The sequence below is a fragment of the Crocodylus siamensis genome, chromosome 1, assembly GCF_052110815.1.
Source record: "Crocodylus siamensis isolate JL-2025a chromosome 1, ASM5211081v1, whole genome shotgun sequence".
Classification (NCBI taxonomy): Eukaryota; Metazoa; Chordata; order Crocodylia; family Crocodylidae; genus Crocodylus; species Crocodylus siamensis.
Genome location: NC_143395.1, coordinates 224,985,224 through 225,057,312, shown reverse-complemented (window position 1 = coordinate 225,057,312; position 72,089 = coordinate 224,985,224). Strand labels below are relative to the sequence as shown.

Sequence of the window (72,089 nt, the reverse complement as noted above, 5' to 3'; positions counted from 1 at the left end):
ATGTACGGCCAAATCCAAATCAAGTTTGTGGGCACTTATGGCCATTTAAACTGGCTCTGGGCCCTACCAGTGGGCAAAAAACGAAACTAAAAACAACTTCCCCAAAAAATCCAAATCCAAATCCAAATCATACCCTAAAACCATGCCTAGCATTAATAGTTAGGGACACCTAGGGTAGTTGGTCAAGGCTGAGGAAAGGGCTCACCCATAATCTCACAGGTGTCTAGTACTGGGCTAGAGAGCTGGTGGAGAGAGATTGCCACAGTGGAGTAGGTGAGGCAGGTGGCAGGAGAGACGATCATCTTGTAGTAGCACCAGTGCTGAACCATAGAGGGAAACCTGGGTCCAGAGCCACAATGGCATCCTCACCCACATGTGTAACTCTCACCCAGGTCCCAGCATAGAGAGTCCTACATTTTATCAGGATTAGAAGGGTGTTTCTGGGAGGCCATGGAAACCAAAACCCTGGTAGACCAAGCAAGGCCAAATAACTGAAGTCACAATGAGCAGTTCACATATTCTGGAAAAGAGGTTCAGGTGATGTGAATTGGTGAGGCAGGGTAGAGATGCACCTTTATAGACTAAAAAGATAAGATGCATAGAGAGAGAGCACAAGGTTTCATGGGCTGAAGCTCATTTCTTCAGATACTGATGAATGGGTGATGTCTTATTTGTTGTGTGCATCAGGGAAAGCTCCCCAAAGAAAGCATTTAACAGTCTTGCTATTTCAGCACTCCCCCAGCTCTGCTGTGCTATATGCTACAGATACTGTGTCTGGCATAGATGCAACATACATCATTTCAAAAGGCAATAAAACTCTTGCACCGTGACTAATGAAGCTTATTTGACTATTCCGAATGTGAAAGGACTAATAGTCAGTTTGCTATTGTTTAAATGTTAACACTGTACAATTTTCAAGCCTACAACTCCTTTGAGCTGCCAGCCATTCTCTCCCATTTTAATCATGATTTTCTTATTTATTAGAAGGTTTTTCCCTCTCTGTCGCTATATAAAACCACTTATATGAGCAGGGGACGCTAGATGATTTCACAAGGTAAAGAAGAAAATTGACTGCATTCAGCATGCTGTCAAATATGCCAAGTGAGCAGACTGGAAAATGTAGGGGAAAAATCTTTCTTTCCTAATAATTAGTGATTGTAAGCTTGAGCATTAATTGTTATGCTCAGGGATTTTAAAAAAATCAAAGTAACCTTAAGCATTAATTGTTACATGTGTGGGTAAGAACATCAAAGTTCTGGTAAGAAATTAAGCTGTCTTTCTTCCTGTTCAGATTCTTACTGGTGTTGCTCTGATGGTTGATGGCAACACTGAAAGCTTCTTCCATCTATTTTCCTCTCAATTGGATAAATACTACACCAAGTACATGTCTGTCAGGCACTTCACAGCTGTCCCTGTGCTACACACAATGGCTGATTGGAATGTCATGAGAACAGCAGGGAAAAAAATTCCTATCTTGAGTGATCAGTATGGCAGCACTTGATCTAGATAACATCTTATATAAATCAATCAAGCATGTGACCTGCTGTTGAGCAGCTTTGATTCCATCTAGCAGAGAATAATAGTGCTCTGTTCTATATTATTCACAGGGTTTTCCAAGCTGTTTCATAGTGTGGACCACATCACCATACAGAGATTGTTTAATGGGTACTTTTCACGGTTGTGCATAAAACCTTCCCTCTCTTTTTGCAATCCTATGACATATTTGTGGCAAAATAGTAATGTCTTACATGAAGAGCAAGCGATTCATGCTTGGTAAAGCTAGTACTTAAACTGCAAATAGACATTGCACCTGTTCCAGGAGAAACCATTTTATCCTGCAACAAAGTGCAGTCATTCAGACATCCATGTCCGTTGTCCTGGGACAAACCATTAAACAGTTCACAGGATAAGAAGTGCTAACAGTTTATTTTGGGGCATCACAAAATGTGTCTGAATGACACATTTGTCTGAATCTGTCCCAAGATTGCATCATTGAATCAATGGCAGAAAAGCAGCACTTTTAGCCACTCACTAGACCCTGATTAGAAGGGCAAAGTGTGTACCTGCCAATCCCAGGACAAACAGAGTCACAACTTGTCCAGGGAAAAATGCAACATCTGTTCCAAGCCTTAGTGTAATTTTAACTACTCTTAATGAAATACGGTACCTGGAAATTAGGAGGAGAGGTAGCACTCTTTGCCCAGCCAGGTCTCTACAATTTAGGAAGCTTATTGCAATTCAGAAATGTTAAATTTCAAACAATTTAATATCAACACACATGCACAGTATCTATAAGTATGGGCAAATAGATATTGCATGTGTGTGCAAACAGTCACATTAAATGAAAACTTTATAATGACAATGAGAATCTGCAATGTGAGAATCTTGCATCTGAATATTTCAGAACTAATTATTATGATGGAGTCTAACCTCCGACTTAGGCAGAAGGGAATTAAACCATTCCCTGTCATGCCCTATGGCTTAAAACAGTTTCTCACTCCCCGCGGTAGAACTGGCCTTATTATACTGCTATGCTGTGGCCAGAGATGGAAGGAAGGAAGAGCAGCTTGCTCTGAGAATGAACCAGATAACCAGGTAGTCTTTGCCCCTCTGCTCTGTGAGCTTTCACAGCCCAGCTTTCTACTTGGGTGGGAGAGCTGGGCCATGATCAAAAATACTATAATATGCCCCTTGATGTGCTTGGGGTTGCATTGTCAACCATATCTCTAACAACTACAAGAATAATGAAAGATATTTAACTGGAGGCAACCCAGTTTCTAATGTATACAGATGCTATTCTACTCCTATAACAGCATCTGTCCCAGAAGCATTAGAAGTAATATCCAAATTTGGAGTCATCTCATGCTACAGAGTCAACTGGCTGAGATAACAGTTGCCTTGCCAATCAATTTTATTTGTCCTGTGGAAATGGAAAACCGAAAGTGTAATTTATTTGGGGAATCTAAGCAAGCATGTGCTAAAACTGCAGAGTGGAAAGGTAGCCCAGGCCAGATAATCAAACACACAGCAGAAACATTCTTGGACACTGGCTTAATAAAATCTTGGCATGTTCACAAATCCCCATGTTGTGTGAGTTGCATTAAGTGGCAACATCCAATTTGTGAAGGAGCTACTCTGAGTTATGCAGCAATATTAAGTGAATGCCAAATCCTTCACTCTTTCCTAGTATGACTACTAGGATCTGCCCTCTGGATGCCAGAGTCTGTCCAGCCAGTTGCCATTCTTGCAGCCTCCTCTTAGTGGGCTCCTGGGGTTGGTGCCCCAGTCACAATGGTGATGCGTAGGGAGTGCATGTGGGTGCATGTGCACCTGGTGAGATTGGCTGCCACTGTGGCTGCTGGCAGTGTCTGCAGGCGGTTGCCACTTGCCACCCTTCCCCACCACCGCGACTGCTGCCTGCCCTCACCACCTACGTCACTGTTGGCCGCCTGCAGGCGGTCCCTTCCCGCTGCTCCCAGGCCCCTGCTGCCAACACTGCCACTGCCACCGCCACCTGCGGGCAGTCGCCATGCCCGTCCAGCCTTTGGAGGCACAAGGCATTTATGCCCAGTCACCTACCCTTGGCTATGCTACTATTTCTTCAAAGTGTTGTGTAGGGGGCTTTAAAGTAATTCTAAATACACCCCACAAAGCAAATATCCAACAAGTACTGAAATTACTTATTTGCATTGTAGTAGGCACTACTGGTTCTGGGAGATGTAGGAGTTGAAAAAGAAATTTATTTGGGTTTCTGGATGGTTGGAAGTTTGGAGCACATGTAGTAGCATGAGGGACAGATGGAAGAGAAGCAAACTGGTTTCAAGGCAGCAGTGGAAGACCTGCAGATAGATGGCTACCAAACTGCGTATAACTTCTGCAAAGTATCTTCACCTTCTTCTTCTCCAGACAGTGCTTTAGCCCTCACTGCAACATACCCTCTGTGAATTGTTAAGGACATCCCTGACTAATTCTGAACTCTTCTTTCGAGGGTAGTAGACCAGAAAGAGAGACTGCACATTGGCTAGATTCTTATAGGAAGAAGGAACATGGACTGGAAGCTAGTGGCAGAGAAATGGCCATTTCACAGTGCTATGCTATTCTTCTTCTATGCTATTCTATAGCATATGCTATCTGCATATGCATATGATATTCTATAGCATATAGCTATGCTGTTCTTCTCATGTCCTGTCATCATGTTTACATTTGGGCACATGCTACTAACCTTAGTGAGGTCCTCCTTGCTGCATAGTTCCTGTATCTGTGGGCAGGCCAGCAGTTGTTCTCTAGTTTGAAAGTCTTCTACGCATTCACATATGGTGTTTGCATTGTTGGAGTATCCCCTGATATATTGGGAGTTCAGCAACAACACTCTGGACACCCCTGTGCTGAACTGCAGGTTTATAATTCTCTAGAATCATATCCAGGGTGGATCTTAACAATTGCCCTCAGTAGATGCAAGCAGAACTTACACTTGCTTTGCCTTTGACTTGACTCAGTCCAGTCCTGTGGAGGGAGAGGAACCAAGAATGCCCCTGGCTCCTCATGGCAGTGAAAATGGAGTCCCCAGCGCTGCAGAACTGCCACAAGCAACTGAACCCTGCAATGCTAAACATGAGGGTTTTGGCCTTCAAGGGACAGTACAAGGAAAACACAGTAAGACACACCATACCCACAGCTGCATGTTAACTACAGTCTTACTAACTTCTGTTCAGAGGCAGTTCAAGCTTCTCCGTGTTAGCCAATCAAGCTCTGTGCCTGGAGGGAGATGTTTGGCAGTCATCCTAACTTATTCCTGGGTCATCTCTAATTGTGATGGCCACATTTTCATTTGTGTGGTTGTTGCTATTTCATCCAGTGGCTGAACTGTAAAGAGAAAATTTTCCAAGATGTTTAACTACTGGAAGCTGCAATGTGGCCATGTAGTGGCTGCATGGGCAACTGGTACCTCCTGAGTCGGGGGGGGGGCACTTACCCCCCCAGCGGCCAGTCAGTGACCAGGGGGTGTCCCTCCGTGGCTGATCACACACCGCTAGCACTTCAGAGCCAGTGCAATCAGACGTAGCGGAATGCCCCTCCCCTCCACCCCCAGTCAGTGCAATCAGTCGTGGGGGGGAGCATGGGAATCACTTCTCCTGGTGCCCTTGCTCCCCTGCTGGTGCTCTGGGGGGAGGCGGGAGAGGGGCACCAGCACTCTCACCTGCCCATCACCTAAGTGGGGAATGCTGCTGTCAGGCAGTGCACCAGCGCTCTCAGGGGGTGCACATGCACCCCATGCACCACTATGCATAGCCACTGAGTGGGTGCCTCTTGTCTTCTATCTTCTAGGTGTATTCTATTTTGTTTGCTACTGCTCTCCTGATTTCTGATGGGCTGATTCTGGCAAGTAGATGGAGACTATTGATATCCGTTGATTTAAGGCATCCAGTAATGCACCCCAACTTTCATTCAGCACTGTCTAGCTTCTTTGCATGTGCTAGTGTTTCCCAGACTGGGCACATGTATCCAGCTGCCTAATTTGGAAGTGCAAGCACTGTAGTTTGTAAGGTTGCTGTGTTGGCCTCCCATTTGGAGTTCATAAGGTGTTTAAATATGTTTTTTCCAGGAACTAACCTTGCACTTCATTTTTTCTGCAGGCACTTTATACCTGCTGCTATTTCTGTATCTGTTTAGTAAACCAATCAATATTTGTGTGGCTGCATGTGGTAAACATAACACATCCTGGGCCCTGCATCTGGAAAATGGGCAATCCTCTTCTACCCTCTTTTTTAAAAAATGTAAAAAATAGGGAATTTACATTTTATATTTTATATCACATTATACTTCTTTTTTGGCAATCCCTTGCAGTCAAGGATGATTGTCTTCTCTGTGGTCCAAAAAGGCCTATCGGGGATCAACAGACTCTTGTTGCAGCTTGGGCACATTGTATTTATTGTATAAACATATTTTATAGAGACCAATAAGAAATCATGTAAGAAGCTGGCAGAAATCATATGGAAGTTCTATATAAAGGCACCTTTAATGCTTGCCAGTTCTGTAACTTTATAGATTGGCATATGGCATAGCTTAATTAAATATACTGTGGCTTGTAAAAAAACAGATCACAATGGAAAACACATTGCACATACACATTACCATTACTATATTTTCTTGCATATTGCACACCCCTGAATAAAATATATACCTTGTGTTTGAAAGCCAGATGAAGGGAAAAAAAGGACCTTTCTTTGAAAATACTGATAAGTAGCAATATTGTGTGGCAGAAGCCCCTGGGCGTGGTGTGAAGGGGTGGGGGGTTGGGGTGCAGTTGTCCACAGCCAGCAGCTAGAAAGCCCCACATGCGGCCCTGCAATGTTACTTCTCCCTGCAGAGGCAGAAAATGCTATTATTGTATTTCCTCACATATAGTTTCAGCAACTGAATTTTGGAAGGAAAGGTGCCTATTGTATTTGAAAACATACAGTAAATTCAACTAAGGAATAAAAATATTTCTCATTTTCTTGGTAAGATTTGGAATGAGAAAGAGAACGATGTTGAAAGATGCAGAAAGTAGCAAATATAGTTAAGACAGAAGTGGTACATTAAAAAAATGAAAGTATTACAAGTGTGTGCTGGGAAGAGGTACAGCTTGGTCCCAAATGAGCACATAGATTTCAGATCCTGTCCCTAAGGGCTTTTGGAAACTCCAGCAGAGTCACAACTGTGGAAGGACTATTTTAGGCAGGGGTGGGCAAAATGCAGCCCGGGGCCCAGATGTGACCCGCCAGCCCATTCTATCCGGCCCACGGGGCCCTAAAAAATTTGAAAATTAATATTAATCTGCCCTGTGCTGCCTGTCATGCAGCCCTCAATGGCTTGCCAAAACTCAGTAAGCAACCCTCTGCCCAAAATAATTGCCCGCCCCTGATTTTAGGTCTATTAATACCTGGGTTTGACAATAATGATAGGATCACTTCCTCCTGGGTAATGCTAACGCTTGTATCTTTGCTAGGTGTGACGGAGCTATAGTTTTGTTTGAACCGTCTTAGGACAAAGCTTAGGAATGACTGCATGAAGGGTGGAGGTAGAGAAAGAATAATATCTTGGGGAAGAAGGCAGGACATGATGGCACCTTAGAGACTAACTATTTCAGAGAGGCATAAGCTGTTGTGGGCAACAGCCTGCTTCATTAGATGAGGTTGTGTTCTACAGCTGGGATAATGTTGGTTTGGTATCCAAGGCTGGGGTGGAGGGTTCACTTATTTTGCTGCCTTAATACAAATACCTTCTGAGGAAAAGATGTGGCATTTGGAAACTGTGTGGGTTTCTGTTTGCTGATTAATCCCTTCCATTTACAAAGAATCTTAATCAGTTTGTAAAATAAAACACCATTAATATCTGCTTCCAAAAAAAAATGGCTAGCTATACTTTGGGATGAGACTCTGACTGACTACTTCAATTTACAGATAAGGAATATAGTGTGGTACTGTGGGAAGTATACTGGCGGTTTTTGAAAGCTGTGGACTGAACGTCAGGCTGTAAACAGCAGTGTTGGCCTCCTCATAGCAAGAACTTGGTGGCCTCCAGCCACCACACAGAAATGCAGGTAAATGTAAGCTAACAGTGTCATCAGTTGGTTTGGTGCTTGTCTTATCTTAGCCATATTGTCAATATGACCGTAATACACAATTTTTGACTGGAGATAATTTAGTTAAAGAGATATCTTAACAGTGGTGAAAGCACTGTCAAAAAGTGCTCTCAGCAGATGGTCTTCCTGGCTGCCTTTGAGGGGGCCTGGTGGACCTGGCAGATTTCTCCCCCCCTCAAAGCAGAATGCAATGTCTCACACAGGCAGAGGCCGGCATCCAAGTCTTCCCATGTCCTTATTTAAAAAATCATTGTAGGCTGTAAATAAAATGATGTCCTTCTTCAGTAAAACATCATAATCGGGGATCTTGATTTTCTCTATTTAAAAATCGCAAATTCTCTGATACAAATCATGAATTCTCTGATTAAAATGAAATGCCACTAGGCATATGCACATGACACCCCCTCCTTGACTGTCCTTCCCTCACTCCCCTGAGCCCTTTGGAGGCTGGGACTCTGCCAGCCTGCAGAGAGCTCTTTGCAAAAGGGGAAAATCCACATTTCTCCATTACAATGAAAACTCTACTTTTTTTTGGTTAAAAGGGAAAATCTGTGTTTTTTTCCATTTTCCACAGGAAACGGAAAACCCAGATCCCTGGTTATACCACCTTCATGGATGACTAGCTATGAAGCTACTTTTGAAAAGACAAGGGGCTGGGTGCTGGATTGGAAAGCAAGTATATATGTGTCTGCACAATTCTCTGAAAAAGTGCCATCCCCTACTGTTGCATTTAAGGTGATCACTTACATGTTTTCTCATCATTTTTGCACACATAATAGTTACCTTCACTGTCAGGTAATCATTAGCCGGTAGATATCCCCAACTAATCCAAGTATCATTGTGAAGCAGCACTCTGGGCTCAACAATATGCTGCAGATCCATGAGGCTAAGAACATGGGCACTGACAGCCTCTGTTACTAGAGGATCTTGAACATAGGAGTAACAAGTAATTTTTGTGCCCTGGGCAGCGGTGGGCAGATTGGCAGCAGTGGCCACCACCAATCTTGCACCCCCTCAAAACTGGTGCCTGCGTCTGGTGCCTGACCCTCCCACCCTTCACTATATTATTGGTTTTGAGTAGCTTTAAAGCACTTGTCCCCTGTGGATAAACCACTAAAAGACAATGTAGTCCATACCTGAGAAAGACAGACACCCCATTCACTAATGGGTGATACTATGCAAGCAATTTTTTTCTCTCTTACAGACTGTTAGAATGCTTTTTATATGTACAAGATGCATATAGTGGAAAACTTAGAAAAAGTGGTGGTTCACTTTTTCTGGGCACAATATTCATTGGTATGGCCCTATGCCTAGGGACCTACCAAATTCATGATTTTGCAGTTTTTGTGAAAACCATGAGTTTCCTCAGTCTGCCCACCTATCAGGGCACCCACGTGTTTTGGTGGGGCTGTGCGAGGAGCTGCCTGGTGTATGATCAAACCCACAAAAGCTATTAACCGCACCCTAGGCTGCTTGCCAATGTATCAGTTAATACTCCTATGGGCTTAATTCCCTGATCAAGCCCATGAAAGCTATTAACTGACACATTATTAAGCTATCTAGGATGTAGTTAATGGCTTCTGGGGGCCTGAGCAAAGGCTTAAGCCTGTGGAAGCCATTAATTGGCACATTAGCAAGCTCTGGTCATCTGTCAATCTCTAGGGAGGGGTGGGACTTCCAGGGGTCCTTGGCCAATCAGAGGCATGGGGGGGGACACCATGCTCCATTGCAAAAATGGTGTTGAGCGCTATGCTTGGACTGTGAAATCAAATGGCAGCTGCCCTGATTTCAGTAGGTCCCCATACTTCAAAAAACCTGGACAAACCCAGGACAGTTAGCATAGACAAGCCATGGGAGGCTTATTTACATGCTGTGCCTGAGTCACTCCCTTAGGGCACTGAGAGAGGTGGATGGGCTGTGCCTGCATCTCAGCCACTTTTTATACTGTGCTTGTGTAATATTTATATGCCAACATCTCTGTCAATGATCGGGCTGAATCTCAGTAGATCAACTTAGTCTGATCCTCTCTTTGTCTCAAGCTACCTATTCTACCACTTGCGAAAAAGCTACTGAGAGATGCGTCTTGGTTTCATGAGAGCTGGAGGATGAGATGGCTTTCAACTAATATGGCAGCAGGCCTTAGTACTGATGTAAAAATCATGGTTCGTTTCTTTGGAGGCTCATTGAATAATAATCCTTAGGCACACATTGTTGGTGAGACAAAAGGTATATATTTGCAAATAGGGTCAGAGAGAGAAGACAAAAGATCAAAACCCTCTGCCTCCGGGCACAATCATTAGCAGGCTTTTATCCCCTCTCTTCTGGCACGTGTACAGAAGCAGGAACTCTTACAACTCATTTCCGGTTCATACAAACATGCATGTGAATACGTCAGATCATGCATCCCATGTGTATTATAATTAACTACTTAAGTATGCGGGGCGGATAGGCTTAATATGTATTAGGTTATTGCGCTTGCCCAGAAAGCACTCGAGGTTATGAAGGGTTTAACTTCAAGGCTAAGATTGCAATTATTCTTATCTTAGCCTAAGAATGTGGGAGCCATGAAAGAAAGTGTGATTTAGTGTAACAAAGAGATAGTAAATTTGCAGAACAAAGAGAGAGTGATACCTTAGTACAAAGAGCTCTTGGAGTTTTTCCTTCAGTTTCCAACCCCCCCTTCCCTCTCTCATTAAGGAGACAAGGAGGGCTGGCAGCCGTGCTTATTCAGAGGACAACACTATTGATGGGAGCTAACAGCTATGGTTAATGCATTTTTAATAATATTTCTAACAGTACAATACAAATGGAACAACAGGGCAAAGCACTCCTCCCAAACAGGTTTCATGCATGCAGATGAAATTCTCATAGTGTAGTTTCCTCTGTACATACATTTAGCAGGGAAAAAATGTATACTTTGGTTGTACTGTATGATAATATATGTTACTTTTACTTTCTTTAATTTGTTAACATATTTGGAGATGAGCTAAGTCAAAGAGCGATGCTTTTGGTCTGTGGGCTCTACAGCCTTTATGAGCATGTTGTAATTTCTCAGAAACAGGAGTGGTTGGGGGGAAATGGTGCAGTAATAAGTTAAGGGCTATGCAACCCAGTGAAGCATAGAAGGCACAATGTATTTGGGATATGGGAGTGGCCTATAACCCATTTTGTACACATAAATTGTGCATTTCCTACATGTAACAAAGTCCAGGTGTAAAGGTTTGTGTGCCCATCTCACTAGCTTAAGTGCCAGGTTTTGAGCCATCATTCACAATCCTATACTGGCTCAAACCACAGCTCCAAGGGGTGTCAACAGGTCAGTTTTGTAACCGTCATTTGATTTTGATCCAGATGAGGAAGTGGCGTTGCAGACAAGTAACAGCTGCGTGTGTGTGTGGTGGGGATTCTCCCCGAAGCAGAAATCCCGTCTGTGCTGATTCATCAACCTCAAACTCTAACTACCTGTAATGGACTTCTAAAAAAAAAAAAGCTCATCTTTCTTAAAAGATAGTGTACCTTGCACCAGTTTAAGGTTTGTTAGCCCTTCAAGAAAGGTTCGAGCCTGCGTTTTACTCTGAGCACACTGGCTTATTATACTGATGACCCTGGATCATGTCCTGTCTCTGTGGGACGGGAAGCCAGCCTTCTGCCAGGCTACTGCCTGGGTCTTTTGTTAAACTATTACTTTGCATGGCATGAGGGGACACAAGTGTGTGTTTTGTTGCTTGTTTGTAAAGAGTATCCTCTTAACCTCATAGTTAAGACTCAGCTAAGAATGGCAGCCCCCAAGCCCTCAAGGGCCCTCCTCGAAAAGGGAACAAGGAAGGTGGTGGCTGCTGCTGCTGCTGCTGATGTCCCCTCTGGGGATGAAAGCAGTTACTTCTGCCAGAGTCTGTGGGGAAACCTGACACTCCCCCATCCTGTATTGGCAGTTAAAACAATCACAGAGCATCACAATTTGCTCTTCACTTTGAAGGGAGGCTAACAGGTATGTCCCTGGATGGAAAGAGAGAGACAGTGATCAAGCACATGCATCTATTCCTTCACAGATGATGGAAGGCATCAGGACCTACATTTGTCTAAAGCAGCGGTGTTGAACGTAAGGCCTGCAGGCCAGACCTGGCCTATGGGTTAGGACTAGAGCCCTGACCCTCTGAGCTGGCCCCACGTGGTGGTCCCAGGCTGTCCATGGCATGGGACACCCACTGTCCGTGGCACCTGGTCTGGACTCCACACTGGCTGGCATGTGCTATGCATAGCGCACAGCTTGGGCCTGGCTCCAGGAGCTCTGCACAAAGGGTCAGTCCCAGTCCACCTCGCAGACCACCTCAGCAACACATGTAGCCCTCTGCGCTGGATGAGTTTGACATCCGGGTCTACGGAGACTCTTTCCTGCGGGATGCTTCTCTTTAGAAAGGACTCTGAAGATGGTCAGAGATATCATTTTCTTTCTTTCTTTTGCTCTCTCCCTAGAACTCATTATTTAAAGGCTGCCTGAGGCAAGCACCACATCTTTCCTTTCCCTTCCCAGAGAGGATTTGAACTCCTTTCACTCCTTCAGAGATAACTGTAACCATGATGCCACAGTGCATTTTGGAAGAAACAATACCTCCATTCCTTCCCTTGAAACTGTTCTTCTTGGCACAGCCTAATTAAAAAGTCCCCCCTCCACCGCTACACACATACGCGCGTGCATACCCCCACCTTCCTTCTGGTGAGAGCATTCAGGAAAGATTAAACATCCTTCTGCTTCTGAGCAATTTTAAAACACCTTTCCGTTACTTCCTAAGGATGCTGCTTAACTAACCACAAGGCATTTTACCTGTATCAACTGACAGGCCTTCCCGTTGAAGCCGTTATGCTCTGGATAGCCAAGTAGTTATCAAGAGTTAAAACTTCTATTAGCTTCATGTTTTCCCCCTTTGAGTAACTGTCCCCACTTTCACTGTGGGTGACCTCCTCCATACATCTGGAGGCATGACACTACTTGGCCTTAAGGCAAATAGGCCTAGCCCTCCAACTGTGTCTGCTATGGGATAGCGTTCATTAATGGTATGTGTTGAGCTCCAGGGGGAGCAGGCACTACAGCTGCCACATGGAGGCATTGATGGGATGACTCCCAGTCACAGCAGATGGTTCTTCCTTGGCAGTCTTAAACTACAGTTCTACCATGGCAGTATACATAGCTCCAGCTCAGCAAGCTCCTAGTAGGCTTACGTAGCCTGACATTCATTTAGACAATCTGAACGTACTTACTGAACGTACGACAATCTGTGCCTTTGTCTCCCTTAGTTGTGACAACAGCCACAGAGACTTTTGGAAGAGCCGGTTCTAGTCAGATGGCAGGTCAAAGTACTCTCACCATCAATTAACTGTAGAGATTTAGCTCAAATGAAATGAAGCTTAGGAAAATGCACAGGAAAATTAACTTTCTGACTCTGGTGAAGGTTAGAGAGCTCCTGGGCAGTAATTTTGGATGAAGAATTCAGGCAATTTTTCTGGCTAAGTAATATAGAAAAGATCCACCGTGAGTGCTTGGATCTTGCCCACTATTCCATGGACAGAAAAATAACAAACATCACCAACAGCTTCACTGGACATCCCTTTTAGGCTGAGAGTAAGTTCAGATCTCACTGAGGGACCTTCACCAAGCCCTTCAGGACCCAGAGGGCATCTCAGCTTCATGCTCCGAAGGTGTCTCCCTCATCTACAGCCAGGCTTGAAAGGCACTAAGGTTAAGTCTGGCATGTGGGTCAACCTGTGCTACATGCACAGCCTCTCTGTGCCTGCCACTGATGATTGCATTACCATTTTAGTCTCAGCCTCAGTGACCCAGAATGGAGGGAAAAATTCATGAGCCTGGTCTGCCTTCATCCCATGATCAGCATGCAAGACAGCACTCACAGATCAACCAAGAAAGTTTCATTCAGAACAGAGATATTCTTGTACAGTAGGAAAACTTCTACCAGACATGCCAACTTGGCAAACTGGACCAGATTCTTTGACTAGTATGGTTGAGGAATATTTCCCTAACTGGTCTTCTCTTCTGGTGCACTGGGTTACTTACTAGAACTCAGGTATGTTGATGTTAGAATCCAGTTTGCCCAACATCCACTAGACGAGAGCTGAGCTGTGTTTTCCAGCTGAAGTGTAGACCTCTTGGGAGCCAAATTTGAACCAGGAAGCTAACTTTTGCATTCCATCCTTGGAAGTAGGGCTAGTCTGGGTTCCCACTTCTGCTGCTCAGATTTGTTATGCATTTTACAATAGCAATTCATTAAAAATATGTAATGTATCCTGGGGCAAAATCCAGAACTTGTCATCACATGCAGAAGCAGGTGCCATCATTGCTAGGCTACGAAGTCATACGCCTCCTTTCTTGCTGTCCTGAATTGCTAACTCTTAGATATCCAGTGAGCTGCTTTTAACAGGCATGGAGGGGAATGGGACAGTTTACATATGGATAACTTCAAGGAAGATGTATTGATGCCACTGGGAAAATCTTCCTCTTTCTCAGAGACTTGCTTAACTAACATAGTTTAAAAGTTTCCTTTCCAAATAATTAGCACTCATTTAAATAATTAAAAGATTTAGTTTTAACGGACACCAGACTGCAGGAACACATGCTCAGTGTTACAACCCAGGTGAGGGCTGCCAGCCCCTTTGTCAGGTGATTAATGTCTCTTACCAGATGGCCCATTGCTGTGATGTTCAGACTTAAAACTTGTTTGTTGCATCTTTGTGCAGAATCATAAAGATTGAACTACCCTCCCACTATTAACTCTGTGGTGTGTGTAAGGCTTTTCTAATCACCTCCCTTGGCTGTTATCTCAGTATGGAGGCAAGGCAGCAGCTGAACAAGCTCCATGTTCAGAGCTCAGGAGCAAGTTACCTCCTCCCTGTCAAGTGGAATTTATAAGCTGTTTTGAGACATGTCCCAGGTCATACTCAAGAGTAATACAATCTAAGCTACTTCTCTTGTTGTAGTGATTTTACATTTGCAATAGAAATGTTTGTGGCAACTTACATTGTTTAAAGCACTTTTGCAATTTACACAGCTATTATGATAAAAGAAAAAAAAATAGATCAACACTCCTTGAAACAACTCCTTTCTGATGCTGTTAAAACAGTTGATGTCTGTGGCAAGAAAACTCACAAAAACAACTTAAAATGGTTTTATTTTAAGTATTATATTAGCACAATATTTACAAAAATTATGTTTCATAAATAAAAATGTCTTTTTGGGTAAAGATTGCAAAGACTCAAAGTGTCAAATAGAGAGGATTTGGTTTAATATATACAGAAAAATTGGAATCACACAGTCATAAACAACTTTGGTTTTTAAATTACTGGTGGGGAAATGTTAATTAATTGACTTTCTGAAAATAACACACTTTTTAACTGGTACCTAACAGAAACCCAAAGCAGAGCCCTTACACACAGCAGCATGGTGGGTTTTTCACTTCCTAAAACAATTAGTACACATGAACATAATGAGGAACAGTCAGTTAAATAATCTGTTAAAAGAATTTGGCCTCACCACAACAGAGGCTACAAAACTTGTGATTCTGCTGCAGTCTGCCCTTCCACATACAAATAGCTTTACAATAACTAAGCATACCAGTTTGCTAAGACAAAACGATCACAACAGCATTCCGCTTTTCAAAGCTTACTAAAGCAGTGAACTGCAGAACTTGCAGCCTATAAATCACAAGAGGGAAATCCATAACTGAAGATGAGCTGGAAATGGCAGTGAAATCCCTGTACTGACTCCCATTAATGATCAAGTGTCTCCCAGATGTATATGGATTGCTACAATGATGGAGGCCAAACCAAAGCATTTGCATATGGATGTAAAACAAATGTATACGAATTCTTCAATGACAAATGCTGCCCAGTCCTTAAACATGTACTCACATAAATAACTGTGACACATATGATTAATCTCACTGATATCCCAGGAGGGCTGCAGCTTGGGTTTCCTTACAGCCTGTGCACTGGGATTATTTGTGTACGAAGGCTATAGGATCAGACTCCCCCAACCTGCTCAAGTTAATCCTATCTAAAGGAAGGTCCCTGGATCTATTTGCCACATGCCCCCTGAGCCCTTGGAATGGATTTATATAAAAGGCTCTACCATGTAAATATGCCACCTGAATGTGACGCATCAACCAAACATTCTGGCTTTTAACCTTGTCAAACCACTGGAAACCTACAGAAATATGCATCTCAAAATTCTATTAAATGATGACATTTCATCAAACTGTTGAAATGGGTTAAAAAAGAGAAGGTCCCTTGAAATGCACAAATCATAAAGACCTGACTCTACATTACTTATTACTGATTCTTTATCTGTGACACTTGCATACATACACAAACTGAGTTTCCTCATATTTCATCAGCTGCTGCTACTTTTTTACTTGAAACAGACTGTTTGTGAAAGACCAGTGGAATCACAAGCTTATGAACTGTAATTTAGTTTCTGCTTCTACATGTGTATTCTTGGCAAAAAAAAATCCAACTCTCTCTTTTGAAATGTGGCATTACTGCTAGAGAATGATTCTTATTCTTCTGAAGAAGCATCAGTCAGTTTTAAAATTTCAGCTTGTTAAGAAAAAGCCTAAGATTTGTCCCAGTACCACACACTGTACAGTATGAACATTAAGGGCCACATTCAGCATGGGAATCAATAATCTGTAACTCCTGGGCTGAATCTGGCTCTAAGAATTTAGTACTACTGAATCAAACAATACAAAAAGAGGCACAGAAAACTCTCATTGGACTAAGAAATATTGCTCACCAAAGCACACGTAACTACTGTCTATACAGAGGAGTTACTAGTATGTGGGAGAAGGATGACTTGGGTAGTCTTTTTTAAAAAAAGCTTGGGAATAAAGCTCTTGTTGATGTCATTGTGTGTGTGTAATTACAAGAACAATTTTTTCCTAATGTTTTGCTGAAAGTGGGAGGAGCAATATTTATACGATAACCACCATCCCATTTATACTATAAAAGCATGAACTTACCTTGCCCATGCACACAAATAAAAATACTAATAGTTTAAATGCTATTACTGCCTTTGGGCCTGGTCTGGTGATGGGTTTTTTGACAAGGATACCACTAACACTGGCACTGGCACTATTGGGAGCATCTTGTGGTAGGCAAAAAGTACTTTTTGTATGCTCACACTTGCCCACCCCATACAAACCAAAAACAGAAAAGAATAAACTCATGTGGGTATACAACACATGTTTCTCTCTAAGCTGCTGTGACTATAAAATTACATCATGGAAATCATTTCAGCACTTTTTCCACACATGCAAAACAACTAGTTTCCTGATTTTCTTCTCTTTGAGCAGTGCATCGTCAAGGCCACGGTGTATGAACAAGTGTGTTTCTTTTCCACATATCACCATCTCTGTAGCAGATTCCATCACCTTCTACAAGTGATTCTGGAAATATAAATCACAGAACAGTAAGTTATTATACAAGAACATTCCAATTAGCAAGGTCATTTGTACTGCCTGTCAAAATTCATACATTAGCTATCTGATTTTTTCTTTACAGCAGGCAAGTTTTTTGCTTAGAAAAATGAGGGAAGGATGGCATAGTCTTGAGTTAGATGCAGTACAGGCAGCTGCTGTTCAGCTCCCTGAACAGCTCTGGCACTGTCTCAAGCTCTGGTCTGTAAAAAGATCACTATTCTTCTCGGGGGGGGGGGAATTTTAAAAGACAGAAATGGCAGTAAGACAACTAACTGTTTGCTTGAGTCAATGGGAATTGTGTTTCTCATTGACCTTCATACCTTTAAAACTCTTCCCAATATCAGAAGATGTAAATGTAGATGTTGTGAAGATTTCTGACATGCACAAATAGGATCCTGGGAGAAACCTAACAATGCCTTTTAACGTTATGTCCTAAAGTAGAATTCCAACTTTGGCTAGCAGGAGTGAAAGGCTATTGCACCGATTCTATCGCTCTTTGATTCAAATTTAATAACAGATTAAAAAAGAAAGCCAATGGAACAGAAATATTGTCTGTCTTTTTATATTAGGTCACTATCAAGGAAAAAATAAAAGTGTTAACAGCTGAAGTAGGAGTTACAGACCCTTCCTCTGAGAATTCTACTCTCACTACTTCAGTCATGCCAAACGACTGATGTAGAATTCATCACCCTAAGGAATGCTGGTTCCATTATTCTCTGAACCACACTAACAGATGCATGTTGGTTTAGAAAACAGATCTTGTTGTGTAGTTGTGTGAATCACATAATAAGCATAGCAAAGAATGGAATGTACTATTAAATGAATGTAACTAGCATGCAAGACAGTTCTGAAGCCTGATGACATTTTTTAATCAGTAAAATAAGAGTTAGCTACAAATGACTGATAGCTTCAATCCATGCTTTCCACATGTCATACATTATAAAATTGATTAGAAAAGCACTATACAAATTCAGAACTCCTTGGTTCCTTTTTTGGCTAGCAAGAGTGATATTTTGATTAGGTAGTAGTAGGCTCAGGATTTGGCAGTTCTCTTGAACTTGTGCACAGTCTCCAGGAGCAGTAAAATATGCTTAGTGTCAACTACTAAAAATATGCTCGCTCATTGTCAAGTACTGCTCGTATGGGTGGTGAATGAAAGAGAAGGGTAACAGATTAGCAGGAAAGTAAGAATACAAGACAACTACAGAAGGCCAGTATTTTTGCATAAGGGGGCCTAAAAATAGCCCAGCCTTATTTTCAGAGGTGTCAGGCAGCCTCTTTTGTCAGGGGTAGCTGTAGATGGTCAGCATCTTTAAAAGTTGGGCCACATAGTTTAGGAGGTGTTTTGAAAATCTGGGTCCAAGAATCCCAGAGCACAGGCACAAATAAACTCTATCTATCTGTGGAGAGCATGTCAAATCCACAAGTCCTAAAAAAAATTCTCAACTGGAAGAAATCTTAAAATTGGACCAAGGTATAAAACGCCTGGTTCCATATCAAAGTTTCTGACTTACAAGGTCATAATTGTTTTTTCTTACTTGCAAAAACAAGGCAACAGAAAATAGAATTCACTGTTAAAACTAAAATGTGAATTATGGTACTCATTTTTAAAAATAATACTAGTAAAAACAAATAGCAAACTAAAAATGTAAAAAGTGTTGCTTGAAATTTTTTCCCCTCACAACTAAAACGAAATAATTCCCCACACATTCTCAGAATAAAAGATTAGAATGGAAAAAATGGGTTTTTAAAAGGGACATTGCCAAATGTAGAAGTCATTTTAAAATGATTTTTGTAGTACTACTGCTTATAATCATTACAGCAGATTGGAGCGTAAAACAGAAAATTTACATTTTTTTAACAGATTAATGTTTTACACTGCTCTCTGGATAGGTTACAGTCACTATTTAGATCTCATGTACAGGTTGAGTTTTTTTGGTCAAGATGCTATAGATAGATGACTGAAAAATTAGGAAAATCATTTTGCAGCAAGTAAAATCCAATTATGTACAGAGGGGTTTAATTAAACCTGACTTTTGTTAACATATACTGGCTCGGGGCAAGAAGAGCTCCTTTGTGGTTTGCAGTTTAACAACACCAACACTCCTGGTGAGTGCTCTCAGCTTTTACATGTCTGGGTCTTGCCAAAGAGACCTCCAGCAAAACATGGAAGCTAAAACTGTACGTTTCTCTTATTTCCAAGATAAAAACAGCAGGGAAAACTCCTAGTATTTTAAAACTTTTAGATTTCTATATGCAACATTTTATAAAGAACAAAGAAAGAGTACAAACACTACCCCCCAAGCAGATTTCTTCAGGTAATCTCTAGTATTTTAGTACAACGCAGTAACACTTCATCAAGGCTGGTACTTTTTTTTTTTTAAATCCATATCCTGAATTGCGTGCATGTAGTGATTATTAATATTAATACTTGGAAATTTGGAAGTTAAAAAACCCCCCACTAAAGCCACAGGTAAAGTTCAACTCACCATCATTCCAACATCACTCCTTTTGCATCTTTAAAAGCCAAGTAAAGGATTAGTAATTAGCCAAGCAAGTTAGACATGTTTCATGATTAGTATTCAGATTAGTATTAAAGCAGATAATGAGTCACTACTACTTCCCAGCATGCCAATTAATGAAGACATCTCAGGGTGCCCTTTCCTCCACTGCAAAATTCCCCTGCTGCACCCAGGCACTATCAGAGCTCCTCACTACTGTAATGAAACCCTCCCTAACCAAACTACAGGGAGAAGAAATAATATGAATTGGAATGAGACGTTTTGCCTCAGACCACTCTGAAGGCTCCTACTTATCCCCTAAAATGCCCCCATGAGGAGTATTGGCTGAACCACAGATTTCACAAAGGGACATCCCTTTTCCTCTTGGCAAAGCAGACAGGGTAGAAAGCAATATTTTAGGAAGCGATGCCAACAGCTAGTAGGTATAAACTGCCCAAAGTTGCAGGCATTTCCCCAACTCAGGAACCAATTCTTATTGACTCAGGAAGCTGAACATTTTGAAACACCTTTCCCACATGTGACAGAGCTAAGTTTAACAACTATGCTTCTGACCCATCTTCAAAAGGCCTCACATAACCCCCTTTATTAAACGTAAGATTTTGTCACCACCTACCATTAAGTGGTTCTTCTACAGATTTCTGCAAAATATTTAAAAATATATATATGTATAAAAAGCCTTCATGTCTATTTTTGGCTCGCCACAGTTAAATTACTCTAATTGACATATACAGTAAGTAGTGATTCTACAAAATGAAAGAAGAAGCTGAAAGTTAATATGATCAACAACCAGGGTTATGGGGGAGAGGGGAATCAGTCTGTTAAGACCAGCATTATCTTCATGTTATTCCTGCCCCACAAGGAATCTCATTTTCTTCTCAAGAGATTTTGAAATGGCAGCAAGTATGCAGACACTACTTCTACAAAGTGAAATGGCAACTGCCACTTCACTTTTTCTTCAGTTTTCCTTCAATTTTGTTAATGATGCAGAAAGCAAGCAGCACCAAGGGTTAAATCAAGCAGAGAGTATCATCTCCTCAGGAGAGATTCCAAACATGTATGCATTTAATCTGGAAGAAACTAGCCCAAGGCAGAAATAACATGGAAAAATAGGAAAAGATTAACTAAAACAAACAGGTCCCACCCCTCCCATTCAGAATGGCTCCCGTTCAGTTAAAGAACTGGTTTAAAATTTTTCTCCATGAACAATAAGAAGTGGAGTTATCTGATAGCAAGGTTACCTCAACCACTAGATTACACAGAATAAAAGCTTTGATTTGAATGGAAACTGACTGTCCATTTATAAATCTCTTCAAACCACAGCAATACTTTCTGAATGCCCCTCCAGGAAGACGGACAACATATAAACAGTCCAGATGTTCACCCTGCCTTTGTTTCCTCCCGTCTTCCCACCAATTTTGTCTCCCACATGTTTCCAGGCACAGATTACTACCTGGATCAGATTACTTCCTGGATTACTACCTGGATCAATGGTTCTCTACCTTTTAAAATTCAAGGCACCCATTGTTCAGCTCAAGGCACCCCCTCCAAAAATGCCAGCGCTTACTTTTTACCCACTTTTTGACTGTATAAAAATACTACAGGAATTCTTCTGTAGCAAAGACTTCAGAAAGACCATACCAAGTTAGGATGTTTTTAACACTGTGTTCTTATTTGAAATTTCTGGGCATTTATAGATGTGCTTGGTGGCAAGGAATTTTTAAAGGGCCCTGGCATCCCACTAATTAAAGTGCCTCAAGTGTCATGTCTATGTGTCCCCACACTGAAAACCGGTAGTGGGTGCATTTTAACTAAAGCTCATTGAGCGAGCTTTAGTTAAAATGTCCCCTCTGCCATTTTCAGTGTGGGGATGCTGATGCCCATGATGCTGGAGTCTGTTTCAACATGCTGTAATTGCAGCACGTCGGAGCAGCCTCAATGCACATGTATAGGCACCCTCTGAGTTTATCTTGTGAATCACATTTGCACATACAACAGCACTAAAATTACATGGCACCCCATGGCATCCCAGTTGAGAATCACTAACCTAGACCCTACACTGCAGTACTATCTAGTAAACTGTTGTGGGATACAGCTAAATATCCAGTGCAGAAAGATCCAAAAATGAAAGACTGATTGCAATTGCTTAAGAAAAAGGAGGCAGCTTTTCAGAGACTAACCCTGCAATTAGTTTTCAAGCTTTTGGGTTTTTTTGAATTTCATTCTGAACTCCAGTACAATATCCAAATTGGGCCATGCTTTTAAATAACTAAGGCCCCTTCTACAGATATTGCAGTTAATTGGTCAACTGCAATTAACTGAAACTAGCTATATGTGCAAAGTACCCAGCATCCCATAAAACATAAAACTACAAATAAGACAGATCTCAAAAATGTGTAACAATTTGATAGCTGGTTGCTATCCAGCGTTAAATTTGCACATTAAGCAGGGTCTCCCTTGCAGCAGGGAGTCCCATCAGCTGACTGGGCTGTGGATTGTGGTGCGCAAGGCAAGGGAGCAGCAGACAGAGAGGGCAGGAGATGCCTGAGCCCCTCTCTCCGTGCCAGGCAGGAATGATGACTGAGGCCAGCTGGGCAATCCAGCTCCATTGTGCGGGGCTTCCCGTGGCTGGGAAAGTGACAGTTGCTGGGGGAAGTGGTAGTAAGTGGGATGGGGAAGCTGCAGCTGGGGGCTACAACTCCCAGCTGCCTTCTACCTGGCTGGCACGATCAGCAGCTACCTGTGGGCAGCTGAGGGGATAGAAGACAGCCAGAGCAGGGGCCAGGGCAGATGCAGGCAGGAGCATGGGGTGGTTAGAGGCAGAAGTGCAGGGTGAACTGCCCCAGGTAGGTGTGGGAGGGGCTCAGCCCAATGCAAAGTTTCAAGGAGCAGCCGCAGGCTAGAAGGTGGGGTGGACTGCACCTACACCACTCGGGCAAGCTCTGTCCCTTCCCTCCCCATCCACCCTGGCCAGCTTCCAGGACCTAGTGCTTGGGCAGCCCCCCACATGAACACATCCAGCCGGCCCTACACATCAACACTCCAACCACATACTCTATAATACCCACCCACACCACAATACCCACACTCCACCATATCCACACAAATATACCCCATACCACCGCAACACACACCCTACCATATCCACATGCACACCCCCCACAACCAGATGGAGGGGAAGTGTTCCCAATCAAGGGGTGGATCCTCTTATGTCAGGGTCCACATGATGGGGACAAGAGATTCTGGAATCAACATGGCAGCGAGTAGGACAAGGTTTGGTGTCAGGTGGGTAAGCTCTCTCATGTCATGGACCATGTGGCAAGGCAGGATTTCTAGTTCCAAGATAACAAGTCTCCCTGCCCAAAGGAGTACTTCCAGAGCAAGGGGAGGGAGTTCTGATGGCAAAGGTCAGGGATTAGAGGTGGGACTTCCAATCCCAAAATGGCAACCAGGACCCATCAAGGGGTGGGGCTTAGCAGTTTCATAAGGGGTGCACCCTTGCAGTTCTTGACAGCTCACCAAAAGTCATTAAGTGGCCCTTTAACTTGGTCTTGGAAAACTAAAAAAAATAGCCAGTTCACAAACATTCACCTACAGGCAATGCTGCACAGGGCTATAACAACTGCAGATTTAAAATGCCATTGGCTTGTAACACCAAGACTACATCCTCCAATAATAAAAAATGACATAGTTATTCTGTGTGATCTAAAAACAGTAACCCTGCTTTCAGATAGTTTTTTTCCCAACACTAGTGACATTATAAAGATTATAAAAAGTATAATATTAATGTTGTTAACAAAAGTATTTAAGATCAGGAGAGTGAAAAACCTAAGCAAAAAAATTGCAATTTAGGATTTTTTAAACAAGTCATTTAATGGAGAACTGCTGTTTATAAAGTCTTTGAAACACATACTTCTAAAAAAATAACTGAAGGTCTCTATCAATCAACACAAGAAGTACAGAATGGCAAAAAGAACCACAGTCTCTCATGGACTCCCAGCTATGACATGGTTCTTCTAATCTGCAGTTGGGTAGATGGTTCTGTCTCCATGCTCACTTCAGTCCTCAGCCTGTCATGTACATTACCCACATGGGATTCAATTACTGTGGTCTAGACATATTAGGAACAGGGCTAAGGCCACCAATTCACTTAACACAGACCATTGGACAGCTGTCATATAGCAGTAACTTTTGCTTGCTACCAACCTGGTCTGAATTCGAACTAGCGGAGAAAGGCTCAGTATCTCACTACCAATCCCCTGAGCCATCTAGTCACCCCAAATTTATTAATTTTAAGCTTACCCTTGGAGGTTGATGATCTTTCGTGTTGGAACCTAAAATTCAAATGAATTCAACATTTAAGTCAAGAAAAATGATTTACCAATTACAAAATTCAGAGGAAAACAAATGAAAATGAATTATAGTCTCAGCTCTTCTTATTCAGAACAACTTTCAACAATCTTTGAACTTTATGGGACCGTACTTTGTCTGTACAGAAACTATGCTTCATGTGTTGAATTCAACTAAAGTAATTCAAGATTCATAAATAAAACAGGTACTACTGTAGTATGGAAATTTTGCATGGACAGATAGGGAGCTGTGCTTAATAATGATACATTTTCTATTGGTTTGGCCAACTACTGCATGAATCTGTCAATAAAATTCACCCAACCACCTCCCTAAACCTTGTTAGTAAGATTCACTCAGGTAGTCTGGTGACATCAAACCATAAGAGAAAGGCTAACCAAGTCAGACCACTGCTACCCAGCTTCAGAATAATTCTACTTGTAGGTATGCAAAGGCAATTTCCAGCAAAGTCAACAGATATTGCCTGTGTCACTGTTTGAAAGCTAGACTCAGACTGTCACTTTTGGTCTGAGTGAATGCCTTCAGAAGTTAAGCTGGATGCCCTCCCTTCTCCTTGCATGGACTCTTATGTTTCTTTTCTTTTAGGCCACGTCCAGAGGAAGAGCACCCTGTATCAGCTGCAGTTACTTAACAGTTCGCACTGGAGCATGCCTCAATACCCTCACCAGCACCTTCCTGTTGGGAGCCTGTGACCAGCTGGCTCTCTCAAACCAAAGTAGTTATTTTCTCCTACTGTTGACACAGAAATATGAGAGAATAGGATTTTAACACAAAATATATAAATGCAGCGCTCTCACACTAAGCTCTAAACCCCCACACTTCCACATGGAACTTGCCCTTGTAGATGCTGCTGCATCAAGCTTTTCTGTCAGTTGTCAGTGGGTTCTCCACACCCTTTCCACTCTATTTACAGGAGTGACTTTTTAACTATTTGAAGTCCTTTTCATCTTTCAGCTCCCAGCCAAGGCAAAATAAGTCTTGTAACTTTGACTGAAGCCGAGAAGTAGCAATTTCTCAGCTAATAACTTAGGCACTGCAGTTTTTCCACAGTCCTATTAAAGTAAAACAAATATATGCAACTAATAAGAGACAGAAGTCTTTTAGTCTTATGCAGTATTTAATAGTTACTGATCAGCGTCAGTCTCAGTCTTTTACAGCCTGCATATATTCAAGAGCAGAATACATTTCAGAAGTACATCTATTAATACACAAGGGGGAAAAAGCAGTTTCTCTCTCATGCCAACGCTAAAATCTCCTTCTGCATCTATGTACTAACATTCCATGTGAATCATTTTAGATATTCATGTCTTAATGCACCCTTTGGTCTATTACCTCAATAAGTTTGCTCCCTATACGCCGTGTTCCAAAAGTGCATAAGGTAAGGCATTTTTCTGACCCCATTAACTTGATACCAGTACTGCATGGGAAGATTAATCTGGGAAATAAGACTGGAATTTAAAAAAAAACAAAAAGAAAAAAGAAAACACACACACTCTGCCAGATACTGCCACAAAATAAGTTCTATAAATATCTTGCTGGCCACCAACTTCCTTGGCAGCTTGGCTTTGTATAACACATGTGAATCATAATGCTCACTTGAGAAAATATTCAGAGTATTTACCATTCAATGGGGGAAAGGACTTTGCAGAGGAAGGGTGCCACAGAGAAGAGGGAAACAGGCAAAAAGAGAAAAGCAAGACCTCTGCTCAGTGTACAGGCCCTGTATCTTTTTTTAAAATAATGCAACTTAGCAGACCACATGCTGTTTTTAACCCTTACATGCACCTCCAAAACATCTAAATTTAGAGATGTGTTCTTTTTCTTGACATTCTTATTCAAATACTAGAAAAATTAAGGTAAAATATTCATTTCCACTTACCAATACAAATAAAAGCCAAGGAAATCAATGCTGCAAAGGCCATAATGGCTAAGCCAGCAATCACAACAGAACCCTGTGCTGGAGGACAAGCTGTTGAAAACAAAGGAAACACTTAATGTTTATTTTGAATGGTGTAAAGCCACATATAAGATGGCCTTCCTTATTGAATTTCTTGTTTATAACCTGATCCTTCCTTTTCAGCTGGTTAAAATCAATTACTTAATTTATCTGCTTGACAGGTATGCAAAAATCCTTTGTAATCTCAGGAAGATGTCCATAAACATATAAAATCATTGCAGATCTGTTCCGTGCTCCTTTAGTTGTCATATTAATATTCTACAGTCATTATCTGTAATTACCATACTTACTCAAATCTAAGATTAGGTTTCCACCCCAATCAGCATGGAGGAGGGGAGGGAAGAAGCAAATGTCCCTTACCTTAGTTCTGTGTCCAAAGTAGCAGGGGATGGGGCAGACAGTTAGTTCAGCTCTGACTCTGGCCCTTGAGCCTGGTTCAGAGCCACTCAGACCCAAAACATCTGCCTACCCCATTCGTCTCTGCAGCTTTTGCTCCCCATTCCTCTGCCCTTTTCCCTCCCTTGCTGTCAAGCTCAGCTCTGGCTCGGGCTGAATTCTCTCTTGGGCATAGAGCACATGGAAACTCTGTCCCCTGTGTGGGCAATTAGCAGCACCAATACTTCTGTGTAGTCCAGCAGGAGCTGTGATTCCACATGCTGTGATCCATAACTCATGAGGGAATATAGTCTGATTAGCATTTGCAAGTATGGAGGTGGGGGGGGTGCAGGTGGCAGGGGAAGGAAAGCTGCAGGGGAAGAAGTTGTGTGGGGGAGGACAAAGGGGCCACCTGATGCTCCAGCCACTACTTTCCTTGATGTCAGAGTGGTTTAGGGGGACAAATTTAAGGCAACACTCCAATCATACATTCTATAACTGGAAAATTATAACTAATTTATACATTTTCCACATATAGGATCTAATTATTATGGGAGGAGGGGATCTTAAATTCAGGGTCATCTTAGATTTGGATAAATAAGGTACATGTACTTTCAGTTATCCAAGAGTTTTCTCCCTCCAGTTCAAACTTCTATCCCAAGTATTTAAAGTAGTCTTGCAATGTAATGCAATTAAAATTACTTTGTCAAAAACTCTAACAAAGTATACTGTAAACATTTTGGGCCAACATCTAAAGACCGCAGACATACCTCAGATTTACAGACACAGGTACAATAGAATTTGACTATTACAATCTGACTCAATCATCTTCCATCCAAAATACCCACCCCACTCTAAGAAAGATGCTTAAGTACTTCTCTGAACAAAGATTATTATTTTTTTGGTGCTATTTAACTTTTGAATTATTTATAAAGAGATTGAGCAAAACATTAGGAAACATTTATGAAGTTCAACTCTGTGCTGTGGATGGGACTTGCTTGGAGGAAAAAAGAAATCACTTGTGTTTTAAATACATTATATACTATTACAACTATAGGGTCCTGGTGGGATCCTACCTATGACTGGGCAGTACGCATTGAGGACTATAGGTTTTACAGACGGGACAGAATAGGAAGGAAAAGGGGGCCAGGGGGACGGGAGGTTGCTCCCTATGTTAAGGAGCACTTTATACCTACCCTAATCAAAATGGGATCATAGGAGGAGAAAGTGGAGGCATTGTGGGTTAGGATACATGGAGGTCAACAGAAAAGGGAACTGGTGGTGGGGGTCTGCTACAGATCACCTCATCAAGAGGAAGAGCTAGACTTGGTATTCCTGAGGCAGTTCTCAGAGGCTGTATGGTCTAGGGATGTGGTTGTCATGGGGGACCTAAACTACCCTGACTTTTGCTGGGAGGAGCAGTCAGCGAAATCTAACCTGTCATGTAGGTTCTTAACCTGCTTACAGGACCTTCACCTAATGCAGGAGGTATATGGTCCCACTTGGGGGAATGCCTTACTGGACTTGGTGTTGGCTGCGGGGGATGAGATGGCAGGGGAGCTACAGATTTGTGGTCACCTTGGGGACAGTGACCACCAAACAATCGAATTCACCATATGGCGTAAAGTGGGTAAGACAATTAGTAGGGTGGAAGTACTTGACTTTAGGGAGGCTAACTTCAGTGTGCTCAGGAATCTAGTCAATGAGGCACTGCAGGATACGAGTATTGGCAAGATGGGAGTCCAGGAAGGGTGGTCATTCCTAAAGGAAGTGATCCTTTGGGCACAGAGGGAGACGATCTCAGTGTGAGGGAAAGCAGGGGAACGGGCCAAAAAACTTCCTTGGCTAAACAGAGAAATCCAGGGGAGCCTAAGGGCAAAAAAAGGAGGCATAATAAGCAGTGGAACCAGGGGGAAGCTACCAAGGAGAAGTATATCTACTTGGCCTGCACTTGCAGTGGGGCAGTTAGAAAGGCCAAAGCAACTACAGAGCTGAGGCTGGCAACACAGATTAAAGACAGCAAAAAGTCGTCTTTTTTTTTTTAGGTATGTAGGGAGTAAAAGGAAGGCGCAGGACAGCATAGGACCCCTACTGAACAAGAAGGAGCAATTAGTGACAGACAAGGGGGACAAGGCTGAGCTCTTCAATGAAGTTTTGCCCCAGTGTTCCTGAACAAGGGTCAAAATAAATCTCCTAATGGGTTCTTAGATGGGCATCAAGGGACACCAGCCCACCAACTGTTGATGCTGACTTGGTGGGAGGGATGTCTTTAAGTCAGCAGGCCCGGATGAGCTGCATCCAAGAGTACTGAAGGAATTGGCTAGTGTCATAGCAGAACCACAGGCACGGCTGTTTGAACACTCGTGGTGTTCAGGTCAGGTCCCAGAGGACTGGAAAAGGGCCAGTGTGGTCCCTATTTCAAGAACAGGAGGAAGAAGGATCTGAGTAATTATAGGCCAGTCAGTCTCACCGCCATCCTTGGAAAAGTCTTTGAAAAGATTATTAAGAATCATATTTGTGGGATCCACCAGGAAAAATTATGCAGTAGGGCAACCAGCATGGATTTGTAGCAGGTAGATCATTACTGACTAATCTGGTTTCATTTTATGACCAGGTCACAAAATGCTTAGACACAGGAGTAGAGGTGGATGTTGTTTTCCTCGATTTTAGGAACGCCTTCAATACAGTATCTCATCCCATTCTAATAAATAAATTAAGAGGCTGTGACTTAGATGTTTACATGGTCTGGTGGGTGGCAAATTGGCTTGGGAGGGGTCGCACCCAGAGAGTGGTAGTAGATGGGTCAGTATCAACCTGGAAGGAGGTGGGTAGTGGGGTCCAGGGCCTGGTCCTTGGACCTGTATTCTTCCATGTCCTCATCAGTGACTTGGACAGAGTACACTTCACACCCATGTCCAACTTTGCAGCTGATACTTGTGGGGTGAAATGAACACTCTGGAGGACAGGGAACGATTGCAGGCAAACCTGGAGAGGTTGGAAAAAGTGGCCAGAACACAATAGGATGCAGTATAACAAGGACAAATGCAGAATGCTGCACCTAGAGCGTAAAAATATCCAGCACATCTACTGGCTGGGAAGTGACCCTCTCAGCAGCACAGAAGTGGAAAGGGATCTCAGAGTCATAGAGAAGGCTGAGAGGCAATCTTGTGGCCACTTACAAATGCATTGGGGGATGCAGCAAGGTATTGGAGATGCGCTATCTACCAGAGTGCCTCTTGGGGAAACAAGGAACAATGGTCACAAACTGACAGAGAGCAGATTTAAGCTAGACATCAGGAAAAACTTCTTTAAGAGAAGACTAGATAGACCTCTTTCTGGGGTCATTTGACCCCAGCACTTTTTTCTGCCCAGGCAGGGGGTCAGACTCAATGATCTGTTGAGGTCCCTTCTGACCCTAGCATCTATGAATCTATAACAAAAATCCAGTTCAACCAAAATGATTTGTTGATCTATTTAGCCATTTAACTTGGCAATGCAGGCTATAATCCTTTAATCATTTACACAGATGCATGCAGTGAAGGAGGAGTGTAAAATTAGGGGCCCTAACATTTAGTTTCACACTTTCAACTCTGTGATAAGTTCTTCCTTTGCTGAAAGACCTTTAGAAACAGAAAATCTGCATTTTTCTTAAGAGTTTTGTTTTATTTTTGAAGATACAACATTTAAGGAAGTTAAGGATATTCAAGAAGCTGGACTATAAAAGCAAAAAACAAAAACTCAGCTTAAAAAAAAATAAACAAGATTAGCCCTGCAGGAACCAGCTTTCAAAAATTCTCTAGAAACCAGCTTGGGAAGCATAACTATGAAGACCAACTCAGACAGAGCATGTGCCATATATCTGTTGTTAAGGAGCACAACTAGTTGCAACTCTTTGAGATTTCCTCACCATGACTACTGCACTGCCCACACAACCATGCAGACTCATCCTAATTTCACCATCAGTACTAGCAAACTGTTTCTTAGCTAGGCTAAGTATGAATAACTGCTTTCTGGGAAAGCACTTAGTAACAGGGATATAAATACCAATGAAAAAATATCCCTTCAACCTGTTGTAATTACAACAGTTAAATGATTAATTGTTATGGCAACCCCCAGCTTGGCCCATGTGGAGCTGCTGTGGCCATGCCTGCAAGGCACCCCTCCCCAGCCTGGCACCTGCAAGGGGCTTCCAAACCTCTGAGGTGCTGCGGGAATTCAGTAGCTCCCTGGGGCCTCAGCTCCCTGGGGCCATGCCTCATGATAAACCAGGTGGGTAGGTGGGTGGGGCCTCTCTGAGCCTGGGTCTGGGCACGGATGGGGCAGGTAGGGTGCACTGAGGGGCTGAGCCACAAGCCCAGGGGAGTCACTCTGGCTTCCCTTACCTCCACTTTGTCCCTTTAGGCCCTGCAACTGCTTTCAGTCTGGCTAGGGGGCAGGCACAGATGACACCAGCAGCAGCAGCTGCAGCTGCAGCAACAGAAGGTGCTACGTCTGTTCAAGTGCAGAAATAGGCATGGGTGCTGAGTTCCAGTGGCTCTGCAAAGTCAGACTGGGGGTGGGGGTGCCTGCCCCACCCTGCCCTGCCACAGACACAGCATGGGAAGCTGGGGGCCAAAGCACTGACAAGCCCCATCAGGCAGGTCGTACAGCTCAGGAAGCTGCTGGCAGCAGTAGTGAGGGGCTTTACTAGACTGCTGCAGCTACTGGCACACAGCTTCCCAGGGTTAGCTGCAGCAGTGTGGTGGAGACGAAAGAGGCAAATAGCTGCACTGGGATTTGCAGAGCCTAGCTATAGGTACTAGTCACTAGGGCTGTGTGAAATTTTCCTGGCTGTTCCTATTCGACACTGTTTTGGCTCATTTTGAGCTCAAAACAGTGAAATCAAATTGAAATGAAGAGCTTTGAAACAGCCTCAAAATAAAACAAGGCTAGTCAAAACATTTCAAGTTTTGAAAGGTTTTGAGTTTCAAAGCAGCCAGCAGCTAGGTGGTGGGAGACAGAGTAGAGCCAGGGCTGCGCTCCCAGTGGCTCCACAGCCCCATGTGGCTTAGCTGGGTGGCGAGCAGGGCCCTGGCTCTTCCCGCCTCCTGCGGCTGGGATGCAGGAAGCTGATCACAACGCAGGGGAAAGGAACTGAGCAGTCGGGCTCAGTTCCTTTTTCCAGCTCCCCGGTCCCAGATGGCAGCACCTGGCTTCTCTCTCCCTCACCTGGCAGGCAGATCAGGGGCCCGCAGCCCAGGGAGGACTGGCACAGCCCTCCCGGGGTTGTCGGCCGCTGATTTGCCTGCCGGATGACAGAGGCTGTTTTGAGCTTCCCCACTATAGTGTATTGGTGAAACGTCAAAACAGCATCACTGTTTCGACAAAACAGAACAGTGGTTTCGAATCTAAATGAAATTCGAAACAAAACGCTGTTCCATCAAACTTCAAAACTTAGGTTGAAACGGAACAGTGCTGTTTCGCACAGACCTACTAGTCACCCCTCCCCCTCCCCATTTCCCTCCTCCTCGCACCTCCCTCCTGCCCTGGCACTTTCCCATTCCTGCTGGGGCACCGCATAGCTTCCCTTCCATACTTTCCTCCTGGACTACACCCCACCCCACACGAAATGATAACCAGTAAGGTAGAACTGGTTATCACTGGGCTCATCAGGTAATTGTTTAACTGTTCACATCCCTACTTATTAAAATCTAAAAATAACAACTGATGTTTTGCCTTTCAGTAAGAATTGAGTATTTTGTGTAAGAGGGAGCCAGAGGTTCCTGTTATTTTAAGGTAGAGACTATCAGGATAAAGCAACTGAACCTGGTCTAGTTGCAAGAGACTAGATAAGTAGGGAGTTAAAGGGCTGCAAATAACTCCCTGGTAGCTGGCTGTAGAACAGTAGGACAGAGCTCCAAGGAGTTAGAAGGGAAGCTACTGCAGCTGAGGCAGAATAACAACAGCAAGCTGCTCACTAAGCCTAGGGAGCACTCCTGCAGCTGGTCTGGGGAACACCTGACTGGAGGAGAAGCAACTCTGGGAATACAAACCAGGGTCCTCTGAGGCACAGGGACTAGTGCTGCTCTGAATTCTCTAGAGTGAAGAGCTCTGGCCAGCCTAAGCTATTAAGGAGCAAAAGCTGCAAGCCTGGAGGTACCCTGTGGGCTAGGAGAGAGCCAGTGAGAAGGGAGGTCATCTGCAGCTGTATGATTGATGACCCAGAGGGGCTTTGTGAGGTTTTTTTAAGCAAGCTGCTGGCATTTTGGTTTCAGTTTATACCAGAGGACTGGACTCTGGCTGTAGGGTGGGATTGGAGGCCATGCAGAGGTGCCTGAGAAACCCTCCAGTTTACAGTATATCAGGTAGCTAGACAGATATTTAGACAAGTGCTTATTTTAATGCTCTGGGATATAACCAATAAAAGTTTGGTCGAGACGCCTCTTTACCTGACTCAGGAGGTTCTAATACCTTACCTACTAAGAGGGAATGAAGAATCACTGGGAAATGTTATTCTACTTGATTTGTACATCAAATCAAGTTATCATTAGGGTCAGTTCCAACTCCCTTTACTCTGTATCTAAGCTTGCAAAAAGAGTCCTGATCATAGATGGGCTATAGTCTTGTCTCTTTCATGACCAAACAGTACTGGATTTTTGGAAACGTAACAGCACAGAGGTACTTCCAAGTTTATTGCTTTGTGTATTTGCCTTCTTGAACCTCCTGTCATCTTCTCCTTCCACAGAGGCTGTTGAAACCTACATAGTGCAAGCTGAGATTGACCAGGCACTCCTGATTTATTCATTTTAACATTAGAAATGGATTATGCCTCTGTGTGCGCTTTTTTTTAAGATTGTAGGCCAATCAGAACAACATAGTAATAAAGGTCAATGTTGGTTTTAGGTGACCCTTGAGGGTATGCAGTAGTGCAAAATAATAAGTAAATTAAAGCAATCCTTTTGAGGCAACTGCTTGTAGGATGTAGTTGGCCTGGATACAGTCATAGTAATGAAACTAGTATAAGTAACATAATGCCACTGGGCTGTATTTCCTGCACCAGATAAAGCAACATTAACACAGTAGTCCAAAAGTATACTTACAGTAGTTCCACTGTAAAATCATGAAGCAGAAATTTCTTTTACACAATAATCTACCACTAATTAGCAAACAATCCATTTTCTAATAATTCCAAAAGGTAAAACAAGTAGATAAATGTTTTATGCAAGAGATGCTTGTCATTTTACTATGTGCTAAAATTATAGATTTTTTTGCTAAAAAATTTAAAAAAGGAATTGCTTACCTGAGACACACAGGGCAAATCCAACCACAGTGATTATGTAGCCAAGTGATTTCAAAGCCACCAGAACAAGTGCAGATGGCCTTAAATGGTTGTCAAAAACTAGAAGAGGAGGAAAAGAGTCTCAGACACTTACTTTTGGAAGTGTAACAAACACAAGAATTATATGATCCATGCAGGACTAGGATTTGGGATTGTCTGAATTTAAGACAACATGACAACAAATCAAATATTCAATGAGTCATTGAGACTTTCCCTTAAAGGACAAACACTGCAAACAGAAACATAAATAAATACCCAGACTTGTTCTGCCCATCTCTATCACCCCACCCCCAGCTGTTAGTTACTCAGACACATTTTACCCTAATTCCCGCCTGCCAATCAGCCAATTCACCCCCTCCCCCACCTTTTACAAGTGGTATTAGGTTAACTGCTTGTTCACCGGAGAGACCAGGAACCAAACACTGTTACAGTGTCTAATAATGAATGACAAATATTATCATATTATATTAACTAAAAAAAAAAGGTACTACTTATAAAATGTTCTGATTTTTTCCCCCTTGGTACTAGTAAATGATTCCTCACCTATTCCAAACAGAAGGTACTGTAATGGCAGAAAAATCACAGCAGGGACTACAAGTAAACCAAGTCCAGCTCGATTCTTTGGTGTATACCCATCTGGAGACAATTATACAAATTAGAAGGACAGAAAATCTGGCAGTCATTAAGCACAAGTAAAGCAAGTTACCTCTCAGGACCTTCACTCTTATGCAGCCCCCTCCCAAATCCCCCAAACTCTGGAGCTCACTACCTGGATTTAATCTCTACGTCAGCCAACAGGAAACTAGTTGTAAAGCAGTTATGACAGTATTTAGCTTTGTGCTGCCCTGCAAATCCTAATTATCCCTACAACACTCTATTTGGTAATTTCATTTGCAAACAAAGTCACAATAACTATATAATTTCAGTAGAGATTAGTTGTTCCAGGTTGAACCTGGATGTCTGGCTTTCTGTGAGGACCACAGACACCATATTTATTTGAATACAATCAGCATGGGGTAAAATAGTTCCTTGTCTTATATTCACATACAAAGCAGATTCATTAAATATACCGCTTATCATTAAACTGCTGCCAAAAGCAGCACGTGTTCACTATGGAAACTAACTATGAAGTTGACTACATAAAGCCAACGCTGAGCATGACTATAAAACATATGGCCCACATTGGGCAAACATACTGATGGGAACCTACCACAATGCTAGGTTAGTGCAGTCCGTCTGAATAAGATATAGACTACTGCCCATTGCACACAGTCCCTCTCAGAGCTGACTTTTTTTACAAGTCACAGGGAGTCACTCCACTGAACACATTTTGACTTCCTCTTCACTCCCACACCCAAGCAGTGACCCCCCTCCCCTCCCCATTTCAAATGATTCTGGTTTCTTCACTAGTCTTAAATATCTGGCAAACATCACCAAATGGGCCCCCAAACAATTCACCCAGGATCCCTGTCACCCCCTCAGCCTGTTGCATATGAGTAGCAGGCCCCACCCACCATAAGGTAGAGCTGGACCAGGTTGCTCTGTGCCTCATGTGCATAGAAATTTTGGGAGGATCCCAGGACTCATGAAAAGAACACCTGGTTCCAGTCATGAGTGTGGGGCTGTTATAACATAAGACTGTTAATAGGAGCAGCGATCCATAAAGACCAGATGTATGTGATGCCAGGGCAACAGATCCATGGAACTCTGCTGCAGCTGAGAGATGCACTACAGTACCAACAGAGAGAGGACTGAATGCAACTGTGCTGAACCTGAACTGGGAGAAGGCTTACAACCAAGTGTCCCACCAATACCTGTTCGAGAAACTAAAGAAGATAGGGGTCCCCTGGACCTTCATTGCCTAGATAAAGATGATGTTCACCAACATGATTAGCAGGGTGCTGGTAAATGAGTTCCTGACAACTCTGATCATGTTGGAGTCATGTGTCTGGCACAGCTGCCTACTCCCCCTGATCCTGTTTATCTGCATGATGGAACCACTAGTCCAGCAGCTGAGGCAGGACCCCAGGATAAACAGAGTAGAGATCCCCAGGAGTAACCGGGAAGAAATGAGGGACCTGGCCTAACTGTCACATGCAGGGACAAGTGGTCGGTTGAAAGCCCTACAATCCACCCAGGTATATGAAGCAGTGGCAGGTGCCAAATTCAACTCGAACAAAAACACCTAGCCTGGCACTAGGGACCTGTAGGCCCTTAGTGGGTCTCTGCTCCCCACAAAGGGGTGAAGATCTTCAGGATGGAGTTCGACCCAGAGCTAACTGGACAAAGGGTGTGGGAAAAGCCTGAGACCAAAGTCAAGCTGACACTGGGGCTATGGCAATCACGTTGCCTGTCAATGGGGAGGCACGGGCCCTCTTGAGGGGGGTATTGCAACTAGTACAACTATACACTGCTTTGGTCTTCCCCCCTTCAGAGCAAGTCACTGGTAGAATTCAAAGCCATGTGAACTTTCTTCTGGGGCTCCAGATGGGAGAAGTCTGCAAAGATCATGCTGTGCAAGCCTAAATGGACTGGAGACCAAGGAATGATGGATGTCCTGATGTTCCTCCGGGCCAAATACAAGAGTCAGATCTGCAAACTGGCGACCAGGACAGAATCCAAAACAGCCCACTTTGTAAGATATTCTACAGGGCACGTCCTGTGACACTGAATGTTTTACACATTGCCCAAATCAAACCCGTAGACACGCTGTGTTTCTACAAGGTCCTGAAACACTTCAGAGACTTTCATCAGTCCAATAGGACCACCCTGCCTAGCAAGAGGCGGGACAGCCAGGGTGAGGGTGTATTTATACCCAGCATCAGTGTTGATCTAGTAAAGGATCACCTTGAGGGGCTGGACACCTTCAAGTCAGCTGGTCCAGACAGACTATACCCTAGGGTACTGAAGGAGCTTGCAGGTGTCATAGCTCAACCATTGGCAAAAATATTCAAAAATTCGTGGTGCTCAGGTGGAGTACCTGAAGACTGGAAGAAGGCCAATGTGGTACCCATCTTCAAGAAAGGGCAGAAAGTAGATCCCGGGAATTACAGGCCAATCATCTTGACCTCAATCCCTGGTAAGATTCTCGAGAAAATTATCAAGGAGACCCTTCTGGACAAGCTGGCTTAGGGCAACATCCTGAGGGATAGCCAGCACGAGTTTGTCACGGGTAGGTCTTGCTTGACCAATCTCATATCCTTCTATGACCAGGTGACATATCACCTGGACAAGGGAGAAGAGATTGACATCATATACCTGGACTTTAAAAAAGCCTTTAATCTGGTGTCCCATGACCTGCTGATGGAAATATTGGCCAAACGTGGCCTCGGCTACACCACAGTAACGGGTTCCGTGGCCTCAGCTACACTGGGAAACTGGCTTCGAGGTTGAACCCAGAGAGTAGTGGTTGATAGCAGCAAGTCATTATGGCATTTTGTAACCAGTGGCGTCCCCCAAGGCTGTGTCCTTGGACTGGTTCTCTTCAACATCTTTATCAACGATGTGGACATTGGTGTCAGAAGCGCACTGGCTAAGTTCACCAATGACACTAAACTTTGGGGCATAGCGTCCACACCTGAGGACATGCTAGTGATCCAAGCTGACTTGGATCCTGAGGCAGTCAGGAAGGCCAACCGTACCTTGTCATACATCCACAGATGCATCTCGAGCAGGTCCAAAGAGGTGATCCTCCCCCTCTATGCGGCACTGGTCAGGCCGCAGTTGGAGTACTGCATCCATTTCTGGGCGCCGCACTTCAAGAGGGATGTGGACAGCATGGAGAGGGTCCAGAGGAAGGCCACTCGCATGATCAGGGGACAGCAGGGCAGGCTCTACGAGGAGAGGCTGAGGGACCTGAACCTGTTCAGTCTCCAAAAGAGAAGGCTGAGGGGGATCTAGTGGCCTGTTATAAACTAGTCAGGGGGGACCAGCAGGCATTGGGGGAGTCCCTGTTCACCCGAGCACTGCCAGGAGTGACCAGGCATAACAGTCACAAGCTGGCGGAGGGTAGATTTAGCCTGGATATCAGGAGGCGTTACTTCATGGTCAGGGCAGCTAGGATCTGGAACCAACTTCCAAGAGAAGTGGTGCAGGCCCTGGGGGTTTTTAAGAGGAGGCAAGATGAACCCTGGGGGTTTTTAAGAGGAGGCAAGATGAACACCTTGCTGGGGCTGTTTGACCCCAGTACTCTTTCCTGCCATGGCAGGGGGTTAGACTAGATGATCTGCTCAGGTCCCTTCCGACCCTAGAAACTATGAAACTATGAATACTGATAAATGCAAGATACTCCACTTCAGAAACTCCCCCCCCCCCACAGCATACTTATAGGCTCAGCAGCGCTACTGAAAGAGTTTGCTAGCACTACTGAGACTTGGGGGTCATGACTGACCACAAGATGAACATGAGCCACCAAAGTGATGTCGCAGCTGGTAAAGCAAACAAAACCCTGGCTTGCATCTATAGATGCTTCTCAAGTAAATCTCAGGATGTCATCCTTCCGCAGTACTCGGCCTTGGTGAGGCCACGGCTGGAGTGCTGGGTCCAGTTCTGGGCTCTGCAATTCAAGAAAGATGCTGAGAAGCTTGAGAGAGTCTGGAGGAGACATGATCAGAGGGCAAGAGAATAGGCCCTATGAAGAGAGACTGAGAGCCACGGGACTCTTCAGTATGGAAAAGTGCAGACTCGGGGGGGCGGGGGGCGGACGGACCTGGTGGCTACCTACGTATAAGTACACAAGGGATGTTCTTCAGGATCTGGGAGAACATCTGTTCACCAGAGTGCCCCAAGGAAAAACAAGGACCAACAGTCATAAACTCCTATAAGACCATTTTAGGCCAGGCATAAGAAAAAATTTCTTTACTGTCTGAGCCCCCAAGACCTGGAACAGACTCCCTCCAGAGTGGTGCAGGCACCTACTCTGGACTCATTCAAGAAATGCTTGGGTGCTTATCTTGCTGGGTTCCTTTGACCCTAGCTGACTTCCTGCCCCTGGGGCAGGACTTGATGATCTTTGAGGTCCCTTCCAGCCCTAACGTCTATGAATCTATGGAACAAACATGATCTGCACAAGACCCCATCAATCCTGATGAACTACTGTAAGTTGTAGGAGGTGATAAGCACAAGAGACATTTTGTCGCCAGTGGAGTTACTACCTGGCAACAGCTGTCAGGCCATGTGGGAACGAATCTTCTTTATAACAATTTTATAAATTTCCCACATACAAAATCTAATTATTGTGGGGGCCGTCCTCATATTCAGGATGGCCTTATATTCAAGGAAATACAATATTATAAGTTCTGCACCTGAGAACAAAGCTTTTTTTTTTGTTTACTACCAGATTCTATACAGGAATATTGAGGGGGGGGGAAATAACCCACCAACTGACTTAAATCTTATTTAGTTCCTTGATTATTCTTTCTGTAAAAGCAGCTTTCACTGTCTATATTATATTTAACACTACTCTGTGTCTCAACTTTTCTGTCTATGACCACAGATTTCTGGATAGGTAAGTTGAGTAAAGCTTCTGCGCACTACACAGACAGATCCTGATGAAACTCACACAGACTAATCCAAAGACATCAAGAGTGCTCAGCTTCTGGGGGCCAAATCTGGCCCACAAAGCCACAATGTGGCATGTGGGGATCCCTATGGGTTGGAAGAAGTTGGCAGCTGGGGAGTGGGGAAGCTTCATGTGGTAGGGTCCAAACTTGCCCAAGCCATTGCCATGCAGTGAAATCAAGACCAGACCCAGCTGCCAACATGTCCAGATCAGGGCAGGCTTCTCCCTACCCCCTCCACGCATCCAGATAGAGACCACTCCACCACCCCCACCCCCTGGCATCTGATTAGGGCTGAGCTACTTCCCATCTAGCACCCCCCACTTCTCCCTAGCACACCCAAATTGAGGCTGCTCCATCTACCCTGCGTGTCCATATCAGGGCTGAGCTGCCTCCCTCACCCGCCATGCAGCAATTGGATCAGGACTGCTCTGCCCTGCCCCATGGCCCCCAGCATGTCCAGATTATGGCCGGGCTGCCCCCCAGCCCTCTAAGTCCAGATCAGGGTTGTTCCATTCCTCCTCCCCCCACACCCAAGGCATCTGGATTGGGACTGGGTTACCTCCAATCACCCCCCACAACAGGATTGGGCTCATTCTGCTTCATCCCCATCCCCACATGCATCCAGATTGAGACCTGGTTGCTCCCCACAGCTCCCGATGGACAGATCAGGTTCAGGATGTAATTCCCAACAGCAAAATGGAGCTTCCTCTGCCAGCTCTGTGAGCCACCTGATAGATTGAGTCTATCAGCTGAACCTCACCCTACCCATCTGGTCCACAAGGTGAAAGGGTTGGGCACCACTGGTCTACATTGTTAAAGTTAATGCTGCAGGCCAGTGTATGGGCTAAACTCATATGGGTGAGGAAAGAGGTTGCCATCCAAGAAAGTTCCATCTATTTTTGCTATATATTTAGCCAGATCATCCACTGGAGTAATCAATTACTGTGTGCAGAATGAAGTCAGAGGAGGAATCTTGCCATTTCAATGAAAGCAGGTTCAAATCCAAAAACAGCAAAATACTAAAGCTGAGCACTATTGTAATCAATTAGTAACAACTGATACTGATTTTTTTTCAGAATATGATATTGCTTTATGCAGTCTGTGAGCTGAACAGAGATCTTCAGGAGACAGCTGTGAATATAATGCAAACATGAACCAGATGAAAAACTATTTTTGACTCCATCTAGTAAACTACATACTTGGCATTCAGTGGTGACAAAAGCGCCTCTTAAGAGCTCAGAATTACCCATTAGGAAATCAAAATAGGAAAAACAGATTATAGATTTTAAATGGTATCCTTGCAAAGAGCCAATGAACTCAAACATAAATGTTACTTTTATTATTGTTTACCTGATTACTTTAAAACTTAGTGATAAATAATCTGTAAAATAGAATCCTTTAAATACCAAAACAAATACACAAACGATAGCATGTCAACATATTTTAATGGCTTTAAATGTAACTGTGACTTGAGCCTGAAGCTATTCTACCCACTGACTTGTACTGGAATTCTATATAAGCATAAAATAAAAGATTAAAGTCCCTTATCATGTCCTTTAATCTGTATATTAAGTTGACTCCCTCTCTTTTTCCAATTTCAAAATAAAAATGCTTTCACATTGAAGTAGGAACATGGTTAAAGAACTAGAAATGTATTTTTTGTTTCCTTTTGATATTACAGAAAAATGAGTTTCTCTACCACAGCTGAGCTATTAACCTGATTACACAAGTAAGGACTCAAAACATATATACAAGTAATGTTAGTTGAGCAATTAATTTAATTTAAATCCCTCAGACTTTATATGTAAACTTCCTCATGCATATAAGATCAGAGTGCAGGTCAACATTTGTTGTGGAAGTATAATCCACATTTTTTCCTGTTGGGTCTGCTCAAGTTTTGATATAATTATCTGCTCTGTGTGCAGAATGAAGTCAGAGGAGGAATTTTGCCATTTCAATGAAAGCAGGTTCAAATCCAAAAACAGCAAAATACTGAAGCTGAGCACTATTGTGCAAATCTAAGAATCTAGCCTTTTGTCTTCACTACTACTGGGTCAAAATAGACAGCAAGCCATCAGCTGAGCAAGTTTTGAGTAATACTCTTATACCTAGCACATCATGAGAAAACTTGAGACACATGAAAGACAAGTGGACTTGTATTTAAATGTTCCCAGTGTGAAATATTTCCATTTCCAAAGGCAGGGCATAAGGCCCATTTGTGGTGTGCAGTATTATGTTATTATTCTATTTCATACAATCTGTTGTTCTGAAAAGAAAAACATGCTATGTTGCTGCCGAGTAAATCATACTTGTTTCATGTCACAGATCCTATATGAAATTTTGCGGAAACTCTTCCACTTTTACAGATTTTCTTATGGCTCATTTGGTGATGGGACATTGTTCCTACCTAGAATTCCTAACACCTCCTTTCTGACCGCTGAAAATTATACCCATATTCCCTCTAAACATTTTTGCTGGTAGTACGCAAAAATAAGTATTATGCAAAATTAACAACAACAAAAAAAGAGCAAGCTACTTGCTTTACTTATTTCAGAGGTGCTGACTGATTTAGCTCCTGCTGAAAGAAATAAAAACTATGTATGCTCCTACATTCTGAAAAGCAGGACACAAATGTCTAGGAATGGACATATTTGTTGCACTTACCAGGGACTAAAAGAATAGCTCCAACAACACCAGCAATTACAATGATGCTTCCTGTAATAATCAAGCCAACCTTCTTTCCAAGTACGATTTCAAATTTTGATGCTTAAAAGAAAAATGGAGAGAGATACAGGAATAATGCATTAGATATGACATGTTTTCCTCTTAAATTTAGATCAGTCAGAAAAAAGCTTTCCTCAAAAATAACATCTTAATATCTCACACTTTTCCAATTGCCCCAGTGACACTGATGGACCATCACCAGTTTCTGGGGGAACTTTTGTTCACCAGAGTGCCCCAAGGGACGATGAGGTTGAACGGTTATAAACTACTGCAAGACTGTTTCAGGCTGGACATAAGGAAGAATTTCTTTACTGTCTGAGCCCCGAAGGTCTGAAACAACCTGCCATCGGAGGTGGTTCAAACACCTACACTGAACACCTTCAAGAGTAGATTGGATGCTTATCTTGCTGGGATCCTATGACCCCAGCTGACTTCCTGCCCTTTAGGTGAGGGGCTGGACTCGATGATCTTCCAAGGTCCCTTCCAGCCCTAATGTCTATGAAATCTATGAAATCTATGAAAACTTAAGCTAAGCATCTTGGTTAAATTACCAATCTTGCCTTACTATGCAGCCCAGGCCAAACTCCCACTGTTTGCTGCAATCTAAATCAACTCTCATAACTCCTCTTGCTAGTTCAATTAAATAGTATTCATTTTTTTAAAGTTACACAATGTTTTTTCATGAGATGAGGGCAGTAACCTGGGACTTGAAAAACCTTAGTTCAATTCTCTGCCTAACCAGAGATTGTGTGTTTGTACTGATGCTGCCACAGTCGCTTTTAATAGATGAGGAATTAAATTCCCCTACTTAATATAAACTCTTCAAGGTTAAGTTTATTAAAGCAGCAATCTCCAAACTTTGCTGCCCAGTGGCAAACAGCATTAAGGGAGTAATAAGCTGCAGCTAACATCAGAATTTCCTTTACCTGTCAAACACAAGTGATATCAGAGCATCTCACAGATATGTTGTCCCCAAGTCATGGACTGGAGGCCACTTTATTGAGGGCTGTGATGCCCTTGTGTATTACCATGTAAATACCATAGATCAAACTATTTTGCAGCAAAACTGTATTATTAAGCACAGACTGCCATCCATTTCAGAAGTGGTTCTTTTCAATGGTGGGTTACATAATAGCTACACTTTGGGAGCTTTTGGAAGAAGAAAAGCTGTAACATAAGATCATTATCACCAGCTGTGTTTGGTTCCACCCTCCGCATTGTTAACAAAACTGCCAGGTAAGCTGGAATTCTACAGGACAGGAAAAGCACAGCTTGATTCTCAGGTTGAAATTTTGAAAGAAAAATCCTGGGTTTTGAAAAAGTAATTTTGTCTTCGCTGCTGACAACTGAACGTAAAAACTAATATGCCACTATCTGAGCAGAACCACACTTTTGGAGTTAGGAGTAAAGGGATTACATTGTAAAAATTAGTTCTGCAATAAAATAAATCAGGTATGTTCAGAAAGGGGAGTCTGTAACTAAGCTAAGTTTGATTTGATTTTATGCAGTATAAAAATAAGCAACACTATGTCAGCATCAAAAAATCTCTTATCAAGCAAATATAATAAAAAGTTTCCCCAGCATGACTAGGGTAGAGTGTATACAAAAAATCTCTACATTTTTCCTCAGCTTTTTAAGTGCATTATTATGCAAGAGCCAGACTGATCTCCTTGCTGCAAGAACTATCTTTTTCACTTGTAACAGGGCCCTAATCCACAACTGTAACTCCTTTACTATTGGAATTTAAATAAATAATTTATTTGGCATTTCAAAATTATTTCTAATCCTATGTTCTGAGGGTATATAGAATTAAATTAAAATACATTTAAACAGCCAACTGGACTGACAACAATTAATAATTAATGAATGCGTTATATTAAATCTCTATACACCAAGCCCGTACAAAAAAAAATCCACATGCTCCTGAACACCAGGTAAAGGTGAAAACAAGTGTTATGAACCATTAAAGGAAGATACTGCGACAAAGCTTGGGGGTGGGGTGGGTGGAAATCAAACGGGTTAATTAACATCTTAAGTAAGCACTGAGCAATAGTCAACTATAAAATCAAAGGGAATCTGGTTGATTCAAATTTTCTTCTGTAAAGTATCACTGCTCTCTCTCCCGATTTATCTGTATTTTACATACTTTAGGATAGCCACCACAGTAGCATCTGATTGCCAGATAATGTGCAGACACATAATGTCAGGTAATTATGACTCCGGAACTTTGCTAATGAAAACATCAAGTCAAAATTGGCCCTGACAAAAAAACAGTGATAGATCAGGAGTCTCAAATTAGCAAATATTTTACTTGCTTCAAAGAGTTAGACATATCAGAATTCACCACCGTTTTAAACAGGAAGTTTAAAATACAGAGCCTACAGTACAGAATGAAGATGCACCATATAAAATCCAGACATCAAAAGAGAGTCAACTTTAGGAATTTAGTATCTCTCTCATCAACACCCAGATTGTTGGTACTGGAAGTATTTTAACACAGCGGACGATATGCTGGTACTAAATTAAACTTACACCAATTCAATAAAACCAATGTGCAGTGTTACATTAAGAAGAAAGCATCATCTCTCTGCAATAATACTTGTGCTGCCATAAACTGAAATAACTTTCTGTTCCTTGGATGAACCATTAATGTCACGGTGATGTGACAACTACATAAAACAAAATAAATCCTTCTTGACATAAGTTACTTTAAGGATATTAATTACCAACTGTAAAATTTATAGTCAATAGACTTTTTCCTGGAAAACATATGCCACTAGCATCAGTGCTTGGGGTAGTAAAAACAACACTCATTAGCATTTGCTAGACCAAATCCTAAAAGCCAGCTTTCTAATGTGCTACCAAAACCAGCTTCTATTTCCACCTTTTGTACTTAAGTACTACCTTCTATTATTCCATTTCATGTTGCTGCTTTATATACTCATGTCATTTTAGTGCTAAAATCCAGTATTTATAAAGAATGAACAGAACTTAATACTCACCAACTACACATAACTGAGCCCAAGAAAAAATAATAGCCAAAAACAGGAAGAGTATGATGAAAGCACTTTCGACTGGACGAAACCAGCTTCCTAAAAATTTAAAGACACAAAAAAGGGAGAGGAAGAGACAGAAAAAAGTTAAGTTATTAGATTTATATTCTAGTGCTCATTTTAGCTTATTCTGGGGCCTGCTTAGTAATCTGTCTGCTACAAGTTTTAATATTAAAGATAACATCAGCTGTCTGATCTTGACCACCCCAGGTGATTTGATAAATATGACAGGCTGCTTCCTACTCATTCAGGATTCCAGTTGCTGTAACTCACATTCCAGAAAATTCCAGGGGTGCTTCTACACCACTTTTCCCAGGTCTAAGCAAAAGCAAGGAATAGCACACTGTTGGCTGTGTCACACATTTTATTGCAAATGTACACAATACCAATCTCCACATTGATTTCTCCCAGTCACTGGCCACTGTTTTCAGTCCTTCATCCTCCCCACCCTCCCCCACAACAGTGGCTGACAAGGCAGCGTATCCACAAGGCACTCACAAACCACCTTCTCCCCCACCCCCTGCAGTAGGGCACCAGGGCAGCCACCCATGGATCCCAGGCCCACAGGGCAACCTCAAAACCACACACACTATTGACAGTTTCAAGCAACAGTCTTTAGTTCCCTCCACAACAACAGTCCCCACAAGTCCCCACCACTAACCCCACTACCTGCCACCAAAAAAGCACCAATTTCCCTGTGCAACTATGTACTGTGTGGTGTGTGCCCTCCAGGGAGAGGAATGGAGGGATGAAGATGCCTATGGGACAGAGCCCAGGGAGAGGTTCTCAGCACCCCAGCCTCTGGCCACACCACCACAGATGCAGATACCATGTTGAAGCCAGTGGGCTGGGTTCTTGGCCACGGGTGGGGACAGCCACTGTTCAGGCTACATAGTGTGCTCCGCCTCCTCCACCTTGGGGCCCAAGGTCAGCAGGACCCATGTGCGGTGCTGGTCCTGCTGTTGGCAGCTCCTGCTCAGGGGCCACATGACACCTGGGCAAGTGGCAGGGAAAGGCCCAGGTGGGGGACCTAGCTGCTGGGAGACCTGGCTCAGGAGCAGTGGCAGGGAGCCCTGGCTGCTGTAAGCACTGCTGCATGTCATCCCAAGCCCATTGTGGAGCTTGGTGCTGGGCTATCCATGGGTGGCTGCCAGGGGCATAAGTGGCACTAGAAAATATTATTTGGAGGAAGCTGGGCAGTGCAGACAGTGCCCACCTGACCTCACTGCTTCCTCCTGCAGGGCTGTTCTAGGGCCAGCAAGAACCGGTGTTATGCACGTGGCAGCAGAGGAGTGCACAGTGACGGAGAAGCACACAGCGGGGTCGCTGGGCATGGCGCTGCAGCAGCAGTTGCACTGGAGACACTGTCACCAACCAGGTTTGGGTAAGAGCTAAGCCTTGCTCGCCCTGGCCTTCCACAACCTATGCCCAGCGGCAAGCAAGACTGGGGCCAGGGAGGGCATGAAGGTGATCACCAGGACCAGGATGGTGTCCAGTGCAAAGTGGGCAGTATTTGATTCGGATTCAGCCCGATTTCATAGACATCAGGGCTGGAAGGGACCTTGGAAGATCACAGAGTCCAGTCCCCTGCCCCAGGGGCAGGAAGTCAGCTAGGATCAAAGGATCCCAGCCAGATAGATGTCCAAATGTTTCTTAAGAGTCCAGAGTAGGTGCTTGCACTACCTCTGGAGGCAGTCTATTCCAGGCCTTGTGGGCTCAGACATTAAAGAAGTTTTTCCTTATGTCCAGCCTAAAACTGTCTTGGAGGCGTTTGTGATAATTTGATCTTGTCATCCCTTGAGGTGCCCTGTTAAACAGGCATTCCCCCAGATCCTGATGTACACCCCTTATATACTTACAGGCAGCCACTAAGTCACCCCTGATCCAGTGCTTTTCAGGCTGAAGAGTCCCATGGTTTTCAGCCTCTCATCATAAGGCCTGTTCTCTTGCCCTCTGATCATGCGAGTGGCTGTCCTCTGGACTCAAGCTTTTCCGCATCTTTTTAAAATTGTGGAGCCCAGAACTGGATACAGTACTCCAGCTGTGGCCTCACCAAGGCCGAGTACTGAGGGAGGATGACATCCCGAGATATGCTTGAGAAGCATCTATGGATGCAAGCCAGACTTTTGCTTGCTTTAGCAGCTACAACATCGCATTGGTGGCTCATGTTTATCTTGTGGTCAGTCATGACCCCCAAGCCTCTTTCAGCCGTAGTGCTAGCAAGTGTAGCACAGCTGAGCCTGTAAGCATGATGCAAGTTCCCCCCCTTCCCCCAAGGTGGAATACCTCGCATTTTTCCATATTGAATGTCATCAGGTTTTTATCCACCCATTTTCTGAGCCTGTCAAGATCAGCCTGGATCACCAGCCTATCCTCAGGTGTGGATGCCTCACCCCAAAGTTTGGTATCGTTAGTGAACTTGGCCAGTTCACTTCTCACACCAATGTCCACATCGTTAATAAAGATGTTAAAGAGTATAGGTCCAAGGACGGAGCCTTGGGGGACAGGACTGGTCGCCGAGCGCTTCTGTTGACTACCACTCTCTGGGTCCGACCTTGGAGCCAATTCCCCAGATATTGGACTGCGATGTACCCGAGGCTGCAGTTGGTCAATTTTTCCATGAGGAGATCATGGGACACCAGATCAAAAGCTTTTTTAAAGTCCAGATATATGATGTCAATCTCTTCTCCCTTGCCCAGGTGATATGTCAGCTGGTCATAGAAGGAGATGAGATGGGTCAGCAAGACCTACCTGCAACAAACCCATACTGGCTGTCCCTCAGGATGTTGCCATCAGCCAGGTTGTCAAGAATAGTCTCTTTGACCATTTTTTCCAAGATCTTCCCAGGGATAAAGGTCAGGCTGATAAGCCTGTAGTTCCCCAGATCTACTTTCCTGCCTTTCTTGAAGATAAGCACCACATTGGCCTTCTTCCAATCTTAGGACACTTTACCTGAGTGCCACGAGTTCTCAAAGAGCCTTGCCAGTGGCTAAGCTATGATGTCTGCCAGCTCCTTAAGTAATCTGGGGTGTAAACTGTCTGGACCAACTGACTCGAAGGTGTCCAGCCTCTCAAGATGTTCCTTTACATGGTTTACAGTGATGTAGGGTATAAATTCCCCCTCACCCTGGCCGTCCTGCATCGTGATAAGCATGGTGGTCCCTTTGGGCTGATGAAAAACTGATGCAAAATACCCATTAAGCAGGCTGGCTTTTTCAGTTGTCCCATTTGGTTTAGCAGGGGTCCAATGTTACCCTTGTTTTTCTTCTGACTCCCCACATATCTAAAAAAGGAACTTTTTATTGTCCTTAAAAAGCCAGTTAAAGTTTGGTTGCAACCTTGGCTTTCCTGGTTCACTCCCTACAGATCTGAACCAGTGCAGAATACTCCTCCTTTGTGGTGATTCCAGTCTTCCATCCTTTATAGGTTTCTCTTCTTAGAAGCAGGAGGTCCATGAGTTCCCTGCAGAGCCCAGGAAGTTGCTGTGCCCTTTTGCTACCTTTCCTCCAAGATGGGATGGACATCACTTGTGCTTTCAGGATCGCCCCCTTGAGGAGCAACCACTCATCCTGAATTCCTCTTCCTGTCAAGTTGTGGTCCCTTAGGTCCTAGATAACCAGCCTCCTGAGCTTATCAAAGTCAGCTGTCCTAAAGTCGCCGACTCCTGCACTGCTGACGGACTTGCCAGCTTTGAGGTGGATAGTGAATGATCAGCTCGTGGTCACTGTCTCCCAGCTTCCCTTCAATTCTTAGGCCACTGACTAGATCATCCCCCTTTGCCAGGACCAAGTCGAGCAGCGCTTTACCTCTTGTTGGTGCATAGACTTCTTGAGTCAGAGAGAGCTCAAACATGCATGTGAGGAAGCTTTGTGACCATTCAGATTCGGCCAAGTGCTCTTACCAAGAGATGTCCAGGTAGTTGAAATCTCCCATGACAACCATGGAGCAAGAGTGTGCAGCCTCAGCCAGTTCCTTGGCAAATTCCTGGTCAAGCTCTTGTTCCTGATTAGGAGGTCTGTAGTAGACTCCTAACATTGTGTCCCCTGTGCCAATGTCAGGTTGCAGAGATGTGTAGCTTTCCTTGACATAGAGCGCTACACCCCCGCCCCTTTTTTCTGCACGATCTCTCCTGTATAGGGTATAGCCATCTATACCTATGGCTCAGTCTTAGGTGGAGTCCCACCAGGTCTCTGTTATCTCTATGAGATCACAGTCATTCTTGTTTAGCAGGAGGACTAGTTCCTCGTGTTTGTTCCCCAAGCTCCTGGCATTGGTGTACAGGAACGTAAGTGTCCCATTGAAGCACTAGTCTTCCCTGCGCTCCCAGTAGGACATCATTTCAGGACTGGGGTAGGAGTGGATTCCCTTGAGTGCCTTAACCTGCTGGATTTGGGGAACAGTGATTCAATTCGCTGATTCGGATCACTGTCCCGATTCGATTCGGTCGAATCTGAAGATTAGTTTCTGATTCAGAGAATCAGTGATTTGGCTACAGACACTGCTTTATATGTTTTTTCTACATACCTCGAGGTACCAGGCGCAGCTTGTGAACACTGAGATGGTGGGGTGGATGAAGCATCTCACAGGAGCATGGGAGGTGGGGTTTCCTTGTGTGCTTGGCGGCAGACCCAGAAATGGACCAGAAGTACTTCCGGTCCACTCCCAGGTCGCCACCAAGTGTGACCCAGGAGGCACTACTCAATGAGTCTGGGGGCAGGGGTTCCCCCATGTGGTCCACGGTGGACACAGAAGTGGACCAGAAGTACTTCTGGTCTACTTTCGGGTCCCCTGCCTGGGCCACCAAGGCAGCCTGTCACTCCTGCAACATAAGCATCCTCTTGAGGAGGGCACTGTGCCTCTTCTGGAGGATGAGGAGCCTGTGCCAGAAGGCACAATCCGTCCAGTCCCTCTCCCGCTCCATGTCCTGGGTGCATCAGGCCTGCAAGTATACCAGCTACTCCTCTACCACAGTGACCAGCTTGTCCAGCAGGAGGATGCATTCTTGTGTGATGCTGCTGGTGGAGGCAGCGTGTGCGGAAGGCACCAGCTGACCATAGTGGTGTCCTTAGAGGTTAATCCCCAGTAGCAACTGGTGCATTTCCCCCCGTGTGTAGCTACTGGACATGCAAAGCCAGGAGAGGGGCTTTTTGTGAGCGTTTGCAACATTTAGAGATAACACGCACTATGCTGAGGGGCTGTGTGCCACCCAGCCTCAGAATGGTGTGTGCTGCCCAGGCAGCTGAGGAATCCAGGGATCATGCTAAATTGGTCAGGCAAACCCTGCCACAGGTGGCCACTGGCTAAGCCCACCATCCCCACTCCCTCCAAAGGAGCAGGTGGCCTGCTTGATGCTTCCTGCAGTCAGCCTGCCTTCTGCCACCCCTACCCAGGCCAGGGCAGGGCTGGTTCTTGCCACCTGCCATGGCAGCTCCAAACCAACACCCCCCATTTCTCTTCCTGCAGGCTAGACGTTTTGATTCCGAGGCACCAGACCACACTGCCCAGAGTTGGGGAGACAGGGGAGGAGCTCCTGCACAGCTGGCAAGTGGAGCTGGTGACACCCCCACCCTCCCAAATGAGGTCCTCTCCAGAGAAGGGGCCTGGTCCTGGGCACCTGCCCTGTGTGGACTATGTCCCAAGCATTCCCCTGCTGAGACTCTGCTTGGAGTGCCATGACAAGCTGTTTGAGTGTACTGAGGGGTGCCCAAACCACCATCCCCTGCTATTGCTGATTGCCATGGTGCCCTGGGCACAGCTGAAAATGTGGCACAGGGCCCTGAGTTTCGATGGCACCCAAGGGAAACCTATGCTTCCTTAAAATGTACACTATCATCTGGAGAGGTACCTCTGACTACACTACGAGACCCTGATCCCAGCAAACACAGAGATTGCTGCTGTCATGGATGGGTTTCTCTGCAAGTGACAGGGCACTGAATGCCCATCTGTGAGGGCACTGGCTGCTCAATAAAATTCTGCACTGCCTCCCCGTGTGTCATGCGGGGAAACTCCAGGAAGCAGAGAAGGAGTTTGCCTAGGCAGAGCAGGGAGGGGGAGAGGAAGGGGGCCCCCACCCCCCATGTGGGGCCCCTGGCTTCAGGTATGCTACCTGACAGTAGGCAGGTCAGTGGGCAGGGGCATGAGTGGCAGCGGCACCCCCTCTCGCCCGGCCCCCCTCCCTATGAAGGGCTTACCAGAGGGGCATGGCCGGCGGTCTTGGCAGTCCGATTCATTCCCTGATGGCAGATTTTGTGTCATTACTATATTTTCATCTTAAAACAAGCTTTTAAAAACTAAATAAAAATCAGAAATGAAGTATACAAAATGATTTTGAAACAACACATGAGGCCCCTTGTGGACTTCAGCTACCTCCCTTATCTGCAATTAAAATCTCAAGCAAAATATTGTCAAGCCCAGTCATCATTTGCCCAGCACAGTTTTTCCACTGAACTTTCCAGTGAAGATTCTCCCCAACTCTCTCTCAAGGCATTCTTAGCTTGGGCAACCTATTATGAAAGCATTTGATATTCCTACCCCCAGTATGCTATTCTTTATACTTTTTTCAAAACCATAGTGCTAAGCAAAGGAAAGCATGACATCTATTGAGAAGACAATCAGAGATTCACAACCTTACTTTGTCAACAAACCCAAAGCCAAGGAAATCACCCATCACAAGCCATATTTCAGAATGATCTGCATCCACTAGGGTCTGGTGGAATGCAACACTATGGAACCAGCTGGGGCTACTTCTCACCTCCTAGACACAGCCAACCACTTGCAGCCCTGAAGCAATTTCACTTCAATGGGATTTTCACATGCAAGGCAAAAGGGCCCCTTCTGATCCCCTTCTGGAGCATGCCCCACTTTGGAAGTTATGTTTATTTTGCATACAGCATACTTGAATACTTGATCAAAATGGACAGTGTAGTGTTGTTTGCATCAGCAAATCTATAATATCTGATTGACATTAAGTGGGAAACTGTTTTAATGCCAACTGATATTAAAACAGCATGTTTTGTAATAAATAATTGTCTCAGTGATACATGGAAAATGCTTTAGATTAAACGTCTCCCATTAACTGGCCTTAACTGGGCTTTACTAATAAGTTACAGTCCTGACAGCAACTTCCTCAATTCCTACATAACATGCATAGCTATAGACCAAATCTTGAAGCTCTTACACTGGGAAACTAACTTTTCAAATTTTAAGAAAGGTCTCTGTAACTCAATTAACATGTGAAATAGCATTTGAATCATAGTACTGTACATATATTTAGAGTTGTAACATACATATACAGTAAAGTATGCATGGCAGAAATAATTCAGATTATAAAACTAAAGGGCCCAGGAAAGCTTCACACCTTAAAAATTACCAACATTACCAAACAGCAGGCCCAATGCTTAAAGAGGCACTAATTTTGACTTCCAAAAAACATACATGCCCAGGACTACTAGGATTACATTACTGACTTCCATGTTTTTGGTATTTTTCACTGCTAGTAGTTCACTGACACATTCATTTTTCAGTGTTCCTTCCCACAAGATCCACCCATTCCTTTTACTGGTAAATGATAATACACAACTTACCTACAGAGATTTTAAGTTCAACTACAATTTCTCCTTCCCTATTCGATTCTGTTACTTCACAGGTGTAGTTTCCAGGACGTGCTTGTGCTGCTAAGATTGACAAAGAGGCAATACCCTTGGGTAAATCCTTCTCAGATGCAAAATTAGCAGATGAAAAATTGCTACTTCTATGTAATTTCTTGCTGGATCCATCAAATGTGAAAAATTCTATTCCGTTAAATTTCCACTTAACAAACATGTCACCAGCACTGTGGAATGCTAGATTATTTACTATGCAAGGCAGGATGGCACTTTCGTTACAAGTAGACAGATTAACGGACTTGGTTGCATTAAATAGCAGTTGTGCCGAACCTGGGGAGAGAAAAAAAAAGAATGTCTGATTTTACAGTCTTTCCAAATTACTCCAATACATGCCAGACATGAGCAACAAGAAAAATGCGTCCTAGTTTAAAATGACAAAATATATTTGAAATAAGAACATGCTGATCATCTTTACAAGAAACAAGACAAAAAAAATGGTGATGGTCAAGAAAGAGAGAGAGGGTAAAGAAAAGAAAAGCAATGCCTGGGAGGAGGAGTTAAAAGGATAAGGAGGCGTCTTAATCCTTAGATGATGTTTAAGCATCAAAACAGCAGGTGCATTTAAAGTGCATAAAATGAGTACTGATACAATATTCACTGTGCTGTACTCATCCAGCCATCGCCCCTGGGGTATTCTTCTGGGTAATGGATCACACAGAATAAATATAGATAGTTCTTTTTCAGGAAAGTACAGGACTAGTCTTACTGAAGTTCAACGTTGGCCTAAGGGAGGTATGGTCACCAGCAATGCACGTAGAGTCCCATCAATAAGTGACAAGCACTTTTTCTACAGACTCGTTCTTTACTTTTGTAAGTAGAAAAGGCTGTATACAACAGAAACAAACACTACTAGAGTTCTGCTTTCATGTTCCCTAGAGAACTAGGAAAGAAATGAATGCTCAGGTTTACAAATACAGGCAGTCCTCGACTTACGTTTCGAGTTACATTTCTCACTGCCAACGTTTCTAAATTGACACCCTGTTTTGACTTTCTGATGTCAATTTCGACTTTACAACACTTGATCCAATGCCATGCCAGCAAACAAGTTCGCTGTGTTGTCCATCTCCCTGGAGAACATCTGTTCAAACTTCCTTGGATACTTTCTTTAAGAAAGCAGACAAGACTCCAAAAAATCTGCAGCCAAGTCTTCTGAGAAGACTTCAGCCAGGAGCCCTTCAAAAAGTCCAAACAAGAGCCCTTCAAAAAGTTGAGCAAAGTCACCTTAAAGAAGTCCTTCTAAATCAATATGTTTGCTATTTACAATATAAATACATTAATGTAGCTACAATACTCATCTATAATTGATCAAGTACAAAATCCTGGGTTATTTTTGGTGAAAATAGAGTATCAGGCCTTGGTTTAGGAATCAACCCACCATTTATAACATTGTTTTCTATGGGAAATGCGATTCTAAATTCAACGTTTTGATTTAAGACACAGTTTTCAGGAACAAACTGTCTTGTAAATCTGAGGACTGCCTTTACAACATTTGTCATTGTTCCTCCTGTTCTCTGCAGGTGGAGCCAAAATCCTATAGGTAAAGAGCTTGCTTAGGGAATTTTTTCTTTCTGGATAAATGGATATACACCCAGAAAGATGCAAAACACAAGCCATTCACTGGGCACGTCTACATGAGATACCGTAATGCACAGTAGTCTATTCTCCTATGCATCTGCACATCATGGCAAAAGCCGTGCTAATGCACTAACATGCAATAGAATTAGTCTACTGCACATTAAGCGTCGCAAAATAAAGTTTGCCTTTCCTACTGCACATTAGCGCGGGCTAATGCGGCTTTATGTCATACCTTATATTAGAGACACTAGACTTAATGCAAAGGCACATGAATGCACGTGTAGATGCATCCACTGAGTAGTAAAATTGCAAATACAGAAGTTACAGGTGGTAATGTGTAACACTAAAGGCCCAAATTTGGCAGAACTTCAAAAATGTTAGATGCCAAATTCTCCATAAGTTTTTCTATAACACTTATCACCATAGCATCCAATCATGGCCCAAATAAATTAGATCCGCTTGGCAAAATCTCTGATGGACGCTGAATCTTCTGCTCTTCTCTGCTCCCTAGCAGATAAGGTTTTCATCAGAGATAAGAATTTAACAATGTTTCACAATGTGGGAACTGAAAGAGCAGTAATGCTACACAGCTAATTTAAAAACAGAGGCACAACCACACAGGAACGTAAGCAATATGCCACTTACTGTCACACACCTAACTTTCTGAAGACTCCTACATCAGAGTCTATAACTCTGAAGGAGGGCATGGGGAAGGGCGTGTGCTCTTGATCTATGGAGGGAGGCTGGGGGGCTCCAGCTGTGGGCTGGGACCGCATCAGGCTCTTCCTGGTATGTGGGGGTTGCACAGCCATGCTGAGGGCTGCACTTCTGGCACGTGGGAGCTGCAGTGCTGGGAGGGGGCTACAGACTGGCTACAGCAAAATTTGGGGTGGCTGCACCCCCCCCATATCTCCCTCCCAGCGCTGCTGCCACCCACCCTGAGTGCAGCCCCCATGCACTGGGAGCGCAGGCCCACAGCCCTAAGCAGAGCTACCACACAACAGGAAAAGCCCAGCAGCAGGCCCCCGCTGCACGGATCAGGGGCCTATGCCTCCCCCATGCCCTCCTGGGGTGTGCGCAGTGGTGAGAGCCACCCTCCTACCCTGTGCCACCCGGACAAGCCATGGCTCCATCCTGCACCCCATCTCAGCTAGGCAGCGCGTGTCTCAGTCCCTGCCCTACTCCCTCCCCCACTGTGTGGGGTGCTGATCTGAATAAGATATACGGTAGTGTCCATTGCACTCAGTCCCCCTCAGCACCAACTCTTTTTGTTGTGCCACTACACAGAATACATTTTTATTTCCTTTTCACTTCCCCACCTAATCTGTGCAGGGTGGATTTGATTTAAATCAAAATGATTTAAATCATGGCTTTAATTAAGATTTAAATCACTGGTCAGGAAGCCTCTATTTAATCACTGCTTTCTACAAAAAGTGGGCTCTTGTTTGATATCCTGTAATATTTTAACCCCTTGAAAATCACTTTTAAAGAGAAGTAAGGGATGGTGCTGAGGGGGACTGAGTGCAATGGACATTACCATGTATCTTGTTCAGATGGGCTGCACTAACCTACCCTTGTGGTAGGTTCCCATCAGTATGTTTGCCCCATATGGGTCATGTGTTTTATAGCCATGCTTAGTGTTGGCTGTATTTTAATCAATTACATAGTTAGTTTCCATTAGTGACCACATGCTGCTTTTGGCAGCAGTTTAATGATAGGTAATGTATTTAATGAGGTTTCCTTGTATGCAGTTGTAAGAAGCAGCACTTTTTCTTCTCTCCATGCTGATGGGAGGGGGACTTTGTCTTTTATTTGAGTAAATGTGGTATTTTCCAGAAATGAGGGCCACCACCACCTTCTCTTGGTTATGTTATTGGTGAACCTCCTCCCTTAGGATACTTCTGTATTGGTTCATATCTCTTAATTAGTCCTAGTTCATTGATCCTGATAGGCTTTTAGCTGCTCAGTACCTAGAAGACTGAGATACTTCTAGGCATTATATCAGGGACTCCTAAACCCTGCTACTTGAGAGGTAGGGAACCAGCACCAAAGAGCTGCAGTTAGGTAGGCAGCTGGACAAAAGTCAGCTGCAGCACAACATACAGCCCACAAGGGTTGCAGCAAGGGAGGAGACAGCAGCTGTGGCTCAGGGCTTAAGGTGTAACACCTGAGAGCAGGCTGAGGGGCTGAGCCATGTAATCAGGCCAACCTAAGAGATAACAGAAGAGGAACCCAACCAGCTAGGTACCTAAGGAGCTGCTACAGACCTAGAAGCAAAAAAGTAGGAGGTGGCTACGGGGCTGGAAAGACCCAGAAGGGGGTTACCTATAGCTGGCAGAGCACTGGAGGACTGAATGTGGCTGAAAGAGGTGGACGGGAAGCCACAGGGATGCCTGAGGGACACCCATTTAGAGGCTGGGGATAGCATCCTCTGCAGAATCCAGAACTCAGGTGGGCTGAACCCAGTTCAGGGGCCGGGGTGGCATACTGAGAGAGCCTCCTTACCCTGGGTCAGTGCACCAGGGAGGTGGAGCTGGACTGAGAACCAGTCAGGGACATGGGGGGGATGAACCAAGAACAGCCTCATCCTGGGCCAGGGGCATCAAGAGGGCTGAAGCAAACTGTGAGCAGCCCAACAAAACGCAAAATGGGGCCAAGGGGCCAGAACAAGTGGCCCAGAGCTAGAGCTCTGAAGCCAGAATAAAGGTGGACCAAAGCTAAGAGGGCTGAGGCCCCTACAGAGGCAAACAGCATTGGCAAAATAACATCCATAAGGCATGGGTGTGGCTGTAGGGGAGGGCGGAGCCAACCAATTTAGCTCTTGAGGTAACTGGGACAGAGGGGTCCAGCTCCCCAGGACAGAACTGGTAGCCGGAGGGGTTGGAAACCCACAGGGGGAGCTGGTGTTGATGGCAGCCAGGGCTCCAGAGAGACTGTGGGTGGCAGGGCAGAGGCCCAAAACTGTTGGGGCTGTGGTCAGCAAGACTGGAGCCCCAAGGCTGAGAGATAGTAGACAGTGGGGCCCTGAACCAACTGGGCTAAGTTGAGTTCAAGAAGGGACAAAATAAAGAGAGCGCCTTGGAAGGCAGCCTCCCTTCTGCATCAATACCATCAATGTGCGGCAGGCGAAGTGACAGGGTAAGGGTCACAAGAGGCTGGAGCAAGCAGGACAGGATTAAGGTGGGTATCCAAGGGTATCGCTGCCACCATCAGTCCACATCCTGTTACAACAGGTACAGGCACAGAACTTTTAAGCATCTGGAGACCTTTACTAATGAAAAACTTAAGTGCTTCCTGGGTTAGACAGAGGGGTTAAAGACTGCACTTTGGACTTTTGGAATTTAAATGTCTGTGTAGGTCCCACTTCCCTATAAATCTTTCTGTGGATCTGGGCCCAAGAAGTTAGTAGGAGGAAATTATCAGTTTTAGGAATTATTAAATCATTAGAAAATTATGCTTCATAGCAAACCTGGACATGTGTCATGTAAAGAATGCATCAGATGTTTGAGATGCTAGACGACTTCCAGCATTGCTACAGTGGACAACATTCAATGCAGGCACTGAACAACTATTTTTAAACCTGTCTGACAAGTGATTGTTACCACAAGAAGCAATAGTTTGGATTACAATTTCCACTGCAACAAATCTGCCAGTTTGGGGTGCTAGCCTTCAAGTGACAGGAGGAATCATTTCTAACTCAGTCCTTCACTACTACTTAAACATCCTGTCTATTTAGCCAGAGTTCAGTTCAAATAAGGTTCCTAGAAAAGTAAGATAAAAGGCTCAAGAGCTGCAGTTTTGTTCCTGCTAACTTCATTTTCATAGTATTCACTACCCCAATAATGCTTCAAATTATCATTTTGTTTAGTCAACAAAGCTTTCCCAATTACAAACCAGGTGAGACCACAACACACAAGGTCCCTATGCAGATCTGTATGCTATCGCAGATTGAATAAACTGAATTATTTTCAGACTGTTTCAAGTGCTTGTGCCAGACACAGTGTATGTACAGCAGGATTACTTGCAGGCTTGAGTGTCTCCAGCATTGTGACAGGTATTTAACCAGACAAACAAGTCAGAACACTGGGCGAGCGAGTATGTCTGCTTTCTTGGGAAGCTCTTCAAAACACTAGTCTAGGACCAAAGGTTTCGGAAAATAAATTCTAACCCATGGGCTGCATCCACATGCTGCCAGCATCCTCCCAGCTGGCCAAAACAAAAGCATCACGGACAAACTGACTTTGCCTATGCTATATTAAATGTCATGCTGCAATAATGATTAAAAAAAAAGATCATTTGCTCCATCATTCGCTTCTTGACTGGCTGTGTGAGGCATTGCACAGCCTGTGCAGAGCAGGGGTCAGCAATGCTTTTGGGCAGAGTGCCAAACGCCTGCAACTTCAACTTAAAAGACTTTGGCTCCTGGGGCAGATGGCAGGGGAGCTTTGGAGGGAGGTGGGGGACCCTTGTTTTTAATGTGCAGCCCCAGCCCTTTCCCTGCCATGAACCCAGAGGCACGCGTGCCCAGCATAATGCCTTCGCGTGCCACACGCTGGCTCCCGTGCTGGGGGTGGGGGGGAGGCTGCCGACAGAACTGACTTAAAGGAATTAAATGAATGAGTGCCATTAAAAAACAAACAGTGCCGTCGCTTGTGGTCTCCAACAGCGACATCGAATAACCCTCGATGTTTGCTTCTCTCTCCCCGGAGCTGCATTTTGAGAACCGTGGTTAAATTTCCGAGGACACCTTTTGCCAGCTGGCTAAACATTTTGCTGGCTTTTGGAGGCGATAAAAGCGGCAGGGGCCGAACACCTGTCCATAGCCTGGCTCCTTTTCCGTGGCCGCTGGCGCTCGCTGTCAGATCGGCCTAGCAAATACAAGGCGGAGGGCAGACTGCACACAGAGGGAGGCCCAGAGAGGCAGGCACAGCCCGAAGATGGAGGTCCGAGCTCCCGAGTCCCGGGGCTTGGTCGCCGGGGGGGGAGGGGAGGGTGACCCCGCGCCCGTCGCCGAGCGCCCCCCCGCGCCGGACCCAACGCAACAGCGTCTCCATGGAGACGCGCCCCCCCCCCCCACGTTCACCGCCACCGTGTGACGGGCGCTGCCCCCCGCCCCAACCGCCACCTCCGTGTGTGCCCCCCCGACTCACCGGTGCCCACGGCGCCCAGCAGCACCCACAGCCCCGGCGCCCACATGGTGCGGGCGGGGAAGGGGGGGTGGGCCGCGCCGCTGTCCGCCGCAACGAGGTAGACACCGCCGCGCGAGCCGGAGCCGCCCAAGCTGACGAGCTTCCGACTTGGGTGGGGCCGGCTTTCGCTTTCGGTTGCAGCCCCCGCGGGGGGGGGCTGGCAGGGAGCTACGGAGCGCGAGCTGCTGCGACGCCCTCGCTAGAGCCGCGCTCCCGGGGACGGCGCCGGCCGCTCGCACTGCCCCTCGCCCCCGCCTGCCAGACACAGGCCCTCAGGCATCGCCCCGCTACACAGACATCTCAGGCATCACCTCCCCCTTCCCTACACACACATACACCCTCGATGGCATCAGCCCCCTTCCCTCCCTCCATTCAGGCGTCACTCCCCCTACACACGCGCACCTCAGGCATTGTCCCCCCTCCCTACACACACACAGACATCCCTCTCAAACATCACCCCCCTCCCCGCACAAACACACATACCTCAGGCATCATCTCCCCTCCCAACACACACTTACCTCAGGCATCCCCCCCTTCCTCATGTCCCTCAGTCATTGCTCCCCACCCGCCCTCTACACACATCTCAGGCACCAGCCCCCTTAACATCCTTTCCTTCAGTCGTGACATCCCTTGGTGCCTGCTGCTGAACCTGGGTCACACTTTACTCTACAGCCTCCTCTCTAAACCCTTTCAGTCAAGGCTAAATAAATGGCTTTAAATAAATGGCTTTATTCAGAATAAAATGGCTGAGGCCTTGTCTAGTTTGGGTGGGGAGGGGGAGGTAATGGCCAAAATATCACCAGACTTGGGATGAAATCCTAAGTCTAGTCCAGTTTGCAAAGTGAGTTGACTGTCAGATGAATTAACTGTCATCCCCACAGGCATATATCTCACCCCAGAGTCTTCGCCCACGTTTTGCACTTCTGTCATGGTGGTTTTACTGCTAAAAAAAAAAAGTTTCCTTTCTTCTCTCCTGCTGCTCGGTTGCTGCACGCAAAGCTCACAGAACAGAAAACGGAACTGGTGCTACACAGAGTGCAGTGGGATACGTAAAATGAAAAAACCTTGCCAGCAGGAAGCACAAATGCTTCTTCCCTTTCTACTTTCTTCCAGGCAATCACTTCGGGATGTTATTCATATATTTATACGAGAACCTAGAACTGGCAGGGACTTCTCAGTCGCCTGCATTTGCAGGCAGCCACATAACAGACATTTGTCCAAAAGCATCCACAGGAAGATCTAGGCTGGCCCCGCTCATTCACGCACAATAAAAACCTAGTGTGCCATAGGCAGCAAGTAGGAGAGGGAAAGCACTGCCAGTGCTGCGTGATTGCCTTGGTAATTACACAGCACACACTGCAGCAGAAGCCTGTCAGGCTCCTCAGGCCTGAGTGTTCACTGAGCACAACATGGTACTGGGAGTAAAACAAGCTTAGCAAATACCACAAAGGAAAATGGAGCTTTTAAAAGCCCCAGCAGACTAAAAACTGTCTAGAAACATGGTGAAAAATGGGAGAAGATTTAAAGAGTGCTTTACTGTGTATCAGCATATAAGAAGGCAGCCTTATGTCTGACAATAGCTGATTCTGAAATGCTTGATGTTTCCAATCGGGACTCGTAGTAGAGATGATCTCTTTTATTAGACCAACAAGATTTTTGCAAAAAAACTTCTTTAATTGCAAGCTTTCAGGCACAGACACCCTTCATCAGGCATTGGAGAAAAGATTGTCAAAGTTCTCCTGGGTAGAAATGAAAGCTCATATTTCACAGGATTTCACAAAGTCAATAGATGGAAAACTTCTCTGAGCAGGCAGTTCACAGCTGGTATGAAGCCTCTCACCTCCTGTGAGGATCTGTGATGATGCAAATTACCTTGAAACTAAGGCAGGAGCAGGATCTCAGGTTTCAGGTGGTCCCAGTTGCTTCCTGCTTGGGAAACTATGACGCTTTCATTGCAGTCATTTAAAATCAGCCCAAACAGGTTAACTATGGAGCAGTATTACAGAAATGTGAGAGTTGGAAATTAGATGTATAATTGATAGAAAGTATACTTTCTGGATGGGGGAGAAATCAACTGTGCTTTTAATAAGGGAGCAGGATGTGATTGGGATCTGGGGCAAAATGTCTAGCAAAAAACTACTGGGCTACCCAGAATTAACACTTGGCAAAGCACCAGGATTTTAGTGACCAGCAGAAGTCACCCAGTACATCTCGAAGCTTATTTAAGGAAGACATTGAGTCCACTAATTTAATTCTTACATGGATAAGATTTATTAAATCAGATTTAGGGTTATCAGCAGGGAGTTTAAGTTGCTAGTTTATGTGGGGGGGAGTACCCTTAAAAAAATTGTAATTTGTATTTAAAACAAAACTGGCCCTTAGCCTGAATAACGTTCCCACAAAACATTTAAAATACAGAATAGCACAGCATGTCCAAACAGCCTAACTCTACCCAGTTTTCATTTCTACCCAAACAATCAGAGTGCCCCAAGGGATGACAAAATCGAATGGTCACAAACTCCTCTGTGACCGTTTCAGACTGGACATAAGGAAGAACTTCTTTACTGTCCGAGCCCCCAAGGTTTGGAATAGACTGCCGCTGGAGGTGATTCAAGCATCTACTTTGAACACCTTCAAGAGACATTTGGATGTCTATCTTGCTGGGATCCTATGACCCCTGCTGACTTCCTTCCCTTTGGGCAGGGGTCTTCCGAGGTCCTTTTCAGCCCTAATGTCTATGAATCTATGAGTCAACAAAAGAGAGGCTGCATTCTTCAAACATCACTCACTCCCATAATTAGTCCTGTCATCTTCATGATAATACATCTGCTTCTAAAACAAACATCTTGATTTCTACAGTAAATCAAGTACAGTATCAAGTTACAGTATTCAGGAAAGTTTCCCCTGATCAACATCTACAGCATTTTACTATTTACATAGTAAGGGTGTACCCTTTTTATAGATACACATGCATAAAACCCAAACCACCTGCGCCAGAGTTCATAGGAAGATGAATCAGTTGGCATTGTGTCAGTCAAAATTATGCTGGTGACTAACTGTAAATTTCCATATTTTCTTAATATGGCATTCTATACTTTTCCCCTGTAACCTTAGCTCAGCATCCTCAATTTTTTTCAAATCTAAATCTGTTCCCACTTCCTCTCCCTCCTTTCCCTTATTCCATCTTGTGGAATAAGGCAAAGGGCGCTCCTGTTACTTTAAGAAGCAGCAGCAGGCTGACCTGCCACATTGCCAGTCCACTTATAATAAACAGAATTGGACTTTTTTTGGTGGGGGGGGTTAAGTTGCTTTAATTTTTGGAAGTCATGGGATTGATAAACACTCCCACTTCCTTCTCTTTGAAGTAGGTTGAACTTGTTTTGGGCTTGTTTTTAAAAGCAGCCCCACTTCTTTTTTCTCACGAGACTTGACAACAGTGTTGATCTGGATCTGGGAGGGCTGGCCCTAGGAAGCAAGCTAACTGCGAGTGAGCTAGTTGTTAGCAAACAGGCAGACTTGTAGCCATACAGCTGGGGGTTAATTCTGGTGGGGGAGTAACTCTCCCCAGGGAATAATGACAGAGCAGTAAGCCATGCCAGGGCAAACATCTAGGCAGCCCAAAAGCACAGAGCCACAGCAGGGGAAGGCAGATTGGTCATGCCCTGTGTATGGCTGGAGAGCCACCTGATAGGAAGGGGCAGGGATTAGGAGGCATAGATGGCCAGTGCCTGAGACCAGGCAGTCAGTTTAGTCTTGTAGGTAGCAGAGAGAGCAGCTCCTGAGCAGGATAGCTGCAGGAGAGTAATTTACTGATACCTGAGCTGCCCTTGAAACTACAAGTTAGTTGTTTATAGCTTGGAAGGAAGTATGACTCAGCATGGGGATAGTTTCATAGTTTCTAGGGTCGGAAGGGACCTGAGCAGATCATCTAGTCCGACCCCCTGCCATGGCAGGAAAGAATACTGGAGCCAAATGACCCCAGCAAGATGTGCATCTAGCCTCCTCTTAAACACCCCCAGGGTAGGAGCCAGCACTACTTCTCTTGGAAGGTGGTTCCAGACCCTAGCCGCCCTGACTGTGAAGTAGCGCCTCCTGATATCTAACCTAAACCTACCCTCTGCCAGCTTGTGACCGTTATTCCTGGTCACTGACTCCCCCAATGCCTGCTGATCCCCCCTGACTAGTTTATAAGAGGCCACAAAATAGTTTTAGTTACAGTTTGTTTATTGTTGCATAAGTGGCAATGAGGATCCTACAGTGGGGCACTTGAGGGGCTCACTAAGACTGAAGCCAGAGTTGAGCAGGGGTGCCTGAGAGGCATGTGGTGCAGTGTGGTGAGCCCTGCCAGGGACTAGACTCACAACATGAGTAGGCAGGGGCTGAGAGAGCCAAAGCCCAAGCTAAAAAGACAATAGAGTTGGCCTGAGGCCAGGAGGGTAAGGGGCTCAAAGCCAGAGAGGGGCAGGAATCAGGACCACAGGCCCAAAGCCTGAGGCCCCAGTGCAGTGGGCCTAGGCTAAGGAGCCCAGTTAGAGGAAAGGGTCAGGGGCTAGGAAGGCCAAGGCCCCAACAATGGTGGCCTGACATGGGAGTGATTAACTGGTAACATCTGAGAGCCACGGGCATGGCTGTAGGGGCAGAAGAAAGCCATAAATAGCTCTTAAGGTGACTAGTGTCTCGGGCCATGTACAGGCCAAGAGAGCTTAAGGGCAGGATGTGGGGTCCAGGAGGGCCCCAGTAGCCAAAACCTACACAAGGGCTCACTCTGGGACAGCCCTACACTCAAATTATTCCAACAAAGTTATGGGAAGTGAGAGAAGACGGAGAGTACCTTAGGAGATGCAGCAGGGCAGGAGGCCCATGGCCATCAGATGGCATCACGGCCACCCCTGGGGGCCTGATCTGGCTACATGGCCCAACAACTACAATCTTTTCCTGCCTGGGAATTCATACAGCACTCTGACATCCTCCAGCATTCAGACTCCCATAAAACCCTTTAGAAGATGAAGCTGTATAACTGTAAAAGGGCATAAAAGCAGAATGATTTGCATGTAGTAGCCGGTCAGGTCCTGGCAGCAGGAATCAAAAGATACTTGCTGCTGGTGTGAAAAATAAATTCAAATAGAAGAGACAGAGAAGTGAAAGTCAGAAAAGGCATCTCTGCCTTGATTTTAGCTACTCTGTGTAAGGACCAAGTGCCAATGCCTAGGAAGCTTCAGGCTTGAGTTTTGGTACAATGTCATGCTTGTGTACAGTTATACAGCCTGCTGTCAGTGAGGGAAAACTGTGTATACTCCCTTTCGTTCTGCAGAGTCCAGAGTGTTGCAGCTGCAATACCCACTTGTCCCTGTTGCCAAGGCAGCATACGTAGTACACCCACACTCCTCTGCTACCAAGGAAGCATATATAGCAAAGCTACTCTGCCACTACATCCCTGTTACTGACTGTAAGAGAGCTGTGTTTTCAGTGGCCAGTGCTGTGCCCTGCAAGAGCACACTGTGTTGCTTAATCCCAGGGATGGAACACTGCGTACAGCTAAGATGGAAATGCCCTTGGCAGCACTCACTAGAGTGGTTGTGAGTCAGGCCTATGGTGCTCTAACGCTTCTAAGCTCTTGTTGGCTCAGTGTAGCCCCTTTGGCCACATCCACATGAGTGGGAATGTGTGGTTAGCAGCACCTCAAAGCTTTTTGAGGCACTGTGAAACACCTGGCACACATTGATCTGTTCGCCATGTTCCATATTTGCAGCATGGCAGCAACATTAGATACTGGGAAATCCGCGCATCCAGATCACTGCTGCTGCATCCCTGAGAGGCCCCACCAGGAACCCAGCTGGGGCAATTTGCCGCATGGCAGAGCACATATGCAGGAGCGTTCCCTAGAGACAAGCAGCAGCAGGACAACTATGTGCCACTACTATTTGTCCCCAGGAAAACGCATGTACGCACTCATCTGCACACACCCCTTCTTTTCAATGGCTTTTATTGTTCCAAGGATTGTGCATACTGCAATCCAACCACTGTGGAGATGCCAAGAACAATACTAAGTCAGAAATACTGTGATGCTCTCCTCCCCTGCTGTCATAGAGTACCACGTGTTTATGTCCACTTGGTTTCACCCCCCTCCCCCCCGGAGTGGGGTATCACCAGGAGGTACATTGTGAGGACCCAGCATCTGCAGCTGTAGGAATGTGGGTCCTGGCAGCTGAGGGGTGCTGCTGGGACCCAGAGTCCTCAGCTGCTGGGATTGAGAGCCCTGAATAGTTGCGGGACTCACAGCCCTGGCTGGACAAGGTACACTCCTGTGGCTGGGAGCCCTGTCAGCTGAATGGGCTTCCAGCCATAGGGGAGACCCTGCTATGTGTAAAAACTAAAGCTTGATAGAGACCAGCTACAACATTAGTACACATTTTCAAGGTCTAATTTTATAGGTGCTTGGGGCTTCTTATGGTGTAATAAGTACTTTGCACATGTAGCTGGTCTCAAGGTAGTTGTGCAATTAACTAGTTAATTGTTCAATACTTGTATAGAGGGGGGCCTAATGTATGTTATCTATATGTCCTGCAGTAAATTCTGCTTGGAAGGTACCCTGTCAGCCTTACAAATCTTACCTCCTCCAGTCTCTGGAGCAGCTACCAAAATTGCAAAATGAGCAATTTTTGGCAATCCTTTAACTGTTTTTTCCTTTCCAGAGTTCATCTCACCTTTATCCCTGCCGACATGGGAAGCTGGTTGAAATACAAGTTGCAGGCATGAGACAAATGTACAGGAGAAAACTGCCTGCTATACCTGGCAGAGAAATTCAGAAGAATGGCATGTATGGCCTCTGTACCTAAAGCCTCTTCAAATGGTGTCTGCAATTACAATTCGTCAAACTGATAGTCTGTGAATACCATCTTTGCAGGTGAAAGGTGAAGCAGCCAGAGCTCTGCATGTATGGCTGGAATCACTAATCATAAACTCTTGGTTGGTCTAATAAAAGATATCACATCTACCCAAAGAACGTTGTCTGCCTATGTCCTTAGATCAAGATGGCTACAACCTACACCTTTGCAGTCATAAACTCTATCTTCTAGCACACAAACACTGCAACAGCCAAGTGTTTTGACTATCCAAAAGCCACTTCCCAGCATTGAAGGAGGTAAAATTTTGCACTCATCTAGGACTTTTCATCTGCTAATCTCAGAGACTGTGACAAAGATTGGCATTGATCCTATTTTAACAAGGGGAAAACTGAGGCACAAGATGAAATAACCTGATAAAGGTTATTCCATGAGCCAGTGACAGATCTGGGAATAGAATCTGGATCTGATTCCCAGGCCCAAGACAAGTCCTGTGGTACAAGTACGATAAACCAAGACTGTGCATCAGAGCTCTAAAGAATGTGACATTTTCTAATGCAAGGCTCAACCCTGCATATTCATGACTACTGTCAAAAATATGAGACGAAACAATGTTTTCTCACCCCTGATATAAGTGAATGTGAGAGAGATCCTGTTTTGAACATGAGATGTGTAAATAGGATTAAAGTGACACCTATAAATATTTATGAAACTCAGAGTTCTGGTATAGTTGAAGGTTTCACAAGAAGGTCAAACTGGACTCATGCTGTAATTGTATTTCTAGGAAAGATGGTCAAAAATTGAAAGAACAACGATGAAAAAATAAATAAAAATGGAGCCATCAAAGTAGCTTTTGTTTTGTGGGATTTGAAATAAACCAAACCATTTTTTGTTTTTGTTTTGAACAAATCTCAATTTTTTTATTTCCTTCCTTCCTTCCTAATAAATAAATAAATAAATAAATGTATGCGTTTCTTACCTTTTGTTTCTTCCTTGCCACTGATAAATAAAAGGCAAGCTCAAGAACAAAAATTCAGAAGCTGCCTGGACACTAATAGCCAAGGACTCAACATTGGTATCGGTTTTATGGCACGTTTTATTTTACCAGACTCCTGAATTCTTTCCGCAAGTGAAAGATGAGAATGACTCTCCATCCTTTTAGTAGGCCTTGTTCTCCAGGCCTTGATCTCCAGAATCAGCTTATTTTCTTTTGCTAATTCTGTGTCTGCTACCCTGGGAATGTCTCTAACCCCCTCCCACAACTGTTCTTTATTATGCTGTTCCTGGCTTGTTTTAGTCAGTCCTGACAAATAATGTCTTGCATTCAAAAACTTGCCTAACACTACCATTTATACAGCTGTTCCAATAAAAGATATCACCCTTGCCTCTTGTAGCCAGGAAACTATTTTTTTACTTACTTCTGTAGGATGGTCCAATAAACTAAAAGGAAAAGTTACAATTTCTATGAAATTCCACAGGGCTGTTTCATGAGGGCTCTATCCTAGTCATGATTCAATAAAGTAAGTAGGTACTGGGGCCCAGATCTGCCAAGAGATGTAGGCACTGGGATCTGAACCCCAGCTTGTATTGGTTTTTGTTGGGGATTGGTGCCTATATACCCCAGAGAATCCTGGCCTATGCATCAAAACAGCTTTAAAATTCTAGCCTATATGGCTTAAATTGCATTGACAGTTCTTGCTGCCTGATACTGTTTGTTCTTCACAATTTATACACATAATTATAGGTACGTTCGGTTACGTTATGGGGCTGAAGGATCGAAAGGGACGTAATGAACCATCTGGTCCAACCCCATGCTCCATGCAAAATCATCCCTGACTTAACTATCCCAGTCAAGTGTCCCCCCTGCTCTTGAAAACTTCGAAGGATAGAGATTTTACAATTTCTCTAGGTAGCCTATTCCAATGCCTGACTACCCTCCTAATCACAAAATTCCTCATCTCCAACCTAAATTTCGTCTGCTTCACCATGACACCATTGATCCTAGACCTGTCCCCTATGGCTACAGATAAAAGCACATCTCTGTCCTCTCCCTAATTGCCCTTCAGATATTTGAAGACTGTTATCAAATCCCCCCCTTACTCTTCTTTTCTCCAGATTAAATAACTCTATCTCTTTTAGCCCTCTCTCATAAGTCTTGCTTCCCAGGCCTCTAATCATGTTTTCTGTCACTGCGCTGGACTCTCTCCCATCTGTCTACATCTTGCTTGAAGTGTGAACCACAAAACTGGATACAGTTCTCCAAGTGAGGCCTCACCAGTGCTGAGTAGCATGGAAGAAACACTTCCCTTGATTAATAAGTGACATTCCTGTTAACACAACTATACTGTTGGCCTTTTTTTCCTAACAAGAGTACATTGTGGGCTCATATTCAGTTCACACTCACTGTAACCCCCACATCCTTTTCTGCAGTACTGACACCTATCCAGTTGTTCCCTAGTCTGTATTTGTCCATGCAATTATTCTGTCCCAAGTATAGGGCTTTGCACTTTCCTTGTGGAATCTAATGTTATTGATTGCAGACCATTTTCCCAATCTAGCCAGGTCATTCTGAATCCTAGCCCTGCCTTCCGGAGTGCAGCTCTGCAGTGCTACCCAACTTGGTATCATCCACAAATTTCCTAAGCGTGAATTCAATCCAATCATTCAAATCATTAATGAAGATCTTGAACAATACTGGACCCAGGACAGACCCCTGGGGAACTCCACTTCATACTTCCTCCCAGCTAGACATTGAGACATTGACGCCTACTCTTTAAGCACGATGATCCAACCGGTTACATATCCAACCTCACAGTACTTTGATCTAATGCAGCGGCTCTCAGCCATGGATCTGCGGTCCCCCGAGGGAACATGAACAGGTTTCAGGGGCCTGGCCCAGCCCAGCACAAAGTATATCACATCCACTGCTCTTGCTCCATCCACAGACTCTGTCATCTTATCATATAAGGTATAATCCCCTGGACCTTTCTTCTTCACTTTCTTACATGGGGGCACTATGTTTCCCATTTTCCAATCATCCAGGACCACACCTGACCTCAGGGAATTCTCAAAGAGGATAGCTAATGGCTCTCGAATTACCTTAGCCAATCCCTTCAGTACCTAAGGATGCATCCCATCTGGCCCTGCCAACTCAAAAGCATTTAGCTTCCCTAAGTAATCCCTAACTTTATCTTCTACTATCAGGGGTGATTGATGCACCTCCTGAGTCGGGGAGTGGGGGGCACAATTTGGGGGCGGGCCAAAAGCCCCATATCCAATCCTATACTTCTGTGCTGTGGCTTAGTGCCTCCCTCCCCCCCTTCCCCCCCCCCAAGCACACTGCTGGCCCATGTGGCAAAAAAGCTGCCCTGTCCTGAGTGGTGCTGAGTCAGGGGCCAATCTCAGGGGGGGCACATGCCCCCCCATGTCCCCCCTACCAGTCACCTGTGTTTACTGTTCTAGTCTGTCTCCTTCCCTATCTTTACTACCAACTGCATTCATCATCTGGTTGCTGCCCCAATTTGTGAAGGCTGAAATACAAAAGACTGTCCTTCTCTGCATCATGCATAACTAGATTGACTTCCACATGTGTAAGAGACCTATGGTTTCTTTGATTTTCCTCTTTCTTTTGACATACATGTAGGATCCCTTTTTATTCCTTTTTTTGTCCTTTGCCAGGTGCATCTTAAATTGTGCCTTGGCCTTCCTAATTTTCTCCTTGCATATTCACACAGTACTCTTAATCTCTTCCCTTGTGCTATGACCAAATTTCCACTTTTTATAGAATCCCTTTTTGAGTTTCAATTCATTAAAGAGATTGCTGTCTAACCAGGCTAGTTTCCCATTGCACTTCCATTTTCCTGTTGCAGTGGGATAGCTTGCTTCTGTGGCCTTAAAAGGGCCTTATTAAATACAGCTAGCTCTCTTGGACTCCTTTTCCCCTCAGACTTTCCTCCCATGGGATCCTGCCCACCAGTTCTATGGGTTTGTTAAAGTCTGCTTCTCTGACATCCAGCATCTTTATTCCTCTGCTCTCTTTTCTTTCTTCACTTAGTATCTTGAACATTTCATGGTCGGTGTCACCCAAGTTACCTTCCACCTTCACATCCCCATTTAATTCACATTATGGAGCATGTTCTCATCACATCTTGCACCAAGTCAGGCCCCCCTAGAGGCCCCTACCAAGTAAACCCATCTGCAATTACAAGTCTTACAACCTGTCTATACAGGCTCAGAGCAATGTACAACCACTGCTTCCTCCATAGCACTGAAATCTAAAAAATGAAATAGAAACACATTTTGGCTAACAGAGGGTCTCAACAGGAAAAAGTCAAGGCAGAAACAGCAGAATATTCCTCAATATGGTAAAGTCTACCCAGAAATGCTTTAGCTTCTGAGTATTACAGTATGACATACCTAGAGTTGCCTGTAATAATTTAATAATATTGTATCAGGACAGTACCATTTTGTTGCTTTCTGTGTGCAAATGTGTTTACTCATAAGCAGATTTGTGAATAGGTGCCTGAGGAAGGAAGAGGTGAGCCATGGTATGCCTTTTTCTGAAAGAACTTAAATGCAGAGGCATTCACTTTGAGGCTCTGCCTGAAATACTGTTGCATCTGACAGATAGGCCTCCAGGTTTCTGTGGGACATAGGGAAAAGGAAAGGATCAAAACTGCATAATTCAAGGAACTGGGACATTAAGGGTGAAAAAATAGTCTTAGCAATCAATCCCTGGTCTGAGAAATTTGTAAACTAAGGAAACAGAAGGCAAGATAGCCTTCCTGTTGAGCTTTGATAGCAACATCATTCAGTGGAATAGAGGAATGTTACATACATAAAATAAATATATTGTAGCTCACACAAAGAAGAGTATATATAATATAATAGATATGTGAAAGCTGTATCACACCTTTCACTTGAGGACCTCACCTTAAATCCTAACTGGGCTATATATCTATTATGGGTCCAAAGTACCTAAGCCAAACAAGGGTTGTTAATCATTTACTTCTAGTATAGATAACAAATTATTCTCTCCAAGGAGCAAATGAGAGGGAAGGAATATGTGACTCAGAAGCATCTCTTTATAGAGGGTCTTGGAGATACTTCCTTCTCTGTGCAATTTACATACTACTTCTTGTTCAGATTGTAAAGTTACAATCTAGCTCACAGTACTTGGCTGAGTCAGGACTAGAACACCAAAGCCTTTCACGCCCAGCTTCCTGTTCTAGCCGTTGCTTCACATCTACATTCCTACAGTCTGAATTACGTATTCATGTTTCCTGTTGTTCAAACACTCCACTCATTCGTGAGACTTCCCATTTTGGATCAATGGCTTTTTGTATGCAGACTAATATTTTAAGTTTCTAAATACTTCCTGTTTCTGAGATATGTTAGAAGAATGAAGGGCAGTATGGGTAGATGTGTGTACTTTTTCTTTTTCATAAAAAGCTCACTGATTCACTCCATCTTCAGGAAGTAACATAATCTCAAATTCAGGGAAGAATCCCTAACTTCAATGGTATCTACGTAAATATGAAGAGAAGTATGAAGGGAAGGCATGTGGAGGGAACGTAAAAATGTAGAGACATCAGGAATAGAATGACAAAAACATTTTTTTTTCATTTTAAGTGCTGCAAACAAATTCACAAGCCATGTAGTACATATAGCACATATAACACAGAGTCGATGGGCAGCAAACAAGCAAAACAAATAGAGTTAGGATTAAGTAAAAAATATGGTAATGGAAACCTTTAGCCAAAAATGTCATTATGAATCCCTAACTGTGACAGAGCATCTAGCACGCCTGTCACTTTATGAGAGCATGAGGCTGCT

At 44.3% G+C, this 72,089-nt stretch overlaps 1 protein-coding gene and 1 long non-coding RNA gene across 5 annotated transcripts in view; one reads left to right on the top strand and one right to left on the bottom strand.

The window, feature by feature from the left end:
* LOC149874219 (uncharacterized) overlaps positions 1-9,273 on the top strand; it is a 14,626-nt gene extending 5,353 nt beyond the window's left edge. Inside the window, exons 3-4 of the long non-coding RNA XR_016439905.1 lie at positions 7,443-7,582; positions 8,199-9,273. This is a non-coding gene — a long non-coding RNA (uncharacterized LOC149874219). The remainder of the gene's footprint in view (positions 1-7,442; positions 7,583-8,198) is intronic.
* A 5,510-nt stretch (positions 9,274-14,783) lies between these two features.
* CD47 (CD47 molecule) lies at positions 14,784-59,715 on the bottom strand. Of its 4 annotated transcripts, XM_090058125.1 has the most exons (12): positions 59,374-59,715; positions 52,568-52,918; positions 51,176-51,217; positions 44,934-45,023; positions 41,872-41,973; positions 34,190-34,282; positions 33,608-33,706; positions 25,876-25,965; positions 23,931-23,962; positions 20,245-20,269; positions 19,599-19,626; positions 14,784-17,076 (listed from the first exon to the last, which is right to left on the bottom strand). In XM_090058125.1, the coding sequence occupies exons 1-11, from the start codon at positions 59,417-59,419 to the stop codon at positions 19,601-19,603; spliced, it is 996 nt and encodes a 331-aa protein (XP_089914251.1). In that variant the 5' UTR covers positions 59,420-59,715; the 3' UTR covers positions 14,784-17,076; positions 19,599-19,600. The 4 variants fall into 4 exon arrangements, with proteins under 4 accessions (XP_089914251.1, XP_089914235.1, XP_089914258.1 ...); XM_090058109.1 differs by lacking the exon at positions 19,599-19,626 and having other exon boundaries at positions 59,374-59,714; XM_090058132.1 differs by lacking the exons at positions 19,599-19,626; positions 20,245-20,269 and having other exon boundaries at positions 59,374-59,711.
* Positions 59,716-72,089: the final 12,374 nt, after the last annotated feature.

Bases quoted from the DNA above. Each gene is read 5' to 3' on its own strand.
- CD47 (XM_090058109.1), bottom strand. From the start codon at position 59,419: ATGTGGGCGCCGGGGCTGTGGGTGCTGCTGGGCGCCGTGGGCACCG. The intron at 51,218-52,567 runs GTAAGTTGTGTA...ATCTGCCATCAG, and splicing joins TGAACTTAAAATCTCTGTAG to GGAATGAATCGGACTGCCAA. The intron at 20,270-23,930 runs GTAAGCTTAAAA...AATATTTTGCAG, and splicing joins AAGATCATCAACCTCCAAGG to AAATCTGTAGAAGAACCACT.